At 40.8% G+C, this 72089-nt stretch overlaps 1 protein-coding gene and 1 pseudogene across 3 annotated transcripts in view; one reads left to right on the plus strand and one right to left on the minus strand.

Annotated features, from left to right (window-relative positions):
* Nucleotides 1-16944: 16944 nt before the first annotated feature.
* On the minus strand, nucleotides 16945-30641 carry LOC114897961 (annotated as a pseudogene).
* A 2662-nt stretch (nucleotides 30642-33303) lies between these two features.
* Nucleotides 33304-72089, plus strand: part of JAK1 (Janus kinase 1) — a 139151-nt gene continuing 100365 nt past the window's right edge. The window contains exon 1 of one of the 3 annotated variants that reach the window (XM_029227833.1): nucleotides 33304-33533. The gene's annotated coding sequence lies outside the window, so the exon portion shown is untranslated. Of the gene's footprint in view, nucleotides 33534-34451; nucleotides 34471-56261; nucleotides 56328-72089 lie in introns of those variants that run through there. The other 2 variants (XM_029227834.1, XM_029227836.1) reach the window with 2 other exon arrangements.

Below are 72089 nucleotides of genomic sequence, written 5' to 3' on the forward strand. Positions count from 1 at the left end.
TGGATCATATGGCATCTCCATTTTTAGTTTTTTTGAGGAACCTCCATACTGTTTTCCATAGTGGCTACACTAACTTACATTCCCACCAACAGTGTAGCAGGGTTCCCTTTTCTCCACACCCTCTCCAGCATTTGTTATTTGTAGACTTTTTAATAATGGCCATTCTGACCGGTGTGAGGTGGTACCTCATTGTAGTTTTGATTTTTATGCTACTCTTTTATCACTTAAATGTGTTGCAAATGTTTCTTCTGCCAGTTGATGGTAGGTATTTTATGAAGTCTTTTGATGGATAAGTGTTCTCAATTTTAATACAGTCCAATTTACCAATCTTTTCTCTTATGGTTTATATGTTTTATGTCTTAAGAAAACTTTCCCTACCATAGGGTCATGAATATTTTCTCCTATATATTTTTTTTAATGTTTATAGTTTTGCCTTTCACAGTAGATTTTTAATTCACCTAGAAATTATTATTTTGTATGGTATGAAGTAAGTGTCCAATTTCATTTTTGTAATGAATACCGAAACATTCCAGCACCATTTACTGAAGGGTCTGTCATTTCTCCTTTATTCCGTAGTGCCTCTTTGTCCATATTAATTTAGATCTGGGCTCTCTCTACAAATTCATTGATGTATTCTTCTATCCTTGGACCAACGTCTTACTATCTTAATTATTATGACTTTATAAATTTTAATATCTGGTAGCAAGTCCTCTATCTTATTCTTCTTCATCAAGAGTGTCTTGGCTATTTTTGGCCTTTTGCACTTACATATAAATTTTAGAATCAAGTTGTCAAGTTTCACCGAAAAAGTGTCTATTGGGATTTTGATTGGAATTGCAATTGAATCTATAGATCAATTTGGGAGAATTCACATCCTTAAATGTTAAGTCTTCCAATCCATGAACATAGTATATCTCCATTTACTTACGTTCTCTTTAACAACATTCAATAAAGTTTTATAATTTTCTTGCATATATTTTGTTAGATTTATTCCTGGATTTTTAAAATAAATTTGGATGCTACCACAAATGTCATAGATATTATCTTCTTAATTTTCAGTTATGAGCTGGTATTTAGAAATCGATGGTTTTATAATTGTATTATTTTCTAAGGCTCCTGTAAAAAATTGCCACAAACTTAGTGGCACAAAACAACAGAAGTTTAATATCTTGCATTTCTATAGTTTAGAAGACAGAAACGGGTCTCACTGGGCTAAAATCAAGGTGTTAGAAAGACTGTGTTCATTTCTGGAGGCTCTAGGGGAGAATCTATTCCTTGCCCTTTACAGTTTTTTTTTTTTTTTTTTTTTTTGCTGTGTTGGGTCTTCGTTGCTGCTCACAGGCATTCTCTAGCTGCAGAGAGTGGGGGCTACCCTTGGTTGCGGTGTGCTGGCTTCTTATTGCGGTGGCTTCTCTTGTTGCGGAGCACCAGCTCTAGGCACGTGGGCTTCAGTAGTTGCGGTGCGTGGGCTCAATAGTTGTGGCTTGTGGGCTCTAGAGCGCAGGCTCAGTAGTTGTGGTGCACGGGCCCAGTCACCCTCCGACATGTGGGATCTTCTGGGACCAGGGATCGAACTCGGGTTCCCCAAACAGGCAGGCAGGTTCTTAGCTACTGTGTCACCAGGGAAGTCCCCCTTTCCAGTTTTTAGAGCCGCTTACATGCCTTAGCTTGTGGCCCCCTTTTTGCATCTTCAAAGCCAGCAACAGCAGGTCAAGTTCTTCTTCTTTTTTTTTAATTAATTAATTAACTTATTTATTTTTGTCTGTGTTGGGTCTTCGTTGCTGCGCGAGGGCTTTCTCTAGTTGCGGCGAGCGGGGGCTACTCTTCGTTGCAGTGCATGGGCTTCTCATTGCAGTGGCTTCTCTTATTGCAGAGCATGGGCTCTAGGCATGCGGGCTTCAGTAGTTGTGGCACTCAGGCTCAGTAGTTGTGGCTCATGGTCTCTAGAGTGCAGGCTCAGTAGTTGTGGCGCACGGGCTTAGTTGCTGTGTGGCATGTGGGATCATCCCGCACCAGGGCATGAACCCGTGTTCCTTGCATTGGCAGGCAGATTCCCAACCACTGTGCCACCAGGGAAGTAATGTACTTCTTATAGTACATTACCTTGCCTTTTCTGTTGCCCTCTTTCACTTTTAACTACACTTGTGATTACATTCAAATAATCCAAGATGATCTGCCCATCTCAAATCCCTAAATTAATCATATCTGCAAAGTCACTTTTGCCATGTAAGGCAATATATTCACAAATTTCAGGGATTAATATCTAGACATCTTTGCGGGGGTAGGGGGCATCATTCTGTCTACTATGGTATTATTGATTTTGTATCTTGCAATCTTACTAACATCTCTTATGAATTCTTGTAATTTATCTACAGGTTCTTTTAGATTTTCTACATATACAATCAAATCATTTGCAAATAATGACACTTTTGTCCTTTCCAATTAGTGTGTGTGTGTGTATCTTTTCCCCCTACCTTTAAGGCCAAGGTACAACAAAAAGAATGGCTGGAAAAATTAAAAAACGGCTAGGACCTCCAGTATAACGTTCAATAGGATGGGTTATATCAGGCAATCCTATATGGTTTCTGCTCTCAGATGGCATACGTTCAGCATTTCACCATTATGCATAATATTTGCTGTAGACTTTTTTCTTCTGAAATTGAGATTATCATATGATTTTCTCCTTTAATGTGTCCATATCATTAATTACATTAATGATTTTCTAATGTTCAGTCAACCTCCACTTCTGAGAAAAACCAAACTTAGTCATGCATTTTAGTAGTTATGCTAATGAGGGATATGGGCCTTTTATTTTCCTTTTTTGTATGCATTGTCCTTATTAGGTTATAATACCTAGGTTATAACAGCCTCATAAAATTAGTCACAGAGGGTACCTGCTTTTTCTGTTCTCTCAAATAGTTTGTGTAAGATTAGAACTATTTGTCACTGCAGTGGTTTTAATAAGATTGCTGACATTTTCTAAACCTAAAATGCATTTTATTTATTTATTTTTTTTCGGTACGCGGGCCTCTCACTGTTGTGGCCTCTCCCGTTGCGGAGCACAGGCTCCGGGCGCACAGGCTCAGCGGCCATGGCTCACGGGCCCAGCCACGCCGCGGCATGTGGGATCCTCCCAGACCGGGGCACGAATCCGTGTCCCCTGCATCCGCAGTCAGACTCTCGACCACTGCGCCACCAGGGAAGCCCTAAAATGCATTTTGAAGTTTGTACATTCTTCTGAAGTTCTGTGTCAAGTGCATTATCATCTTATTTAATGCATTTAATTATTCAGTCCAGGGGGATTGGAAGCATTTATCTCTTTTTTTTCTTTTTTCTGATAGGGAAAATGAAGCTAAACAACTTACATATAAATCTAAAGATTATATAGCCACTAAATGGCAGACCAGAACTTTCATCAAGACTTCCTGACTTCATATCCATTGTACAGCACCACATTTTCATTGATATTCTCAAGAAGTACTGATAGTTGGCTGTGGTGGTTTTAAATTCTTTTGAAAAAATTTATGTTGTTTCTCTCTCTTCCTTTTATGTTATTTCTTGCCATCACTTTTTTCCTTTCTTTCTGTTTGCCCCACTATTTATGTTATTTCTAGTATGTTTTGCTCTCAGAGACAAAAATAGATTATTATTTTGTAACAGTAAATATGCTCTGAGTGTCTGAGGGACATTCCTAGAAGTAACCAGCATGAGTTTTGTAACATCCATTTTCCGATGCTAAGAAGCTTTTATCATTTTGTATTACAAAATTTTGTGTTACAAAAATTTCAGGTTACTAGACTGTTAATTATCTTTCTATTTATATTTCCTACACTTCACTACTCAAAGTGTGGTCTGTGAACCAGCAGAATTGGCATCTCCTTGGGGCATATCAGTGGCAAAACAATCTCAGGCCCCATTCCAGAACCAGTGAATCAGAATCTGCATTTTAGCAAGATCCCTGTGTGATTCCTATGAACATTAAAGTTTGAGAAGCATTGGCCTAGATCACCAATTAGATTATAAAAAATCTTTGAGGGCTTCCCTGGTGGCGCAGTGGTTGAGAGTCCGCCTGCCGATGCAGGGGACGCGGGTTCGTGCCCAGGCCCGGGAAGATCCCACATGCCGCGGAGCGGCTAGGCCCGTGAGCCATGGCCGCTGAGCCTGCGCGTCCGGAGCCTGTGCTCCGCAACGGGAGAGGCCACAACAGTGAGAGGCCCGCGTACCGCAAAAAAAAAAAAAAATCTTTGAGAGCTTCTTATACCTTTTCATATCCGCAGTTTTAAGCACCATGCCTTACACATGGTATGAACCACACACTTATGAAATGAAGGCTATGGTGATGATTTTCTAAAACACATGGCAAATCAGAATCCTCAGTTCTGTTTTTGACTGTCAGGAACTCCATATATTGCTTAATTTCAGTAGCCTTCAGTTTCTCATCTGTAAAAAGGTGGAATATAATTGCATTTTCTCTAATGACCCAACCAATTCCAAAATGCTGTACCATAACTGATAAATATCATCTTATAGTTAAACTAATTAATGTTGATAACAATTGAAATTGTTCTGAGATATTTTCTTTGCAAAAAAATTCAACACCAGTTATGTAATGGTATTGAAAGAAATACATAATATATTAAAAACTATCATTTGCATCCAAAGTTGTTATTGGTAAGATCTGACTTGGAAAAGATGTTTTTTTTTTGTTTGATCAGATATCTTCTCTCAAGCAGCAAAGCAGGGCAATAATAGGGGCCAACAATTTGTGTTTCTAGAGTTCAGGTTTGATAGTCTGGTAAAATGGCACATCAGAAATTGCTATATGGGAAAAATATAGGAGATGATTTTTTTTTTAAGGTTCAACATTTTTATTACTGAAGAATAGAATGGCTTATTAGAATGTTAGGAGATAATGCTTTGATTTCATGAACATTGTGTAGGATTATCAAACCAGAATTAATATATTTTACCTAGCAGTCTAGAATTTCACATTTTTCTAGCAATTTGTATTTGTTCCTAACTTCAAGATATCAGATGTAGAGAAGGGTAGATAAAAGAGCAAAGTTACAGAAGAAGTTTACCCCATTTCAGAGTGTATCTGGCTGACCTAAAAAATGAGACATTTCATAGTTTGATCTGCTGTTGTGTCCATCACTGGAAAACCCAGCATTTTCTTGGATAAGAATATGCACTCAAATTGTATTACTATAAGGACATCATAATCATCATTGTGGAAACCATTTTTGACAACCCACAAAAGAATCAAGTTTTACTCATGATTGCCACTTATAGTTTTGATTCCTTTGATCTTCACATCTACTTGTTGGGCAATTCTGGTCCCTAAATTAGACATTTGGTATACTTGGTCAGCCTTGAAACTTCAAAGACAACAAGCTGTCCAGCCATCTGCAGGACTGTCATTGAAGTCCCTTGTGTTCTCACAGATTGCAGCTTGTCTACTTTGAAAGATGAGCAACAAATCTATTCCAAGCCTGAGTAAACCAACTGACCAATCTCAGAGCAACAACGATGGTCACTCATGGGTCTAGCAGTTCCCATTCGAAACACCAAAACACTGTACTTAGAAAAGTAAGGTTAGTGGAAACCTGGTGTCTTCCACACCATCTTGGAGAAGTACTGTTTATTTATTTATCTGGTTGCCCCTGGTCTTAGTTGTGGCTCGCCGGCTCCTTAGGTGTGGCATGTGAACTCTTAGTTGCAGCATGCATGTGGGATCTAGTTCCCTGACCAGGGATGGAACCCAGGGCCCCCTGCATTGGGAGCACAGAGTCTTAACCACTGTGCCACCAGGGAAGTCCCAGAAGCAGTTTTGTTTGTTTGTTTGTATGTTTGTTGGCATATTTTGTGTGATTAAGAAGTGCTCTTAGCTTATGGGAATAAGACAAAAATGCCTCTCACATATGCCTTTGGCATTGTCACATTTAACCTTTTGCATGTATGTATTGAATTTGGAGATTGTTGTTTTGTTTTGTTTTGTTTTAGATGGCTGGAGTAAGAGGGCCTGGAGTAAGACTTCGCAGATATTACGGCAGAAGGCATTTTATTTTCATAAAGAAGGAAAAATACACCCATCTCATAATTACAAGCATTGGAGTTGAAACATTAAGACAGTTTCTTTTCCTGCTTTCCACCACTAATTGGTAGATGACCTTGGGCAAATCACTTAACCTCTAGATTTCCACATCTGCAAAATGAAAGCATTGGTTTACAGACAACCATTTAAATCCCTCCTCCAAATATTCATTCATTCTCTAATTTATTCAGAACCTACGATGCGCCACCGGCACTAATTAACACTGTGATTCTTGGAAAGCTCAAGATTGTCTCCAACTCCTTTAAGCATCACTCCCCGTCCTGCCTTAAAACCAGCTCCTGAATTCTCCCTCAGAGATCGAAACACTTTTCCTTTCTGAAAATATCATGGGGAAGTGTCAATTGCCTTCACCCGGCGTCAACCGAGAGCGCGTGCTCCCGCCGGTTAGTGACTTTTTCTTTCTTTGTAAAGGGCAACCTCTGCATTTTAAACGGCAACCCAGTCACCCGAAAAAATGCAATTGAAAGGGCGCCCGGAGGTCAGCGCGGGACACCTAACCGCTCCTTTTTCGGCCGGGGTAACCTGGGAAACATTTTTTGGGCTCTGTCCGAGTCACGCGGCAATTCCACGGCAGGAATTGTGCAATGCGGCGAGTCGGGCGGCCGTCCGGGGGTGGAAACAAGTGGGGAAGGCTTCCGCAGTGCCAACTCCCGCCCCCACTAGGGAACTGCGAGGCACTACGGCGCGGTCAGGCCAGCTGGGCTCCGGGTGGCCCCCAACCCGGGCCAAGAACGCCTCGCTTCGCCGTAGGGGCCGAGGACTGAGAAGCGCGTGGGCGCCGTCCCTCTCTCGCGCTGGGTCGGCCGCCCCCCGCGTCCCGGGACTCTGTGAGGAGCCGGAGCACGAGGTGGAACGGCGCCCCAAGGCGACGCGGGGGGGATGCGGGGGGGGGGGACGCAGCCAAGCCGCATCGATCGCGGATGGGAACTCCGCGCTCGCGCTTTCGGTAAGAGCACCGGGACTTCCAGCGGCGCCTCGCTCCCGCCCTCGCCGGCCCGGCTGCCCTTTCGGATGGTGACGCAGCCGGCGGGGTACGCAGAAGTCTGCGCGGAAACCTGGAACCTCCCCCGGCCGCGGGCGCCGCCTTCCCGCCCCCGCGCAGCCTTAGCCGCGCCGCGCTCCGCTGAGCCCCGCGCCGGTTGTCCCGCAAGGAGCGAGGACTTGAGCCGCGCTGAAAGGGTTAAACCTCTGAGCGGTCCCTGGGTGCAGGCTCGGTGATGAACGTTTGGTCCTACTCATTACTCACGTCACTATCTTTGTGATGTGCATACTGTTGTTAGCTTCACTTAAAGAGGTGGGGAAACAAGCTCAAAAAAATAAAGTTACTTTCTTGAAGTCGAACAAGGCAGAGCTGCGTCTTGACTCAGATATATCCTACTTCTCTTGGATCAGCCGCTTCAAGGCTTTCATTCCAGTGAGCCGCGAACAGGTAACAGGTGGGACAGGTAAACAGAACTGGAGCTCCTCTTCCTGGGGTGACGGGAACAGTTTGCTTCTGGTTGGTGCTCACACATTAGCCCAACTGTGCTGTAAAAAAAAAAAGAAAACAAAAGTTTTCCGTGTATACCATGAAGTTGAAAAGGTTGGAAAGCATTTCTCAGCCCTTGTGCCTCTATTTTCAAACTGTACACTGGGATCCGGGACACCTATCATGTGGGATTGCTGGAGGATTAAATAAAACGGTATTTTACACGTTAATTCAGCACATGTTAATTTTTCCTTCCTTTTGCAGCGCTCCCGGGGACATCGGGGCACTCACCCTCCTCAACACTGAAGAGAGGACGCAGTCATTCTAGGTCAACCCCTTCCTTTTCTGACAGATGAGAGATTTAATCCACGCAACGGAAGATCACTTAACCCCATCGCCATTTAATTAGTGACAGACACCAAGCTAGGGGGCTCTGTCTCTTGGCCCCTACAAAGGCTCTTTTCATTTCACCCCCCCACCCCCACTTTTCCTCCAAAAGCTTCAGAACAGCTCTGAGGCCAGAACGTGACTTCCTTGGTGACCGATGGCAGTGAAGTGGGCGGGAACCTCCCGGAAGGCTAGAGGAGGAAGTCGAGTGCTGGGGCTCACAGCCTGCCTGACCCCTGGAGAGGGGGACCCCCCACCCCACCTGGGCCTCTTTGCTGGCCGGGGGGCGGGTGGTGGTGCCCCTTTTGGTAACTCGGGGAGTTAGAAGTCCGTGTGTGTGTGTGTGTGTGTGTGTGTGTGTGTGTGTGTATTTCCAGCTGTGGAATGTCCAAGCAAAAGTAGATTAAAGTAAAAAGGAATATGCTAGCTTTAGGATTCTATCCTGGATGGGATAGAGTCCTTCCATGGCAAATCATTTCAATATCAGCACAGAATTTTCAGGGGAGTTTATCTTGAAAAGTGAAACACGCTAATGGAAGTTTTCTAACATCATAAAATCTTGGCAATCGTCAACTCTGTTTGCTTGGGTTTCAAAATCACTACTGACTGGAGCAGCTGTTTTTCCCTTCCAAGGGTCCATTTTCTGAAATGAGGCTAAAATATCTGGACAGCCTTTCCCTTGGGTACCATGGAATGTTGAGAATATGAATGGCCTCTTAGTAGAGTTGGAGCTCCAAAGGGAAGTAGTAGGACCATGAAAGGTCCTTTAAAAACAAAACTCTCCTTTTTAAAAATCATAAAAATAATTAGTACTCATTGTGGAAAAGTTAGATTTTTTTTTTCAGAATCCGAAAGAAGAAAAAGAATTGGAATCCCACGCCCAGAAGACTGTTAACAATTTGATGTATAGCATTATATGTAATCAGACTGAACACACTGCTTTTTTCCTTGAACCACCTCTTTTCCTTGAATAAAATATCATGACATGCCACTAAATATTTTCCATACTTGTTTTAAAATATTTAGTATTCCATTGTACATTCATTTAGCCAAAGCCCAATTGAAGGACTTAAAATTGTGCCCAGGATTTTGCTATTGAAACAGCAATGAAGAATGAGACTTGTAGCTAAATCTTCAAGTCCATTCTCAATTATTTACAGAGGTAAATTTCCTACAAGTGGTATTTCTGAGACCAGGGATAAAGGTTGCCCTACAGTGACCTTTTCAGCTTGACTTTTCCCCCCAGTGTTTTCCTGGACTTTCTATACCATTTGTTCACCAAGAGTTTATTGAGCACCCAGTACATGCCTGGATAAAGAGATGAACCCTCTGAAGCATAAAGTACCATAGATGTTGTCAGAGGAAGCTTTGGGTAGCCAGATGCCCAGTTTGAAGAGGATCATGAAAGACCAGTAGACTTTGTTGAGACCAGCACATTTTAGGTGAGAGGAGGTTAGTGGGGAGCATTGAAAAGGGATGGGAGGCACAATGAGGTCAAGGGGGAATTTCCTGTACAGAAGCATGGTGGCCTAATAGGCTGGTGGTATGTTTTCATATATTCGGGGAAATTGTGAGTTGTCTGGTGTGTGTATATTAAGAGCCGACCTGGGAAGGAGAGCAGGACAGAAGACAAAGAAATAGCCTCTGTGTCATGCTAAAATGTTTGGACCTTATTCTCAAACAGAAAGGGATTTATGGCGCCTCTAAGGTCATGATAAAATTGGATTCCACCACTTAACCCACTGATGGGCACTGTCTTCAGTGGGTCCCCCAAATCATTCCTGGGGAGGGAAAACAAAAGATAGAAAAATTTGCAAAGGAAATCTCCCAAAAGAATGTTAAAAACTGCAGAGAATCAACCAAACTCATTGGTAGTTACTACTGTATCCATCACACTTAAGGGCGGGCTGTAGTTATAATTAGTAAGTTGGATCATGAGAAAATTTCTCTTCTCTACCTTGAAGAGAGTGGCTTTAATACTGGTGCATGCCCAGACATTACTTCAGTTTCCTATCAGAAAAACAAATCCAAGTCTAAAAACATGCTGCATAGATGGTGGTTTAAGAAAAACTTACTTATAGACAAAAACTCAAGTGCCTGCCGTGACCAGGTAGGTAATGACTTTCAACAATTCAGGAAAGTTCTCAGCTATTATTTCTCTGAATATTTCCTTTCCCTCATTTTTGCTATCTCCTTAGGGAATCTGGTTACATGTGTATTAGGCCTTCTTTTATTTGTTTAAGATCCCAGGGATTGAACCGGGGCCCTCGGGCAGTGAAAGCGCAGAGTCGTAACCACTGGACCACCAGGGAATTCCCCTAGACCTTCTAATTCTATTGCCCAAGTCTGGCACTCTCTCTTTCATATTTTGTATCTGCATTTGGATAATTTTTTAGGATCTGATTTCCAGTTTGCTAATTCTTCAGCTTCGTCAAGTCTCCCTTTGAACTTGAGTTTTAAATTTCTGTCATTTTTTCATTCCTAGAAGTTTTATTGGACAATTCTATATAGTTTCTTGCTCATTTCTGTTGGCTTTATTTTCTTGAAACAATGTCAGTCTCTCCCCTGACTTCTATACCTCCATCAGCAGGAAGCAAAAGGGATGCCTGTAGTAACCTGTGCTTCAGATAAGGACATTTCTTCCCTTACCCTCACATAAGCATTGTCAAGAGCAAAGAGAGAGGCCTAGCACTCTATATGCTTTCGTGAAGAGGATTCTCCCTCCACAGCAACCATACTCACAGTGGGGTTCCTTACCACTGCCTGCCCTGAAACCATTATAATCTCATTATACCTCTGTCACCTGTTAATGTCAGTTGCACAAGAAGCCCAGGACTCTCAAGTCATCCCTCACACCCAGAGCGAATCCCCATGTGGCTCTTAAGGACAGTCTCTACTGTAGTACTCCATATCTCTCCTAGTTTTTTTCTTTTTTCACCACTTGCCATACGACATATTTTATTAAGTTATTTGTTTGTCTTCCTCTCCTAAAATGTAATCTTCTTGAGAGCCAGGGTATTTATTTTGTTGGCTGCTTTGTCCTTAGAGCTTAGAACATTACATGGAAAATAGAAGGTATTCAAAAAATTTTTGTTGAGTGAATTAATATTAAGCCTTCTTATTTTATATTCTGTGTCTTGACATTCTATAGCTGAGGATTTTGCAGGTCTGATTTGTGTTATCTGTTGCTGCTGCCTTTTACTCTCTGTGCCTCATTTACTTGTGTGTTTTATGGATTTTGACTCTGAACTCATACTCTTTGAATTTTGTCTGTAGGAATTCTTCAAAATATAGATTGAAGTTACATTCATTCAGAGATCATTTGTGTTTATTCTTATAGTTGCCCGGAGTCATTACTTACCCAGGACCAAATTAGTATCTCTACCTGTTTTTAACTACAAAAGTAGGGTGAACTGGACTACAAAAATATGTGTGGGATTATCAGCTTGTGGATGTAAATTATCAAAAGATACACATGTCAAAATATATGTATGTGTATTTATCTTTTGATAATTTATAACCACATTCTCCTTGGTACTTGGCTGTATATATTTTTCCCACATGCCAAGGTCCAGACAGGCAAGTTTCCTTGTCCCTTTCTGTGCAGCAGGTTTTATTCTGTTTATCCTTATACTGGAAGTGTAGCCCCCTTTGGGTTTTCCAGCTTTATTAGATTTCCCCATCTTGGGTGGACTTTAGCTTGAGCTGATTTCTAAAACTCCAGTCTCCTCAGATCTCTAGATTTCTCAAGAGTAACTTGATTTTTCACACGAAATCAGCAATTTTTAAGTGTTGACAGTCAATTCAAATTTATATTTTTAAGTGCTGGACAAAACAGTTACCATGGGTCATATGTGAGCTTTGGTCTACCAGTTTACAATCTCTGTTCTAAACAGGTTGACCCATGTGTATTGTATATATATGATGCAGGATGCATTTTGTTGGAATACATCTGTTAGATACAATAGCCACAGATTTGGAGAGAAAAGTCCAATTTTAGATTTCTCCTTCTTTTTCTCTATAAATATATTTGCCAGATCATGTGTCTAGATTTTTCTGTTCAGGAAATATGATCATTAAATCTACAATATAAGGAAATATAGGGCATAGTCCCTGCCCTCAAGGTTTTACATTCTATGCAAAGTAGAATGTGCAAGATGGATTGACGTATCGTGAGTTTTAAAGAAGGAAGACCATCTAGGAAGTCACTACCTCAGTCTGGGCCTGCATTAAAAGAGCCAGAGTGAGGGCGTGACGGCACTAGAAGGAAAGGGGCAGATACCAGATATTTAAAGGAAGAAGTGATAGGAGTTGATAACTGAATGAATGTGGGCTAAGAATAGGAGAGGAATTATGTTCGTGCTTATGTGATCAGTAAAATTCTAAAATGTCTTTTGGTTTGCTCATTTCTCATAAACCAGACAATATGAAAGATTTTATAATTTATAAAAGGCTCAACAAATGTAATCAGTTTTTATATAATAAGGAGAAAAGGAAAAATTCAACTATTGGGGGAAATATTTTGGCTGATGTATTTATATATATTATCCCCTTCTAGTACCTTCTCAACATTAAAGGACTGCCTTTCTCCTTTAGTAAACAAAAATAAATGTGCACAGGCACATCAAGATTTCAAAATATCTCTAGGCTTCTCAGGTTGGAAAGCTCCATTGAAATAGACTGTCAGTATTCTCCTAAATCAATGCTGTTAGTTCCACTTATGGCGTTTCACTGGCATCTGATTGTTTGAAGGGGCTATAGGGAAACTGATGATGTTAAGTAAGATGGATTATGGATCACATTCAACTCTCAGTGGGCCTGGCAGGCATAACTCCCATTATTGCTAATGGGAGTTTCGAGTATAAGCTTTTGTGTACCTAAGAGTTTACCATTAAAAATCTGTCCATCTCCTCATCCTTTCAGTAGGTTGCAAATAGCTTTAACTTTAGGTGTAACTGATTAATTGGTTGGGACAATGGCCTGATTGTAAATGATCAATGCCCAGCAGGTTCCCCCAACTTCTGCCCCTTTTTAGTTCCACCCTAGAATAAAGAAAACAATTTAGAAATTACCAAGCACTTTCACGTGCATGGTATCACACTTGAATCTCTGCAATTCTGTACTGAAAGTAGGTTAGTGTCTTAGTTCAGGTGGCTATAACTAAGTACCAAAGACTGAGTGGCTTATAAACAATAGAAATTTATTTCTCACAGTTCTGGAGGTGTCTGAGGTCAAGGTGTCAACATGGTCAGGTTCTGATAAGAACCTTCTTCCTGGTTGCGGACTACCATCTCATTGTCTCCTCCAGTGGTGGAATGAGGACGAGAGAGTTCTTTGGGGTCCCTTTTACAAGGGCACTAAACCCATTCCCAAGGGCTCCACCCTCATGACCTAATTCCCTCCCAAAGGCCCCACCTCCTAATACCATCATATTGAAGGTTAGAATTTCAATGTATGAATTTGGGGGAGACACAAACATTCAGTCCACTGCAGTTGGGCTTAGCTACTATTTCAATTTAGAAATTTGACTATCAGTTTGCCTTGAAGTTTCTTGTTCAACGTCACAAGGCTTGCACACGTGAAAAGAGGATTTGAACCTAAGACTCATGGCAACAAGTCCATTGCTTTTTCCAGGGCTCCAAATTGCTTCTCAGCCATTCAATTTAACAAGTGTTAAATTACATGTGTGGCTTTATCAGGTTCTGAGGGTGGCAAGAGTGCACAGTATTGCCACGGCTCCCCAAGGACTTAGAGTTTATTTGATCAAGATCTGTGTACACATAAAATGGCTACAGCATGAATTGTGTTTTCATGAAGTATTTTAGGAATGTAGTGAAAGGAGAAATCATCATGGCTGTTCACTGGGGAAACTTTCATGGAGGAGGCCTGTGGGTGTTCATAACTGCTTGGTAGCAAATTAGGTACCAAATTAGGTAGCTCATCAAGAGGATGAATACCTACTCTGTGTCGGGCACTGTGCTGGGTGCCTCTCTTACCTTCTCTTATTTAAACCTACTCTCCACTTTACTCTCCACTTTACACTCTACTCTCCCTCAAAATGCAGGCAGACCTATGGGCTAGAACAGAGAGAGGGGGAATCTACTGTGTACATGGTCTCACTTTATAAAAGAAAGTCCTGACCCACAAAAAAATGCTTTGAGATAATTATGAAAAGGCCAAGCCATCAATCAAACATTTTGCCAAGTTTAGGAAAACAAAACAAGAGAGAATATAAGTACAGAGGACATTAAAGGATCAGCATCTTTTTTTGTTTTGTTTTGATTTTGTTTTTATGAGATTATTTTATAAAACTTCCTATGTACAGCACAGTGACTATAGTTAACAATACTGTATTATATATTTGAAAGTTGCTAAGAGAGTAGATCTTAAAAGTTCTCATCACAAGAAAAAAATTGTAACCATGTGTGGTGATGACTAGATGTATTGAGGATCAGCATCTTTTAGACAGACCCAGTCTTTGTGGCCTAATACTTGGGGGACAGTCAGCTTCAGGAGGTCAAGATGCTTTGTTCCCTGAACGATTGAGGAAGGTGATCCCTAAGGAAGCTCATCTCCCTGGACAAGTTTCTAAAGCTATCAAATATGGTTTACATGTGTTTTCTAGAACTTTTATTCAATGTACTTTTTGTACATACATTTTTACAATACATACATACTTTTGTATTCATATTATTTAAAACTTTTTTTCCCTAATGCCCTATGTTCCATGGCAACAGTTTTGTCAACACTGTAATGGTTGGCCAGCATTGGTGCTGGTTGGTACACCCTTCTCCACAGCTGTCGCCAAGTGTACAACTTGTTGCCAAGGTGCCAAGTTTACAACACAGAGGAGAAAGGCTTCAAGCAATTGCAAGAGAAGTGGGCAGCATCAAACATTAGGTCACAGGGCTCAAAGGAGGAGGATAAGAAGATGCTGGAAAATTAGGTGGAGAGTTGACAAACAAGAACAGTTCAATTAGGGTATGTTTTTATTGTGGTGAAATTAACATACATAATATGCTATTTTAACCATTTTAAGTGCACAATTTAGTGGCATGAATTATTTACACTGTTGTGCTACCACTACCACTATCTATTTCTAAAACTTTTCCATTACCCCAAACACAAGCTCTGTACCCATCAAGCAAATAACTTCCCATTACTCCTCCCTCCAGCCCCTGAGAAACACTAATCTACTTTCTGTTTCTATGTATTTCCTACAGTATTTGTCCTTTTGTGTCTGGCTTATTTCAGGGTTCATCCATGTTGTAATATGTATCAGAACTTCATTCCTTTTACTGGCTGGATATTATTCTATTGTACGCATATACCACATTTTGTTCATTCTTCTGTTGATGGACACTTGGATTGTTTCCACCTTATTGGCTATTGTAAATAGTGCTGTAGTGAACATTGGCATACAATACCTCTTTGAGTCCCTCTTTTCAATTCTTTTAAGTGTATACTAGGAGTGGAATTGCTGGTAATTCTGGTTAACTTCTTGAGGAACTGCCAATCTGTTTTCCACAGGGACTGCACCATTTTACATTCCTACCAGCAGTGTATGAGTGTTCCAATTTCTCCACACCCTTGCCAACACTTGTTATTTCTGTTTGTTGTTTGTTTATTTGTTTAATAGTCATCTTCATAGGTATGAAGTAGTTTCTTATTGTGATTCTGTGTTACATTTTCCAATGACGAATGATGTTGAGCATTTTAAAAGTTGGGTTGTTTGTCTTTTATTGAGTTGTAGGAGTTCTTATATATTTTGGATATTAAACCCTTATCAGATGTATGACTCGCAAATATTTTCTCCCATTCTGTGGGTTCTCTTTTCACTTACTTTTTTTTTTTTTGTATTAGCAAAGTTTTACTTCTGGAGGGGATATATGTATACATATAGCTGATTCACTTTGTTTTACGGCAGAAACTAACCCAACATTGTAAAGCAATTATACTTCAATAAAAAAAAAAAAGATTTGCTTAGGTTAAAAAAAAAGTTTTACTTCAATTTTTTTCCTGCTTATAAATAACTTTGAAAAACTTGATATGCATGAGGCTAACATAGCTGTTATTTAAAGGCAATGGAGGGGCCACTGAAAATGTCTCTCTGACAAGAGACATTGTTCAACATCTTCCCCACGCTGCAGGTGAAGGCAGGAGGAGTGGGTAGAGCTCTGCCATCAATCCCCTGCCCCAGTCCCCCTCCCCATGGTGAATCAGACTCTGCTAAGCTGACAGCTTAGAGCTCCTAAGGTTACCTGAATATTTCGGTGTGTTAGGGGAAAATGTCAGGGTTTCAAGATGGCCCATGTGCCAGCCTGATGGGCCCTCAGCCAACACCTTCTTCCCACTCCAGCCACAAGAAGAGCCAAGCTCCTGGCTGGCTGGGGCCTGCTTGGGCCCTTGGGTGGGAGGTAGCCTTTCACCCCCAGCACCCCTCCTCACTCCCCGCCAGGAATTTTTGGTATCCCCTGTCTCACGTGGTATGAGATGCTGCTGAGACCTAGTCGTGGCTCTGAGGCAGACAGTGAGGGGTGGCAGGCAGAGGTCCAAGGACCGTGGCTGGGGGCAGTCCCGGCACCTGCAGCTCTGGGCTGCCCCTACTTTTATGTTTATTTCCAGACTGTGGACCCATGCAGGGAGGGTTGGGTGGGGCATGGTGATGGCAGCCTCATCCCTGTAATAGGAGAAGAGGGCAAGAAGCGAGAGACAAAGAGTCCTGAGGACAGGGACAGGCCTGAGTGAGAACCAGACAGGAACTTGCCCTGAAGTTTGCCAGCTGTGGCCCACCTGAAACAGAGCTCTGCTTCCAAGGGGACCCCTCAGGTCAGCCCAGCTGGGTGACCACCCAGGGCATAGGCAGGCCAGACTGAACCTGGGGCCACAGCATTAAATAACATTGGCAGAGGAGGACTAGTTGAGGACAAGGCATGGTGAGTGTTCAGGGTGTGATGCTGCCAGTGCCCAGCCATCAGAAGGGGAAGCAGCGCTCCTTGAAGTGACCCATGTGGTCCAGGTTGGGCAGGCAGGCATACTGGCTCGGAGCAGGAGTACCAGACGCTCCTCCTCCAGGGCGGAATGTGGTCCTGGATCATCTCCTTGTTCACAAAGCCCAAGCTGTAGTCCCAGGCTTCAGGGGCTTTGTCTACAATGTACCAGAGCTTGAAGCAAGTGGAATGTTTGTTTCTGCAGCTCCGGCTGCAGCAAAATGTCCTTCTTGGTCTGATTGGCAAAGAGCAGTTGGCACATGGTGTCATCCAAGTCCCTCATGATGGCACGGATCACCTGTAGCATCCAAGTGATGCTTGTTCCTCCTGTGATCATGTGTACAGAGTTCACTTCTTAATGGGGTTGGATTTCTTGTCTGGACAGATGGCAAACTTTCCTTGGCCCTGGTAGACTAGCAGCCAGGTTGGGCCCTGGAACTCAATGATGTCTCCAATCTTCTTGTTTTCCAGGTATGGGGACATCTTTACTTCCAGTGGGAAACTTGGGCTGGGTGTCTTTGAAGTAAACCTTGATGACCAGGTCCACTAAAGCCCTTTCATCATGGCTGGAGATGGTGTAGGGCTCAATGGTAAGGTTTTGGTGGATTTGAGCTGAAAAGTAGATGTGATGGCCTATGAGGAGGCCCAAGATGTAATGGGGCTGTAAGTAGAACCACTGGGTGTTATGGCTGATGATCTTCTCATCGATAAGCCACAGTGAGAACTTGATGTCCAGGTTTTCAAAGGTAATGGCTGGGGCCCAGTGCTGGATAGCAGGGCTATAGAGGAACCAAGCTGGGGAGAGCGCCGTGTGGCCCAGTGTGCTCAGCTGGGCCCTGTGGTGGTGGCTGCTGCCCCAGCCAAGAAAGTTGGGCTGCCTCTTTTCACTTTCTTATTAATATCTTTTGATGCACAAAAGTTTTCAATTTTGATGAAACCCAGTTTATATATATATATATTTTGGCTCTTTTGGGTCTTTGTTGCTGTCTCTAGTTGTGGCGAGCGGGGGCCACTCCTCATTGTGGTGCACAGGCTTTTCACTGCAGTGGCTTCTCTTGTTGCAGAGCATGGGCTCTAGGCGCATGGGCTTCGGTAGTTGCTGCATGTGGGCTCAGTAGTTGTGGCTCACGGGCTCTAGAGCTCAGGCTCAGTAGTTGTGGCGCACGGGCTTAGTTGCTCTGTGGCATATGAGATCTTCCTGGACCAGGGCTTGAACCTGTGTCTGCTGCATTGGCAGGCAGACTCCTAAACACCGTGCCACCAGGGAAGTCCTTATCTTTTTTTTTTTGTAATTGTTCATGCTTTGGTGTCATATCTAAGAATCCATTGCTAAACCAAACGTCACCAAGATTTACCCCTATGCTTTCTTTCAAGAGTTTTATGGTTCCATTTTGAGCTAATATTTGTATATGACGTGAGATAAGGCACCAACTTCATTCTTTTGCATGTGGAAATCCAGTTGTTCCAGAACCATTTGTTGAAGAGACTAATATTTCCCCATTGAATGAAAATAGTACTCCTCTGGAAAATCAATTGGCCATAGATGTATGGGTTTAATTTCTGGACTCTCAATTCTGTTTCATTGGTCTATATGTCTATCCTTATGCCAGTGTCACACTGTTTAGATTACTGTAGCTTTGTAGTAAGTTTTGAAATCAGTTGTGAGTCCTCCAACTTTGATCTTCCTTTTTAAGATTATTTTGGCTATTTGGAGCCTCTTGCAATCCCATATGAATTTGAGGATGGGTTTTTTTCATTTCTGAAAAAAAGTTGCTGGAGTATTGATAGAGATTCTGTTGAATCTGTAAATCACTTTGGGTAGTATTACCATCTTAACAATTTGAAGTCTTCTAATCCATTTACATGGATGTTATTCCATTTAGTTAGGTCTTCCTTAATTTCTTTCACAGATGTTTTAGAGTTTTCAGTGTACAATATTTCACCTCCTTGGTTAAATTTATTCTTGGGTATTTTATACATTTTGATGCTATTTGAATACTAGTGGAATTGCTTTCTTTATTTCCTTTTTGAATTGTTCATTGCTGGTGTATTGAAACACAACTGATTTTTGTGTGTTGATTTTGTGACCTGCAACCCTGCTGAATTTTTTTATTAGCTCTAGTAGCTTTCTTGTGGATTCTTTGGAATTGTCTGTATGTAGAATCATGACATCTATGAACAGAGATATTTTACTTCTTTCTCTCCAATTTGTTTCCCATTTATTTATTTTTCTTACCTACTTCCTCTAGCTAGAACTAGTGTTGAATAGCACTATTCAACTAGTGTTAAATAGCAGTGATGCAAGTAGGCATCCTTGTCTTGTTCCTACTCTTAGGGGGAAAGCTTTCAGTCTTTTACTCTTATGACATTAGCTGTGGGTTTTTCATACCTTTATCATGTTGGAGAAGTTCCCTTTTATTCCTAGTTTTCTGAATGTTTGTATTATGAAAGGTTGTTGGATGTTGTCAAATGCGTTTTCTGTGACAACTGAGATGATAATTTTTGTTTACATTTGTTCTATTAATGTGGTTTACTACATTGATTAATTTCCTTATGTTGAACCACTCTTGCATTCCTGAGATAAATCCCACCTGATCATGGTGTATAATCCCTTTAATATGCTGTTGGATTTGGTTTGCTCCTATTTTGTTCAGGATTTTTGCATCTAGAAAGGATATTGACCTGTAATTTTCTTTTCTTGTGATGTCTTTATTGCCTTTGGTATCAGTGTAATGCTAGCCTTACAGAATGAGTTGGTAAGTGTTCCCTCCATCATGGTTAACTGCATCAACTTTGGAGGCAGATGGTGTCAGTTTTAATCCTGCTTTTGCCACCAAAAAGTTTGTAATAAGTTTTTCATTATTTAACCTCTCTAAACTTCAGTTTCCCATCTATAAAATAGATGTGTTGGGAGTATTAATTGGGATCATTCATTGTAAAGCCAGTGGTGTGCTGGTAAAGGTTTAAAAATCAGCTCTTAGGGGACTTCCCTGGCAGTCCACTGGTTATGACTCCACGCTCCCAATGCAGGGGGCACAGGTTCCCACATGTTGTTCCCCTGGTCGGGGAACTAAGATCCCACATGTTGTGCGATGCAGCCAAAAAAAGAGAATCAGCTCTTAGAGAAGGTGGGAGTGGGAAACCCTGATTTGTAGTGTTTGCCTATTTCCATGGTGTAAATACTCCTGGCTGATTTAAAGATACCATTGTGAAGTCATCTAAGGTGTAGATGAGAAGAAATGTACACAGTATGCTCTCATGAGCCAGTGGGAGCTGACTCCAGTACATCATTTTTTAAAAAAAGTATGAAGTACAGAATAAATGATCAATCACGAAATATTATCACTTCAGTTGCCTTTAACAAAAAGCATAAAATAAAATGAAAATAGAATGATTCCTGAAAAGTCAAGATATAAATCTCCCTTTCTATTGCCTTATGTTCTAAAATAATTTATATTCTAGGTACTTTGAAACGTTATCTTCAGATGGTCTGTCCTCTGTGGGAATCACACTGCATACCCCCTTACTATCTCTAGATCTTGTGTATCATTGTTTACAGTGAACATAATCACAGGGCAGTTGGTCTCTGTCCACAAGTCTGTCTGCCCTGCTGGCAATTCACCGCACCTGGAAAAACTTGTTACTCCTAATTGCTTAACCATGTTAACCTTGAAGGCTGCTGGAAAATTTAGAGGCATCATCCTGCCTTGGCTCCCTGGTAGATAAGGTGTTCTGCCTGATACTGGTCTTGACAGCAGTCACCATGCACTCATGCTTCCCCTAGAAGGCATAGATTGCCCAACCACCTCATCAGGCAAACAATTCTGCCAATGTCATGTCCTCTAGACTTCTGCTCAGACCCAGGCTTAGGAACATTTATGAAGCAAAGACTGTCTTGCCCTGTTCCCTGGGTACCTTGTCCCAATTCTTTTACAAAGCCACTGTTGTCCCATGTTCCTTATCCACCCATCTATCCACCCATCGTCCATCCAACCAAGACTTACAGAGTGCCTAATGGCTGCAAATACAAAGATGGTGTATGGTTTCCATTGTCCGTAAACTCACAGACTGGGATGGGGTAGGGTAGAGTGGAGACAGATATGCAAACACATAGAATATATTGTGATAAGGGAAAGTACAAAAGTATATGCAAAGTACTCTGGGAAACTAAAGGAGGAATTCTGCTTGCCTCTGGAAGTTAAGGAGGTTTTCGCAGAGTGTGTACAGGTAACCATAGTGTAAAGCAGAGGCTTGGGGCCAGATATGGTAGACTTTGTGTGCCTGACTGTGCCATTGAACCTGATCCTTCAGCAACAGGGAGCCTTTCTTTTCTTTCCTTTTTTTTTAATTGCCCTGCATCTTAGAACTTCAAGGCTATGTTCCCTGTTAATAATAAAAATATAACTAACTTTTTAAGGGCTTATAATGTGCCAGATATTGTACTAAGTGCTTTAAAATCATTATTTAACTTAATCTTCACAACAGCCTTGGAAAATAGAAATTATTATCATCCCCACTTTACAGATGAGAAAAATGAAATTTAAAACTCTAAGTCACATAACTAGGAATGGGTAGAACTAAAACCTAGCTCTAATTCAGTGCTGAGTCTGTGCTCATAGAAACACAAGCCAGCTGCACTTGGTATAGTTGAGGGCCTGGGAAGAGTGGTCCCATCTCCCCACACCAGCCTCCCAAAACTTCCTCCCATTTTACAGTGCTCATACGTTAAACCCTCTTACCACCTACTTGGGCCGATAGCAATTATCTGAAAGTACCTTGTTTAGGAGGCAGCGGTAGTTAATGTGGAGAAGGACTTCGAAGGATGTTGACAGCAGTGTGAATTTACTTCCAAGAACTGCGGTTGCTGTCGGCTGACGTTGAGTTAGTGATTAACATGCTCTTGTGTGATTCAGCTAATGCCCCTCCCAAATAATGTGTTAACCCAGTGAAAAAAACACATGTCCAACTAAGCTGAATGTCAGACCTCTGTGTCAACTCCCATTTTACATTCTGTGGAAGGAAAAGCAGTCCCACTTAACACTGCTTACCAGGTATTATATATATATATAATTAATTACATTATTAATTATATATAATTAATTATATAGATATAGAATTTAATTTAATGTTGACATCGACATCAACTCCGTGAGATTGTGTGTGTGCAGTTAAGTAACCTGAAGCTCAGAAAGGTGAAACCACCTGTTCAAGCTCATCGAGTCAACTTCTTTCTACTACTCCAGGACCCTAACTGTTGGGGTGGTCATGTTTAGTTTATATCATAGTGAATAACCACTCCTCTTTTTAATACAGAAACGTTATTTATTTTTAGAGATGTCTCTAAAGGAGCATTATTATTTTAGGGATGGGGGTAGTGGAAAGAATGGGCACTTTGAAGCTAGGTATTCCTGGGTTAGAATTCTAATTCCTGCTCTGTAGTGGTGTGACTTTTGGTAAATTCCCTAATCTTACCTCAAAAGATGATTGTGAGAATTGAAGCAGGTGGCTGGTCCCTAGGGGTACTTCAATACACGTTAGTCCTTTTCAGCTGCTGGTTGGTGTAACATGAATGAGCATCTCCAGACAACTCAAGCAAATTGGTTAAATAATCAATATATTCTTAGAGTTTATTTTAATTAAAGAAAAAAAACCTCCTACCAGGTGGCCTTTTGGGGGGAAATTTAGGGACGGTAGTGTCAAACGAGGCAAATCATACAGCTCCCGCAGGTTGAGACTCAACAGACCCACCAGTGAGGTCTATTATACCCATTAGAGTTCTGGGGAGGAACAGGAAAAGCTGCTGTGTTGAAGTTGCAAAAAATCTGGCCCGGGAGACAAAGCACACAGACAGATAGAAAGAAAAATAACCATAGAAGGCAACAGAGGGCAAGAGTCCAAGGAGTGATGCAGGCAATCAATACTGCACGAATTTGGAAGAGAGAGAGAGACCACTTAGAAGGGGCCAAGAAACCTTTCCTGACCTGTCTCCTGCACTCCGTCCTCCTTCTGTCCCTCCATAGTACTTCAGGTTTCTCTTAGAGTCTCCAGTGCACTTAGCTCTTCGTAACAAGGTGGAGAAACTTTCACTGTCTCTTAATAGCTGGTGCCAGAATTCCTCTTGGGGATGGAAGCATCTAGGTTTGGAAAATTCGGTGTAATGGAATAGGCTGGGGAGTGCTGGAGGCACAAAGCTGAGACCCAAGGACCTGGCTGTTGGAGGAGGGGCGACTTACTGTGTTAAGACAGGGAGAATTTGAGATGCGTGGGGACAATCTGGGATGGAGTGAGTGAGGAAAAGAGAGGAGAGAAGGCAGAGGGAAAGGGAAGAGAGCAGCCATCAGCGCAGCAAAGCTGTGATTCCTCCCCACAATTACCTACATCTCCAGCGATTGCTACTAAACCCAGGCAGCTTTGTAGGAGTACCTTTGATGGGAAAACCAGGAAGAGGCCAAGTTTCGTTTCAACACTGCAGAACACATTAGACGTGGGGCGGTGGAAGTTACCCAGCTCTTGAAAGGGCTCTATACTTCTACAGGCCAGGTAAAGGCTGGGGGTTCAAACCTAGTTTACCCAGATCTTTGAGAGGCAGACTTCTGATTTATCTCTCCAATTCCTTTCTCTTTTCTTCTTTGACTTTTCCTCCCCTCCAAACTTACAGTACCTGACACATAGTAGGCACTCCATAAATATCTGTTGTGCTGAATCAAATAAAAATATGATACCTGGTTTCTGCTGTCATGGTACCTAAAATTGAGTGAAGACAACAAAACACATTTCACACATAAAATTAAATCTAATCTTAACAATTCTGAGAAGGCTATAGGTACCCATTAAATAGGCCTAACACTTCTGTTTTTCAGTATCCTTCAAGGTTTTGCTCACATTTCATCTTCCAGGAAGCCTACCAGGATTTTCAGTGATGTGTCCTGTCTCTGAAATCTTATGACATTTCCTACCTGTATCAGCAAATTTGACACTTGATCACTTATTTTTTGACGGATGTCTTTCCTTTTTCACTACATACTACAGTCCCTGAGGGCAGGAAGCATGCCGCCCTTGGACAGAGGCGGCCACGCTCAGTGGCCTGAGCGTGAGTACATATAGTACCTTAATGCACATGGCTGTTCAGTTGATTGTTACTGATCATATGTGTCCTGCATCATATTCTCAGAAACTTGAGAACTTAGTATGTGCTTGGCAAATATTAGTACTGATTAACTATTTGCCGAATTGAGTTGAATTGTTGGGTAGCATAGACCTCTGAGATTATAAGATTCCTAGATATCATTCTCGTACCAAAGAAACGGAAAATTAGAAATTAGGAAGGAATCAAATCTAATTCTTGTTAAGCTGTAATTTATCTTCCTATTGCTTTTGGGCATATAATTCAGGCTTTGCACTTCAAATGCAAATCTGATTTCTTGGCCAGTAAACTTTGTATGGCTGCTGTGAGGTTAAGAAATAAATATGCATAGCATTTTGAGGCTGGTAGGCAGCAGAAGATCATGTGATCTAACCCAGGCGAAATGTGAGTTCAGAGAGGTTAAATAGACTGCCTTATGCTCTGTAGTCTGTTGTAGAGCTTACTTGCTTTCAAGTTTCCTGCTTTCTGTTCCAGTGGTCTTTCCAGGGCACTAAGCTTAGTTGTTAGAATAGCATTTCTTCAAAGTGTATTCATTATTAATGCAGTATACTAAGTCCCTGGGGTAGAATAAGCCTCATTATTATAGCTAGTAAGTCAGTCTAAAGCAATCTGATATTCCTGTAAAACTGAATAAATTTTGTAGTAAAGTATCCTTGGGCTCACTGCCTTCTGAGGTGGCCATCATCTCATTTGTCCTATATTTTAAAAAATCCATAAATGAGCCCTTCTGTGTTAACATTCATTATAGCTTAGCTTTATTGATTCTGTTATAGTGCTGTTAATTACAGGAACCACAGAAACCTTCAATTAGGTTAAAGCCATAATAAATAAGATTAGTAATACTTATTCTGCTCTGTATATTGAGTGTTTTTATGATAAACTGATGTTTATCTTTTCAGACATTACTACATTAACATCTTATAAAATAATTATATGAGATATTTTAATTTTTTAGGCAAAAACATTTGAGTATCTTCTAATAACTAGTGATGTTAACTATCATTATTAATCCTCGTGACAACCCTATGAAGTGGACATTATGGTTATCTTCACTTACAGATGAAGAAGTCAAAGCTTATAGAAATTCAGTGTCTTGCCCAAGATCCCACAAGAGGGGAAGCCAAGATTAAATGAGATGATATATATGTACCTAGCACAATGCTGAGCAGATAGTGTAGTGAATAAATACAAGTGGAAGAGTCAGTGTGAAGTGAAAATAAGTGAAAGCAAAGATGAAGCTGTTGTGAGGATAGTATATGAAGTATGTGTTATAAGTTCCTATATATTATACATATATGACTAATATTTGATACTGAGCTTCCTAACAATCAAAGGGAGAAACATAATCAGTTACATAAGGGATAAGTAACCTTGCTTAAGAGAAGTATATACTCAGCCATAAAAAGGAATGAAATTGTGTCATTTGCAGAGATATGGGTGGACCTAGAGACTGTCATACAGAGTGAAGTAAGTCAGAGAAAAACAAATATAGTATATTAACACACATATATGGAATCTAGAAAAATGGCATAGATGATCTTATTTGCAAAGCAGAAATAGAGACACAGACGTAGAGAACAAACATATGGACACCAAGGGGGGAAAAGGGGATGGGATGAATTGGGAGGTTGGGATTGACATACATACACTACTATGTATAAAACAGATAACTAATGAGAACCTACTGTATAGCACAGGGAACTCTACTCCATGCTCTGTGGTGACCTAAATGGGAAGGAAATCCAAAAAAGAGGGGTTATATGTATACGTATGGCTGATTCACTTTGCTGTACAGCAGAAACTGACACAGCAGCGTAAATCAACTATACTCCAATTTAAAAAAAGAGAGAGAAGATAAATATTTCTGGAGCTCAGACCTAAGGGTCCTTTTTCAAGACAGAGGATTTACTTTAGCAGGGACCTTAGAGGTTGAGACAAAGTCACTATGGGGTGCTGTTAGAAGCCTGGAGAAAGTGATGGCCAAGCCTGAGTGAAGTGGAGAAGCCTGAGTTGCCCTGGCAGGAGGCAGAGGAAGGATTAAGAAGTTGGAGGGGCGTACTAGAAGGGAAATGTTATGGAAGACCCACCAGAGCATTATGTTCCATGGGAGGCCTGAAGGACACAACATTCACCTAAACCATTAAGAATGGCTGAGTAATATTTCATTGTATATGTATACCACATCTTCTTTATCCATTCATCTGCTGATGGACACTGTCGTACTTGTTTCTTGATGGAATTATACTAATACATGCTCCTCAGCTAGTAACTAGCTAATTACGTGCCATCCATGCACTGTAATGTGGTTGGAATAGTGTTTGTATACACCTTCTTACCTAACCTTCATAATCATTTATTGAGGTAAATGGGCTGGGTAATATTATTCCAATTTTACATGTGAGGAAACTGAGGATTATTTTAGGAACTTGCCTGGGGCACACAGCTAGGAAGTGGCAGAGCTGAGGTGAAGTTCAAACTTAGGTTCACATTTACTCCAAAGTCAAATTTACGACTAGGCCATGGGACAGTTGGGCTGAGGGCAGAGTTATCATCTTATGAGAGTCGAAGTATCTGAGGAAGAAGGATCTCATGTCTTACAGGAGTGGGCTGAGACAGTTCAAATCAGATCAAGGTTTATCTCAAGCAATAATTTGAGGGCAGAATCAATACCGTATCAAATGTGTGATGCCTCGAGACATCAAAGTTCTATTCTAGACAGTACCCCCTCAGTAATTTTAGTCTGAAAAGGTTTTAAAGTGTGCATTCAGGGACTTCCCTGGTGGTCCAGTGGTTAAGACTCTGTGCTCCTGATGCAGGAGGCCAGGGTTCGATCCCTGGTCAGGGAACTAGATCCCAATGCCACAACTAAAAAGATCCCACATCCTGCAACTAAGACCCAGGACAGCCAAATAAATAAATAAAGTGCACATTCATAAGCATAAATATGATTCATTTGCTTTCATCTTTTTTCTTTCGTTGAATTATACTTTTAGTAAATATCTATTTATCTTCTACTACATGTCATGCATGGTTCCTTCTAAGTAAAAAATTATATAGTTTCCTTCCTATTACATTTAATCAGACTCTTTTTCTTCCTTTCAGTCTATCCTTATGAGTAAGTATTTTCAGTGGTCTGCTGTATTCATGGTACTAAGCAGTGGAAAAGGATCTCTTAAAGTGTAATCATTTCACCATCATAGATGGAGCCTAACTCAGTGCATCAGAGGTCATATAGAAGATCTGTCCAGTTACCATCTAAGTTTAGTTTCGAGGTAAAAGATTTAACATTTAATTTTACTTTTCCTTTTTTTGGAGGGTGGGATGAGGGAGAGGGATTGTTAAATGAAGGGCATACATTTATTGAATACTATATTTTCAACATAAAAGACAGTCTTGATTGTAAAAAAAATAGTACTTTAGACACTTCAGAGCATCCACTGAAATTTTAGATGGTTTAAATATTGGGTATTTAAAGTATTTAGCTATATAAAACCTAGAGTAATATAGAATGAACACACGCCATTTCCCTTTACTTTCTATCCCTTAAATCTTGTTTTTTTCTCAGCATGTATCACTATTGACATTATTTTAATTATTTATTCATTTACTTGTTTTCAACTATGCTCCCCAACTAGGAACCTCTTCTGTATTATTTCACTGCTGTATTTGCAGGACAGAATAGTGCCTGGTACATAGTGGTACTCACCAAATATTTGTTGTATTCATTTATTTAACCTAAAAAGAGAGGATAATTTCCTAAAGAATCACAGATGATATCACAATGCGAACAGACAGACAACAAACCCAAAACCCACAGCAATTCAACATGCTTGACTACAAGAAAACGGAAAACTTTTACAAGCATAGTTTTTTAAAGAGCAAATAGTATGCTGAAAAAATACATATCAAAAGCATGACAGAAAAACTATTGCTATTTTAATTGAAGACCCTATTATTACAAATTGATAGAAGATACTATAGTGGACAAAGAACAAAAACAGACTGTATTTCCCCTACCCACACCAGCACACACATTGGTAAATTAAAAGAAACACAAAAAACAGAAACTAGTGAGAAAGCATAGGGAAAATTATTAATCTCTTTAACAATCATGGAAATTCAAAATTAAAGCAACAAGGTATATATATATATATTTTTTGCGGTACGCGGGCCTCTCACTGTTGTGGCCTCACCCATTGCGGAGCACAGGCTCCGGACACGCAGGCTCAGTGGCCATGGCTCACGGGCCCAGCCGCTCTGCGGCATGTGGGATCTTCCCGGACCCGGGCACGAACCCGTGTCCCTTGCATCGGCAGGCGGACTCTCAACGACTGCGCCACCAGTGAAGCCCAACAAGGTATATTTTTAAAACATTAAAGTTATAAACCATTTAAAATGTTAAAATGTCCATTGTTACAAAACCTAACATTGTGTACATTTTTTAGGGCAGTGTAAATTCATGGAAATTTCTTGGAAAGTGACTTGCCATTATGAATCTGTGAATCAAGAATCTAAAACTATGCAGTCTATTTGACTCAATAATTACATTTCTGTGAATCCCTCCTAAGGTATTATCTAAATATTATATATTTAATTATTATTTAGGTTATTTGCATGGAGAAAGTCATTAGTTATGAAACTTCTGTAGTAAGCATTTATAAGTAAAATGCTTATAAATTAAAATAAGTTTAAGGAAACATTTACAAAATTACATGTCCACCATGATTATGCTTGTATTAAAAATATCCTTAGTGAAAAAATAACTGCAAGAAAATTTGAGGTGATTTTGCCTCTCTTTTCTAGTTTCCAGAATTTTATGATTTGTACAATGGTATTTTAGTTTAGTTTTGTTCGGTATAACCTTTTTGAAAAAATATTTATTTATTATTTTATTTTGGCTGTGCTGATTCTTAGTTGCGGCATGGGGGCTTCTTAGTTGTGGCATGTGGGATCTAGTTCCCTGACCAGGGATCGAACCTGGGCCCCCTGCATTGGGAGCATGGAGCCTTACCCACTGCACCACCAGGGAAGTCTCCGGTATAACCGTTTTTTTTTATTTTTATTTTATTTTTGGCTGTGTTGGGTCTTCGTTGCTGTGTACAAGCTTTCTTTAGTTGTGGTGAGTGGGGGCTACTCTTCGTTGTGGTGCGCGGGCTTCTTATTGTCGTGGCTTCTCGCTGTGGAGCACGGGCTCTAGGCATGCAGGCTCCGTAGTTGTGGCACGTGGGCTCAGTAGTTGTGGCTTGCGGGCTTTAGAACTCAGGCTCAGTAGTTGTGGCGCACGGGCGTAGTTGCTCCGCGGCACGTGGGATCTTCCCAGGCCAGGGCTCGAGCCCATGTCCCTTGCATTGGCAGGCAGATTCTTAACCACTGCGCCACCAGGGAAGCCCTCTGGTATAACCTTTTAAAGGCAAACCTCAGTGTTTGAATCTAATATATTTTCCCATTGTAATCTAGGAAACAGCTTTTGCAGAGAAAGACTGGTGAGCAGATGTTCTTTTGATGAAAATTTACGTGTGAAACCTATGTATGTATGATTGCTGGCTGGATGATTTTTTTTTTAAGAGAATTTCCTAATAAGAGGCTTCTACTTCATTACATTTAGTTTGGTTCAGTTTGGATGAATATTTGTAGCAGATTGTAGGTTTCTTGCTACACATGACATGTTAGAAGGAGATATGGTTATTCCTCCTTTTACACTGTTCTCTCTCTCTCTCCTGTATATTCCCTATAGAGTAACCTTTTAAAGCTTTTCTATTTTCAGACATAAAATTGAATTCCTCGCCCAATTTAGTTGGTGGCATCCTTGGTCAACTCGTCGACTAATTTAGAGAATTTGGGAATCATGTGAAATTCCTTCCTCTGCCTCAGCACCCAGATCTAAGCAGTCATCACCCACTGTCTATTCCATCTCCTCAGGTTTTTGACAACTTCTCAGTATCCCTCCCTGGTCCACTGCCTTAGATGTTGGTCTCATCACTTGCAGTTTGAAGTTCTACAATGTTATATGATTAATCTCCTTGCCCTCCAATCCATCTTCCACATTATCCCTATAATAGTGGTTCTCAAAGGGGATGATTTTTGTCCCCCAAGGCATATTTGGCAATATCTAAAGACATTTTTGGTTGTCATAAGTGGACCAGGTGGACTGGGGAGTTGAGGGGGAAGAGTGGAGGGTTGCTACTGGCATCTAGTAGTTAGAGGACAGAGATGTTGCTGAACACCCCACAGTGCACAGGACAGCAACCCTACCCACCATGACAAAGAATTTTCTGGCCCCAAATATCAGTAGTGCTGAGGTTGAGAAACCCTGCCCTGGAGTGATTCTTCTCAAATAAAAATCTGCTTACATACCTCAAAAACACACTATTTATTTTGGGCAGAAGTTTTTGCATAAGGCCCATCTTTTCTTATTCCCCAGTCACACAGCGTATACTTATTACTGCCTGAATGTGCCACTTTCTCCTTGGTTCCTGTAACTTACCTGCTACTTGTAGCTTCTTCTTTTATTTTCGGTTTCTTCAGGCTGGGTTTCATGGTTCTTCTCTTGATCACTTTTAGAAGAGCATGAATCATACTGAGTGGTTGCTTATCTATCTCCTCCACTAAACTGTGAGCATCCAGAGGACAAGGAAACCATGCCCCATAGGATTAACAGAAACTGGTAACTAACAGAAATTCTTGAGCTTGTCTTAACAGCTTGCTAAAACCCCCCTCTGCTTGTAGCCTGTCTTCACTGAGCAAGCCTTAATTACTTTGTTGCAAATTGCATACCCTCCAAGATTCCCATAGCCTAAACAGTAAGATGTTTGCCCAAGTTGTTTTCCAGGAACTTGGGGTCAGCTGAGTTTAGTTTGAGCTCCAGCTGGCTAAGGCTGGTTGGGACCACTGACCCTAAAACTGGGTCTGTGCAAGTGTTCCATAAATAACCTTTTGAAGTCAGAGGGCCAACAACCGTACCCTCAGATCATGCCAAGTGCCTCCATTTTTGAACATGCAGGCCATGAAGAAGCATGTAATTCAGATACTCCTGTGCGGGACCTGATTGTCTCACCTTTCCCCATGCCTAAGACCACACTCCTTCTTTATTTCTGAAATATCCCAAGCTCCTCCCCTTTGAGGAGGCAGATTTGAGATTTATTCTCCCATCTTCTTGCTTGGCTGCCTTGTGAATAAACCCTTTCTCTGCTGCACACCTTGGTGCCTCAGCATTTGGCTTGCTGAGCTTCCGACAAACAAACGTGGTTCAGTAACATCAGGAACTGGGTCTTGTTTTTGGAATCTTCAGGACCCAGTGCAATGCCTGGTATAGTGGAATGGATCTGAACTCAACCAAGGACCTCTGCTCATTCCATTTCATGAGCCCTGCAAAGCAACCAGATTTGTTCTCGGGCTTTTCTTTCATTTTTCTGTACCCTTTGCCTTACCTGAAATACTGTTCTTTCATGTTTCAGTCTCCACTCATATCACTCCCACCTGTTCCTTAAGACTCAGCTTGATTAAAAAAAAAAATCACAATAACTTACTAAGTCCACCACTTGTGTCAGGCCCAGCATTACCTTAGTTCACTTTCGGCATAGTCTTTATGAGGAAGGTATTATCCCAACTTAACAGGTGAAGAAAATAATGCAAACAGCCTTGAGTGGCAGGTGAGGCAAGACATTCACTCAAACACCCACAAGGTAGGCAGCTGGACTGACCTTCCCCACTTGATTCTCTTTTCTTCTGTTATCTCTGCTGTTTCCTTCCAGAAGACACCCTAGAGATTGTTTAGTCTGCCCCTCAACTCTTTTTTTTTTTTGCCCCTCAACTCTTATGAGTAAACTGTGAACTGTTTAGGGCAGGGGTCCTCAAACATCCCTCCACACACACACAGCAGGAGGTGAGAGGCGAGTGAGTGAAGCTTCATCTGCGCGGCTCCCCATCGCTCGCATTACCGCCTGAACCATTCCCCCCTCCCCCCGCAAGTGGAAAAATTGTCTTCCACAAAACCGGTCCCTGGTGCCAAAAAGTTTGGGGTCCGCTGGTTTCGGGTAACACAGGTGGTTAATGGTGGGAGCCAGACCTAAACCCCAGAATTCCAGATTCGAATGCGCCTCTCACGCACCACGTACCATACCCAGCACCTGCTCCATATGAAGTAAGCTGCCAGTAACTCTTCAAGTCTCCAGGAATCCTCCAGCAGGGTTGGTGGAGTCAGGGCACATGCGGAAGCCTCAGTGAGCAGTGAACCGAGCTGCAGAAATCTGATCACACATAGCTTAGGCAGATTCTCATCCAAGGATTTCCCGGGAGAAGGCACTTGGAGTATTTTAAGCATGGGGGTGAGTGGAACACATTTGAATTTTTAAAAGCTCACTTTGTAGAATTAATTGGAGACTGGATTGAATACAGAGTGACAACTTAAGAGATGTTTGTGGTCCTTCAGATGAGAGATGGTGGCAGCTAGGATCATGTTGTCGGAACACTTAGAGAAACAAATGGACTGGAGACATACTTAGGAAGTAAAATCACCATGATTTGGTCGTAGACTGCCTATGAGGTATGAATCTGGCTATAGTGTGACCTTAACTAAGATAATTAAGACTTGTTTCCTCAAAGATAAAAGGAAGATAAAACCTACTTTGAGGGGTTATTAGTAAACAGTGAAAATCGCTGGACACACATTAGATATCAACAAATGTTTTTATTACTATTTATAAGTTTTTAAAAAACTTCTAAGACCTTGAAATACAGAATGGGTTGGACGTGAAGTAACCTGTTAACGTTGGAAGGTTAATTTCTTAAGTTCCTATTACTCTCATGCTTCACAAGCTCATCTCTTGCTCGGTGGCAAAAAGGGGCAGAGGCCTGTGAGAAATGCATCGCGGTGCACAAAGATATGGTGAAGGGCACTCCAAATTCGAGACGGGTAAACCTATGGCCAAATCCTGACAATTTCACTTTCTGCGCTCGCAGATCTCTCATTCTTGCATTGCTGTTTCTAGAATACGTGATGAAAAGAAGCGAGTGAGGGCTGGGGGAGTGAGAGAAGCCGCATGGGGGCGGGGCGCGAAGGCTAGAGGCGCTGGGTCCTGCGCGGAGGCGGTGCCGCCGCCTCCGCCTTCACCGCGGTCCCCGCCCCGCTTTCCGGGGGCAGCCGCGCGTGACATCACGGGGAGGCGGGACCGGCCGCAGGGTGGTAGGCGGGGCCAGCCGCGGGGCGAGGCGGGAGGCGGGTAGCGCAGGCCGCGGCGGCCGTGGAGTAGGTAGCAGCCGCAGACTGCCGAGCCGAGCGCCCCAGCCCTGGTAGCCCACCCTGCGCGCCCTCCTCAGCCCCCGGTGCGTGTACGCTGGGGCTCTGGGGGGCTGGCCGCTTAGGGAGCGGGCCGCCCGACCCTGACCCGCGCAGTGACCCGGAGCCCCCCGGCCCAGGCGCACACGGAAGTGGTGAGTGTCACCGACTGGAGGTAGAGAAGCCTGCGGCGCCCGGAGGCTAGGGGCGGGGAGCCCGGCGCTGGCGGGAGACGCGGCCGCCGCTTTGGGGCCTCGCGCGTCGCGCACCCGGGGCCGCTCCTCGAGCGTGGCTCTGGACCTGGGGGCCGGGCCGGGGCAGGGTGGGGGCGAGCGGGGCCGGGCGGGGAAGGCGGGGGATTTCCAGCTGAGCGGAGACTGCCGGTGCCGGGAGGTCGGAGGCCGGGGGCCCCAGGCCCGAAGGGGAAAGGTTAAGGCTCGCTGCCCCCTCCCCCAGAGCGCACACCAAGTTTTCATAAACAAGCCTGGGACGCGCTGACATCCTGTTTATACCACCCTGAGATACAGGCGCGGGCTTGAGGTTGGACGTCCCTCGCTGTTGCACCGAGAACTTGACCGCCAGCTCTCTGACAGAATTGCCGGGGAGCGGAAGGAGGATTTTTCAGGCCTCAGGACGGATGCTGAGCGTCTTAGCCATTTGACTTCTTTGCCATCTCAGCGAGGGAAAGTTTCTGGGATTTGGGGCCCAGTTTGGGGCAGTGGGGCGTCTGGGGACTCAGGAGACGCCCCCTTTCCTTTTAGGTTCTGTTGGGACACTGGCCCCAGGTAGCGGGCGGAAAGTCTGAAAGACGCTCACTGGGCGAGATGGCCAGGGAAGAGGAACAGTGAGAGCAAACCACTCGGGGAATTGCGAGTCCTGCTGTAAAGGGACTAGTAACCGAAACTGGGGCTGGCCTCTGGCTCCATGTGTAACTCCTCAGACCCCATCCGCACGCCGTCGCCAAGCATCAGAGGGAGACGTCGCTTTAGCAGGACTAGTAAACACCCCTCTCAGGTCACTCCCCTAGGTTCCAGGGAAGTGGGCGCCTTGGATGTGTTTACCGAGGACCTTCTCTAGGGGACTAGATAAAGGGTATGATTATTGCCAGGTGTTTGTGCACATTTTTTTGTTTTTTTGATTGTATATTCTTTGCGAATTCTTGTGTGTCCATGGGAAAGAGGATCCCATCGTCCGTGCCACTTCTCTTAATACGTGGCTGTGAGCTGTCTTATGCCCCTGGTTGGATACATGCTGTTGACTTTTTTTTTTTAAGAGTGCAGGGCTTTTTTCTCAGTGGCAAGAGTTTACAGCTGTATAAAATTGTTATTACTTTTTTGGGGGGAGGAAAGCATTAAAAACCTGACATAGTTAAGTGATGAGTATAATGCAGAAACAACTAGATATGATCATGGAGTGTTTGATTGTTGGCTTTTTTTTTTTTTTAGAAAAAAGATTTGAGTTATGGGCATTTTACACAGTGGAAAAAATTTTTAAGATGAACATTGTATATTGATTACATTTTTGTTCCTCGCTTTCCGAAACTCCATTTTGTGTTGTTTCTGCCTTTGCTTTGGGTGACTGATGTTTTTCAAGACCAGGCAGTCGTTTTTATTGAAGGATCAATGTGTTCTTTTGTACTTTGTGGTGAAGGTTAATGGAGGCTACAAGGGTACCAGACACTTTGGGTACAATATGCATTGCAATATGGAGAAAATGTCTCCTATGTATAGATCCAGATCACATTTAAAGATGCAGGTACCTGCGTGATTGTGGACATTATGAGTAGGAATAGTCACAACCTCTTTAACTTTGCATGTCATATCAACTAAGCACTTACACCGTATCTTAGTTTCTCTAAATAGCTACAAAAATGTATTTTTTTAATACTAGGATTGCAGTGTGACACTCCATGTTGAATAAAGCCAGTTTAGTTTCCCTACTCCACAGTATACTAATTGCTTATTGTTATTGGGAAGTGATGATAGAGGGTGAATAAATTATACATACATAGACAAAATAATTCAAACATTTCCCGAAATATAACTACATTTCAATTTGTTGTAATTTAGTCAGTCTTAGTAGCAATTTGGCTAATGTTCTGTATGTACTGGTAATTATCTTTCTGATCAATTGGTATCTACCTTTTACAGATGTAAGTTGTTAAGGGGAATTAGCTTGCAAAATGTTTTCAATTCAAGCTTTTGCTAAAAAGCTGGTAGAAAGTAAGGAATTTTGAGGGCAAAGTTGCTTTTGCAGGAAAAGAGACTCATTAAATGTCATGAAGAAATTTAAGCTGAGTGCTTTTAAGTGGGATAGTGAGGTCTGCCAGTTTAGATTCTGGGTTCACAAACACTAGTGGTTTCAACTGCAGACCACAGATTCTAATAATGTTTTGAAGTTATCACTCAGTTTCTTCTGAGTAGCTGGAAGTAACACATATATTTGGACAGAAACCCAGCTGGAGCAAGTATTGAGAATGTATAGGTTTATACCCATTTTAATAGAGTGGACACTAAGGTACAACTGCATTAATAAGGTTTATTAACAAAGACCAAGGTCTGTTTTCCGACTCCTCTGTTAAGTGTTTCCTCCCCCAACACACATTATTTTATATATCTTTATTATGTATATACTTATGTTCTAATGAGGTCGTATGCTTTTAGAAGATTTATCATCTGAGATGTGAGTATTTGCAAGGAAGTTTTTCTTGTTCATTTCCACATTTAAAAAAATTGTTTTAAGTGGATAGGGAGTTGATTAATTACTGAATCTTGCTGAGCAAGCAGCTTCTGATGGTCTGACTTATGGTGGTCCAGTGTTCTGTGGACCCTTATCGTAGAATAAAGATGCCAGAAAGAACCTCGCAGATTCTTTTAGACCAGTGTTCCTCAGCTGGGTATGATTGTGCACCCAAGGAGATATTTGAGGTTTATGGAGACATTTTTGATTGTTAGAACTGTGGGGGTGGGGTGGGGTTGAGAGGAGGCAGTGTTACTGGCATCCAGTGGGTAGAGGCCAAGGATGCTGCTCAACATCCTACAATGCATGGTGCAGCCGCCTACAGCAGAGAATTATTTGGCTCAAAATATCAATAGTGCTGGTCTTGAGAAATCCTGTTTTGGAATGCCAGGTGGGTAACGAGAAGATCCTGGCTTCTGTCATGGCAAGCTGCTTCACTTCAGGCCCCTATTTTCTTCATCTGTAAAATGAAAATAAAAATATCCATCTTGGCGATCTCACGAAGCTGTTGGGAAAAACTAGGTAAATAATGGATGGAAACTGAAGTGCTATGCAAATTATAACTATAACTATTGTGAAGACTTTTTTTTTTATTGAAGTATAGTTGATCTACAGTGCTGTGCCAATCTCTGCTGTGCAGCAAAGTGACTTAGTGATACACAGAGACATGCTTTTTTACATTCTTTCCCATTATGGTTTATCACAGGATATTGAATATAGTTCCCTGTGCTATACAGTAGGACCTTGTTGTTTATCCATGCTATATATAGTAGTTTACATCTGCTAATTCTAAACTCCCAGTCCTTCCCTCCCCCCTCCCCCTCGGCAACCACAAGTCTGTTGTCTGTAAGACATGATTTTTTTAAAACCAGATGAATTGTTATATATACTGGTCGTTGAGGAGGAAGGGGGTTGAGGCAGTATGTTGAATGCCAAGATTGGATGGTTTGATGTTCCTGAATTCTTTGTTATTCATTTTTTTAGGTAGAGGAATTATTTAATGTAGTTATGTAATTATTAGAACATAAATTTTTTAACTGTTTTTTTTTTTTTTTTTTTTTTTGCGTTACGCGGGCCTCTCACTGTTGTGGCCTCTCGCGTTGCGGAGCACAGGCTCCGGACGCACAGGCTCAGCGGCCACGGCTCACGGGCCCAGCCGCTCCGCGGCATGTGGGATCCTCCCGGACCGGGGCGTCCTCTGCATCGGCAGGCAGACTCTCAACCACTGCGCCACCAGGGAAGCCCAACTGTATTTTTTTAAACATAAAGATTATTTTCTCACTATAATGAGGGAAAACTCATAAAAAAATTAGAACATAGAGGAAAGTAGAAAGTACAGGAGAAGAGTCATCCATGGTCTACTCCCTTTTCCATTTTAGGACAATAACGTTCTTAGCAATTTCTTTTCTGTTAGAGTCATTTATATTGGAAGAAGAGCTAACGATGAAAAAAGCGGCAGTAGTGACCAAGGAAGGTGCTGTTTGTTTCTATGCCCTTCATTTTCTCTTTTCTAATAAATATGATGTACGGGCAGTTACATTATAGGAGACATTAGAGGAATTGGTTCACTATTTTTATACTTTGCGGGCTAACCTCCAAGCCGTGTTCTCGTTTGGCATGTTGTTTCCTCTCTGCTTCTTGCTCTCCCCTGAATTCAGCTAGGTGTGCCACTATTGCTTCCTGTCCCGAAACCCTATGGTAACATGGGGTTTTAAACAGCTGCCATGTTGAAATGACCGGGTTTCTGGGGCAGGAAACTACTTCCTGTGAGTATTCTTTCCTCTGAAGTGCACCAGCTTTTTTGGCAGTTTGAGGCAAGAAGAAAGCACAAAACTTTAAGTTCGTTTCTGTGGTATATTTACTTCTGAGATTTTATGATCTGTGATTCTTAACAGCTGGCAGCGGGCACACATTTTTTTCCTTGGTGCTCTATGAGTAAACTGCCGATCCTGAGGCAAGACCTGCTTTAGAAGCAAAACGAAAATTTCTTTAAGTCTACTCTAGGCAGAAGACAGAGCTGGTCTTTGTTCAGATATTTTTAATCTGTGGTAACTGAATTTACTTACCAGTAATATTCACACAGCATTTTGTTCATCCATTTATCCATTCAGTAAATACTTTTTGAGCTCCTGCTATGAGTCTCAGGGAGTGAATAAACAGAACAAAACAGGCAAAAATCCTGCTTTTATAGAGTTTACAGTTTAGTGGAAGACCCTTGAGCCTGTTGAGAGTTTCTCAGTTGCAGGTTATACACGGCAGCCACTGTGACTAGAGCAGGGTACTGAGAGGCAGCAGAAGGAGGTAGGGCTGGACATTCAGGATGGGGCCAGACTGTGAAGACTGCACAAGTCTGTGTGCAGTGTGAGGTCAGGGACTGTGACCTGTGTTGAACGAATGAACAGGGAAGATGGGAAGCCATTCACAGTTTTTGAGCTCAAGAATAACCTCATTAGAAAATGCAGCAGCTGTGAAGCACTGACAGTTCTATAAAGGGTCAGCTTCATTTGACCATTGTGCAACTCTTCATCCTCCCCATCACAGAAAACATTCCTTACTTATCCACCACTGATCAACTGTTAGAAGACTACTAGGAAATAGAAAATGCTTAGAGCCAAAATAGATGTCATGAAGTCTGTATATGCTTTCCTTATAGTAGAGTAAAACTTATTTTTGGTTTGCTTTTAATTTATAAAGGATTTGTAGACAATCTACCTAACTGGTTTTCAAGTCAATAGGAGATTAAATACAAAAAACACAAGAGATGGGAATTGTTAAGAGGATGAATACAGGAAGGAACATTCTCTGAGGCAGGCAGTGTTAATTTTTATATTGGAAGTGAATGAGGAGAGGTTTATGAAAAGCAGAGCCATAACTCAAAAAGTGGAGCACCTTGGCTGGGGCCATTTAGTGGAGGGGTGAATGCCATCGTAAATACCTTAGCGTATTGAAGGTGTCACTTTCACAGTACAGCACAGTAATTGGTGTTGATAATGACCAGTCCATTAAGAAGAGAAGAGGTCAAGTTGTGGAGCATAATGGAAATGAGGCCATATAGTTCTGGACTTTAGCAGAAAAGGGCAGCCTGAGGGCTTGGGAGGTGTGCAAGTGGTGGGGAGAGGTGGGGGTGGAGTAAGAAGCTGCAGTCAGGATTGCTACAGGACAGGCTTGAAGAAGAGGTTTTCTTCAGCATTAAAACCCAGTGAGGAATCTTTGCTTCACAGAAGGAGCTTTCACTCTTCAGGGTAAGTGATTGGAGAGGTCTGCAAGAGGAGGCTGCCTCTGCAAAACTTAAAAAGGGGAGCTGTGGCTATCTGTGGAGAAGGGGGTAACAGCTGGAACCCACCAGTTGGGGTGGTGCGGGGGACTAAATCAGGTCAACTAAATTACGCCTCTAGATGGTACACAGACTGATTTACTGTAGATTAGTCTTGTTTTTCATAATCTGTGTTTTTGGAAGCTCTGGAGCTGGACCGTTGGTTTGATCCTAGCTGTAAGAACGTGGGCAAGTTATGCCTGTTTCCTTATCCATAAAATGAAGATAAGATAGTACCTACCTCTAAGATTGTTTTGAGGATTGAGTGACTACACCTAAATACACCTAACGATTTTGGAATGGTGCCAGGTACATGTTGTGAGCTAAACATTTGTTAGCACGCGCGCTCTCCTTTTTTTTTTCCTCCTTCTGATTGGTGAGTATGCTTTGTGTTAAAAAACAAAGAGCTCAGATTATATTCAGAATGCCTTAAGATGGTAGGGAAGTGTGACCCACTAAATGCAAAACAAAGAGTAGCTGATACATTCTATATTACAAAGGCTTCAGTTAGAAATGGATAAGTCAAAAACATTTAGGCACCTAAAGAAGGCAGTTTCTCAAATCTAGAAGAGATATAGACCGCACCAAGGTGGTAGATAAGTTCTTTTTAAGAAAAAATGAGAAACAAAGTGTTTTTAATTTTACTTTAAATGCCATCCAAGGTATATAATTTGGTAGGAATGTACTAGACTTCCCGGGAAAGTCAGTACTGTGTTGCTCTCCCTGATTCAGTTTACTTAGCGAGTGGTGAGCTGTTGGCAGAAAGGCACAGGCATACCTGTTTGTAAAATGGTGTCTTTAGAGTTGTGTGGAAATTTAAAATCTTATAAATCAGATAATATGCTATGGAGTTTTGCTGTTTAATGAATTATAAAAGTGTAAGAGAACTCTTAAATATATGTTGTTTCCCCTGAATGCTGTTTTATTAGTTCCTTTTTCCATGTATGTGTTGCATTTTCCTAAAACAAGATTTACCCCAAATATAAAATTGTACAAAAAGTTGGTCCTTCCTCCTAATCATATTTTGAATATATCTGTAGTTCTTTCTTAGTAATGTTTATGTTGCATTTATTCATATTCCCAAGAACAGTAGTTGTCATGTGGTTGGAAAAGAGCTCTTGATGATAGTCTCATCCCATGTGCTTTGATACCAAAGATGTTAGCTGTCTCTTTTCCTTGTCTTTCTATTTGAGAAGGAAAATAACAGTAGAACTCCCTAATTTTTATTGGGTGGGGGGGTGCAGTAGGTAGGGAAGTCCAGCTCATATAGTGAACAGGCTGACCTGTAGGTATTTAAAAGAATAAATTTAGGTCTATTAATTTCAGGTACATTAATTCAGACAAGTTCGAATGTATAAAGTGGGAATAGATAAGAACAATTTGTAATTAATGCAACTCTTGTTTTTAATGGTGTTTTAAAGGGTATTAGAACTGACAGCAGTTCATTCAGTTAAGCACAATTATATCTGCAGGCTTATTTGCACAGTTAATTAAGCTCAACTATAGCAAGGCTGTAAATTATAGCAATTTTTTTCAATTAGTAGAATTTAAAATAATCTTTTATGTTATGGTGAGAGAAAAGACAGAAGAAAAATATCAGGGAGAAAACAATCTACCAAATGTATATTTTCCAAGTGAAAAATCTTGTTATTAAACTAGTTTAATTGATCACACACAGGGAGGCAGACAGATGTGACTCATACAGTAAAGAAGTGCACTGGATGTTTGGATGTTTTGCCAGGTACACCTGCAAACCCATTTTAGGGCTAGTTCACAAAGTACAGACTTAAAAAAAGAAGATGCTTAATGCCTAAATTTAATATTCTGAACGATTTTGTTCCAGTAAAGCCGTCTGTAAAACTTTAGGCAGGTCTGCTAATCACTGTATATCAGTTACCTAATTGGGAAAATCATTTGATGTTTGGTGGTATCTCCAAAACACCCCATCTTTTTACTTGTTTAGAATGACCTTCACTGAGTTGGTCAGAAGTAGGAAGGGGAGGTCAGAGGAAGCCAGACTGGCCTGAACGTAAATTGTAAGCCTACTTGATGTGGATTTGTGAAGTAAGCCACTTGGGATGCACAAACTGGCTGAGATAAAAACGCTCTCAGGTTTTCATGTTCATTCCATTATGTAACAATTATCTGTAGGTTGCATATTATGTGAGAACAAGACGGTCCTGATTTCTGCCCTCAGAAGCTTTCTTGCTACTGGAAGACACAATAACTCAACAATTATTCAACTGTTTGTTTTAATTATTCTGAGTACCTGGAGAGATGTCTTAGTTTGGTATAAAGCAGAGGTGGGGGGCAGTAAGAAGAGGGGGTCTTTGTGACACATTTTTTTTTTTACGTTGGAATCTGAAGGGTGAAGGAGTTAGCCAGGCTAAGAGAGTGAGGAGCCTGTTAGCGCAGGCTCACAGCGTGCGCAAAGGATCTGAGGTGGAACCAACACTGCAACTGGAGCAGAGAGGACCGAGAGGCAGGCTGGTGAGGTCAGACTTGAGTCACTGTATGAAAAACAGAAGGATCCCCCCACCCCCACCACACCGGGAGCACCTCTGTCCACTCTGCTGCCAAATGCCTTGAAAGCCTTACTTCCTCCCACTCACTCATTCTTTAACCCTTTGCAACCTGACTGCCACCTCCACACACTTGAGACTTATTCTTTGAGGTCACCAGTGACTTTATGCTGTCATACTTAGGCCTTTTTTCTGTGCTTGTTATCTAAAGCATTTGATGCTGCTAAACACCCCCTTCCTGAAAGATGTCCCACACCGCACTGCTGTCTGGCTTCTGAGACACAATACTTCTCTCCTTTCTGTCTGTGTCTTTGCTCTCTTCTCTTTGGTGTCTTCTCTTCCTCTCCTCTCTCGCCGCCCCCAATACAGACTTTCCTAAAGGTTCTGAGAAGGGCAGATCTTATTTATTCCTAGAACTGTGCAGATGACCTGCTTTCACCTGTGCTCCAGTTGTCCCTTTTATTCATATTTCTTCTTCTCCACTCCCTACCTCCCCAAATACCAGCTGAGCAGCTTTAGGCACTGGCCAAGGCACTGGGGACACAGTGGGGAACAAGAGGCAGGGCCCTGTTCTTAAGGAGCCAACATTCTAAGATGTTAAACATGGCGATAAATAGGTGCTGTTATGTGCGATAAAGAAAATTAAGTATGGTAATTGGTAGAGAATGCTTAGGTGGGTGGGAGAGGGGCTACCTCTGAGGAAATGACATTTGGGCTCAGACCTGAATGATGGGTGATGAGCAGGAGCCAGCTCATGCCATGACCTGGAGGAAGAGTACCAGGCAGGGAGCAGCAGGTGCCGAGGCCCCACGGTGGGATGATCTTTCCATTTCATCTGGGCTCCCTTACCTGCATGTCTTGTTGACACCTCCCATTTAACTGCTCCAGAATTAATATCATCTCTTTTTCTGACTCAGCCAACCCAGTGGATGATTTCTCTGTTCCTCTTAGTACTACCTCTGTTCACCACCCTCAGAACCAGTGGTCAGAAAACTTATCCTGTAGAGAGGAAGACAGTAAATATTTTCGGCTTTGAGGATCATGCCACTCTGTGACAACTCCACAGTTCTGCCACTGCAGAACTAAAGCAGACATTGACAACGTGTAAACCAACAAGTGTAGCTGTGTTCCAGGAGAACTTTACGTACGGACGTTGACATTCGAGTTTCCACTTGTCACAAAATATTATTTTTTTCCCAACCACTTAAAAATGTAAAAATTTGTATAGCTTCCTGGCTGTACAAAACAGGCAAGAGGTCAGATTTGGCACGTGGGCCCAAGTTTGCTGACCCCTGCCTTAGGTCATCTTGGTTTCTCGCCCTGCTGCGCCCCTCCCGCACCCCCTCCGTCCCTCAGTCCAGCAGTCTGCCAGGCCCTCTCAGTGCTCCCTCCCAGTGTGTGGCTTCTTTGTCTTCTTGCCATTCCCTGCCTCTGACCTAGCTTTTCTTTACCTGGGGGATCACAGTAATCTCCAGCCTAGTCTCCCTGCTTCCAGCCTTTCCCTCCAGTCTGTCCTCCATACAGACATTGGATAATCTTCCTGCAGCTTGACTCAGGTCACAGAATTTCCCTGACCGCAGCCTTTGGAAGCCCCACAGAAAACAGTCCAAATTCCACCTTACTGTAGTATTCCAGGCTCCTTGTCATAAGATTTCAACTTTTCATCTTATTCTCCCATTTCTCTCCTTCTGTGCCAAAGTAGATTGTTCACTATTTTGCATTTGTGCCTCAGACATTCCTCATATTTTTCTGCCTCCTCCTCCTCCACGGACTTTGCCCATGCCTCATGCTCTCTATCTGTCACAATTCTGTAGCTTTCAAGGCCCCTTCAAATGTCCCTGTTCTCTCCGCCCCAACCCCCAACAAGAGGCATGTGTATACTTAGTGCTTCAGTGGTGTGTGATCCTCTTTTCTAGGGCATTGTCTTCTGCCTTGTGCTTCAGTTCCTTTGTAGACTTCCCTCCACTGTGCAGTCCCAAGGTTCTTGAGGACAGGGACTTATTCATTGTAATATCCCCTTTCACAGAAGATACCTGGGTTATTATTGAGTAAATGCTAAATCCTCTGTAGACAATTTGTAGAGGTTCAAAGTGGGAACTTTTTTTTTTTTTTTTTTTTTCCGGTACGCGGGCCTCTCACTGTTGTGGCCTCTCCCGTTGTGGAGCACAGGCTCCGGACACGCAGGCCCAGCAGCCATGGCTCACAGGCCCAGCCACTCCGCGGCATGTGGGATCCTCCTGGACTGGGGCACGAACCCGTGTCCCCTGCATCAGCAGGCGGGCTCTCAACCACTGCGCCACCAGGGAAGCCCCGGGAACATTTTTACTAGAAGGAGTTTGGCCAAATTAAATCCTTGATTCTTGTATAAAGTAGTACAGTTTTGTGAATGATCACCAAGTATTTTGGAAGACTATGGTGATATTCTTCGTCCTGTCAGTGGCTTAAATAAATAAGTTTAGGCAAATTTTTGATGTTCCTCTTCAGGAATTTATATGTTTCTTTTTATAAAAAAGGAAAAGAGAAAGACTGTTGTGTAAATCATAATGTTTCCTTGCCCAAAAACTCGAGGCCAAGTTATTTGCTTATTTTAGGTTGCTATTCATTTTTCTTACAGTGATCTCCCTGCCTCAGTCTCCCACCAGATCACTTTTCACATGTATTAAGTCCTCCTTTTAATGAATCGTTCTGTTTTGTAAGTCTTATATATTTATATGAGTAGCCCCAACTTATATTTTGGTGAGAAATAGAAATTTAAGTAATAAATACTAGGCCCTTGATTTACCCAACCTAAGGTGACACCAAGATGGTAAATATCTTGAAAGGAGCAGGCAAAAAAAGGCTCTGGGGCAATATGGGAATCATGATGTGGGTTTGGTGGAAAATGAGAAAAGCACTTTCTCAGTCTTCTGGTGAACTTGTGCTTGGGGTAGCTTCCAGGTTTGTGGGATGTGTAGCACATCTTGTCCAATGGGAAGGAGAGGGAGCAAGAGGATGAGACTTTCCTCTAATAAGAGTTTGATAGTGTCTGGTCTTACATTTAGGTCTTTAATCCATTTTGAGTTTATTTTTGTGTATGGTGTTAGGGAGTGTTCTAATTTCATACTTTTACATGTACCTGTCCAGTTTTCCCAGTACCACTTATTGAAGAGGCTGTCTTTTCTCTACTGTATATTCTTGCGTCCTTTATCAAAGATAAGGTGACCAGGGCTTCCCTGGTGGCACAGTGGTTGAGAGTCCACCTGCCGATGAAGGGAACACGGGTTTGTGCCCCAGTCTGGGAAGATTCCACATGCCGTGGAGCGGCTGGGCCCGTGAGCCATGGCCGCTGAGCCTGCGCGTCTGGAGCCTGTGCTCCGCAACAGGAGAGGCCACAACAGTGAGAGGCCCTCGTACCGCAAAAAAAAAAAAAAAAAAAAAAAGATAAGGTGACCATATGTGCATGGGTTTCTCTCTGGGCTTTCTATCCTGTTCCATTGATCTATATTTCTGTTTTTGTGCCAGTACCATACTGTGTTGATTACTGTAGCTTTGTAGTATAGTCTGAAGTCAGGGAGCCTGATTCCTCCCGCTCCATTTTTCATTCTCAAGATTGCTTTGGCTATTCGGGGTCATTTGTGTTTCTATACAAATTGTGAAATTTTTTGTTCTAGTTCTGTGAAAAATGCCATTGGTAGTTTGATAGGGATTGTATTGAATCTGTAGATTGCTTTGGGTAGTAGAGTCATTTTCACAATGTTGATTCTTGCCAATCCAAGAACATGGTATATATCTCCATCTATTTGTATCATCTTTAATTTCTTTCATTAGTATCTTATAATTTTCTGCATACAGGTCTTTTGTCTCCTTAGGTAGGTTTATTCCTAGGTATTTTATTCTTTTTGTTGCAATGGTAACAAACTCTTAGAGGAAGACATAGGCAGAACACTCTGTGACATAAATCATAGCAAGATCCTTTTTAACCCACCTCTTAGAGAAATGGAAATAAAAACAAAAATAAACAAATGGGACCTAATGAAACTTCAAAGCTTTTGCACAGCAAAGGAAACCATAAACAAGACCAAAAGACAACCCTCAGAATGGGAGAAAATATTTGCAAATGAAGCAACTGACAAAGGATTAATCTCCAAAAGGTACAAGCAGCTCAATAACAAAAAAACAAACAACCCAATCCAAAAATGGGCAAAAGACCTAAGAGACATTTCTCTAAGGAAGATATACAGATTGCCAACAAACACATGAAATAATGCTCAACATCATTAATCATTAGAGAAATGCAAATCAAAACTACAGTGAGATATCATCTCACACGAGTCAGAATGGCCATCATCAAAAAATCTAGAAACAGTAAATGCTGGAGAGAGTGTGCAGAAAAAGGAACCCTCTTGCACTGTTGGTGGGAATGTGAATTGGTACAGCCACTATGGAGAACAGTATGGAGGTTCCTTAAAAAACTACAAATAGAACTACCATATGACCCAGCAATCCCACTACTGGGCATATACCCTGAGAAAACCATAATTCAAAAAGAGTCGTGTACCAAAATGTTCATTGCAGCTCTATTTACAATAGCCAGGACATGGAAGCAACCTAAGTGTCCATCAAGAGATGAATGGATAAAGAAGATGTTGTACATATATACAATGGAATATTACTCAGCCATCAAATGAAACGAAATTGAGTTATTTGTAGTGAGGTGGATGGACCTAGAGTCTGTCATACAGAGTGAAGTAAGTCAGAAAGAGAAAAATACCATATGCTAACACATATATATGGAATCTAAGAAAAAAAAAAAAAGGTCATGAAGAACCTAGGGGTAAGACGGGAATAAAGACACAGACCTACTAGAGCATGGACTTGAGGAGATGGGGAGGGGGAAGGGTAAGCTGTGACAAAGTGAGAGAGTGGCATGGACATATATACACTACCAAACGTAAAATAGATAGCTAGTGGGAAGTAGCCACATAGCACAGGGAGATCAGCTAGGTGGTTTGTGACCACCTAGAGGGGTGGGATAGGGAGGGTGGGAGGGAGGGAGACAGAAGAGGGAAGAGATATGGGAACATATGTATGTGTATAACTGATTCATTTTGTTATAAAGCAGAAACTAACACACCATTGTAAAGCAATTATACTCCAATAAAGATGTTAAAAATAAAAAAAGATTAGGCAGCTTTTACTACGTCAGCTGTTTACATGCTTTGAATTTGATATTTAATTTAATCTTCTAATAGCCAGAGAGTTGGATCTTAATGGCATCATTTTCCAGATGAGCAAACAAAGCTAATAAATGGCAGAGCTGGAATTCAAATGTGCAGCGCTCTCACTAAAAACAAAACAAAACACAACAAAAAACTTTCTACTCTTCCACTGTCCCCCAGCTTTACTGAGATCTAATTGGAAAACCCTTCAACTCTTAAAAAAGCCTCCTTTCTATTGTCTTGTTAGTTGTCCCACCTCCCTTTTATTTCTGACATTGGCATTTAAATGAGAACCCATGGAATGCGTTCCTATCCTGTTTTCCAACGTAATGCTTCTGAAGTAGTTTTAGGCTTTTGGAGAAGTGTCTCTAGCCACCTATGTTGTATTTGGTATTGTTAGGTGCTAAGTAATAAAGAGGATCTGAAAGGAATTTTTTTTTTTTTTGGCAGGGATGAGGGTGTGGGAGGTGAGATGGGTAATTGGGTTAATTTAGCTGTCCTAAAGATAATTTAGTATTTTCCTGTGAAATATCTTTGACATTTTAAAATCGAACTTGATTTACTGTTATTTTATATTACCTGGTTATTATGTAACATGTCCCACGATTACCTATTTGGATCTGAGTATACTAGATGTGTTATGAAAAGCACTCTGGACTTAGAACCAGGAGGAGCCGGTCTTAGGCTTTCCTCTGACACTAGCTCTGTGGTTTTGGGCTCATAATTGATCCTCAGTTTTTCTTAACTGTAAAGTGGATTTAATAGAACCTATCACCAAGGTGGTTTTGTGAAGGTTAAATGAGGTAGAACACTGCTTCAGACAGTGCCTGAGATTCAGTAGCATTTAATAAATGTTAGTTACCAACCCCCATCCCAAATATTGAACATTGCCAGAAAGTCTGTAAATGTAATGTAACATTTATGTTTATAAGTGGGGACTTTATAGATACATATTATTCAAGTTATGAACTTCTGATGCAGGAAGCCCACTTATGCAAATAGCTGGGTTCCCACTACTACAAAAGCATCAGTATAAGATAGTGGTTTGGACTCCCAAATCTGGAACCAGCATCTGTGGGTCTGAATCCTGCTTTATTTTACAAGCTGAGTTTATTTTACTAGCAAGTTATTCAACCTCAGTTTTCTCAACTGCAAAATGAGGATAATACCACCTACCTTATAGGGTTGTAAGGATTAAATGAGCAAGTGTGTATATTTGTATACCAACATCCTATAAAGGTTTGCCACTGTTATTATTTGTTATCCTCCCATCTTCTCATTGTATAGACAGCCAGTAAGTCATCTGGAAAGTCCCTGAGATTCCATCTCATATCTTCTCTGATCAGGAGAATCCTCCGTACATCATATACCTGTCTTTTCCCTCTGTCTTCAGTCTCTTCCTGGTTACTGCATTTTAGTTCATGCTACCCTTTTCTCATGTGTAATGCACTCTCATCAATCCCCTTCTTTGTACATTTCTTACCTAGACACTTAAAAAAATCTGTTTTATGTGAGACCCCAAACATTTTCTAATAGTGACTGATAATCCCAGCTATGTGTTCAGGATACTTTTTTTTGTGTGTGTGTGTCACGCGGGCCTCTCACTGTTGTGGCCTCTCCCGTTGCGGAGCACAGGCTCCGGATGCACAGGCTTAGCGGCCATGTCTCACGGGCCCAGCCGCTCCGCGGCATGTGGGATATTCCCGGACCGGGGCACGAACCTGTGTCCCCTGCATCGGCAGGCGGACTCTCAACCATTGCGCCACCAGGGAAGCCCCAGGATACTTTTATTCCAAGGAAGATGAAAGTTGTATAATCTCAAGCAAATGAAAAAAATGTATGTAAAGTATTGTTTATGGAATGCTTATTCTGTGCCAGTCATTCAGATTAATAAACTGAGGCTTAGAATGGTTGAATAACATGTTTAAAGGCACCCAGCTTTTATCTGGGGGAACTTGGATTTGAGTTAGGCCAGGTCTACCTGGCCCTTGGTCTCAAAATCCCTGAGCTTAGTTGCCATAAAACTACAGGCACCTCCTCGCCACTCCATTTGTACCCCTTATTAACGTACAGTTGACTTTCCCTCAAACTCCAGCTTTCAGATGACAAGATCACTCATGGTTCTCTTTGGCTGCAGTAATATTCTGCTCATTTGCTAGGGCAGCTGTATAGTGTTTCAGATACTTTGTGTTAAATTGGTCTTTTGTGTGTTGGCTTGGAAACCTAACCACATTTATAGTAGTGTGTATTAGGGGAAAATGTGCTCCAAATTTCAAACAACGAACTGGGAATGAATTTTTAAAAACGCCCAACTGTTTATAAACTCAAGACTACCAGTGTAGTTGTTAGAGTATATTACCTTCGTTGATATACTTTAAAGGCTTATGTGTCATACTTGAACCAGACACAGTCTGGAATGGTATACACATTATTGCACTAATTTGCTTAGTTGTCTGTCCTCATCTGTGGCTGACCTTTGTATCACCAACCACTACCATTGTGTTTGCCACATAGTAGGGATCCAGTGAGGAGACCTATTTAGTCCTCTTTAAAAAATCCATGTTTTTTTTATACTTTTCTGTAGCTAGATATATTTCAGTAAGAAAAAAATCAATGGAACGTCAGGCAACATTGAAAGAGGAACATTGCCATGCAGCTACGAATCAGATGAAAAATACTGCTTATGCTAGGCGGAATTAAGACATTTACAGGTATTTGGGAGCCAGACACTTACGAGAATATTGCTTTGATTATTGGGAAGCAAGGAAAGCAGTCAAACGAGTTCCTTCTTGGCTTCGAGTCTTGTTTACTTTTCTTAGGTTAGAACTGATAACTCTAATGGTTTTAAGAGAACATGGAGACAGGTCTGCTATGAAATGCCAGCATATTTAGTTCTAAGTTTATAGACATTTTCTAGTAAGTGCTGTTTAAGGGTTTGTAGCTACACAATGATCATAACATCTTATAATAATTTTAAGAGTTTGAAGAAAGCAAAGCCTCCCAGGGACACTTCCTTCCCCAATTTTACAACAGAGAAAACTAAGAGTCAGAGCACTTAGTGACTCACCCAAGACCTCTGTGGGCCACCACTTTAGCATCATGCTCAATTTGTGATTGAGTCATAAATGATACAGAAGGTAGTCAGAGGTAGAACTTAGGTAACTAAATATGTACCCATTTGTTCAAATAGTTCTGAGACGTCTAAGATGTATTTGTGGGTAGGAGATTTGGAAATTATCTGAGAGAAATTAGGATTATGTAGGGTCCAGTCATTACCTTGGATATTATGAAGGGCAGTATCTCATGGGAGAAGAGATGGCAAACTGTTGTTTTCGGCCCTTGCCACACTGGAATTTGCAGAGGTTAGGGACCAAGTCCCTCTTATTTATCCTTCTAGTCCTAGTCAGCCTTGTGCCTGCTAGTGAGCAGCTGGTCAGTAGTGGAGTATTATTGATCACATGAATGCCAGGCATAGACACTAACTGTGGGTTTGTCTTGTGGAAGGCCTATTTGATTGTTTGGCTGGCATTTCTTTTTTTGTGTTGTTCCTTTTGTCAAGAGAAAAACCTCTTGACACAGCACCCCTAATCTAATTAGACCTTAATGGAGGTAACAGTTATATTAAGAACAGGAAAAACAAAGTGTTGAGAGGTCATTACAGATAAAAAGGTGCTCTCTTGTATAACTTTCATTTGAGACTTCAGGCAACTGAGATTCAGAGAGGTGAAGTGATTTTGAGTTAGCCCCAAGCCCTGTACTCGCCCACTGTGCCCCGTGGCTGCAGTGCTCTTGACTGGTTTTGGGGAACAGCACAGCCTGTAATGCCTCCCCTCTGACAGTCTGCTCAAGTCCAGCTGCTTACGGGTGCCTCTGCTGCCACCTGGTTTCACAGAGCCTCCTGGAGGCCTGGTCTTCAGACCTGCTGCCTCTGGTCATACTCAAGGCCCTGCCCACATACCACATGCCACCTGTCTTTGTCTTGTTCTTGCAGCGGGGCCTGCTCTCAGCACATTCTCACTGTGGGAATGAAGCCTGGGAAGTAATTCGGTCAAGGTATTTATGACTGAAACAGGGTGCCTCAAAGCAGACAATCTGCTAACCCTGACTTGGGCCTCTGAGGAGAGAAAAGTTTTTATTTCTTCTTTTCCTTTTACCTTTTTCTTTAGTCATTAAAAAGCTTCGGGCTGTGAATTAAAACTAATTGTAACTTTTTAATTTTATACAAGAAAGATACATATTTTATGGGATCTCCATTGATCTGTATTATGTTTCCTTTCTAGAGACATTAGGCCGTTGCATTTTTAGTTGTTTCTCTAAAGAGTTATTTTTTAATTAATTTTAGATAATTTATCCAAGCTATGTTCAAAAAGTAGTTTCATGTAGAATACTGTTAGCCATTCTTGCATTTACTTTTAGAGAAGTCAGGATGTAAGCCTAATATTGGCCCTTATGAGGCAGTCATTAGAAATTTGCTATGGCTACTGGTGAATTCTTTAAAAATTTAATTAACATTTTAAAGAAATAACATATTTGCATTTTATGAAAATCAGAAATAAATAATTCTAAGATGTCACTCAGATAAACATTTTTGTTAATATTTTAGTGTTTCAGACTTTGTTTCATGGATATATGGAACTATTAAGTTAAAAAATTTCCAAGGAGATCATAGAACATAGTGCTGTAATCTGGTTTGTTCACCAAGTGACTTCTCATAATTTTACCCCTATGAGGTAATAACTTTTGGTTAGGGTGATAGCTTTTTATGGTACATGGTGTGGATGAATGAAAGTTTGTTTACCTAACCCTTTAATCTGTTGCATATATATTATTTGTTTTTCCTACTATAAATAATCCTGTTACAGACACCTTTGTGCCTCCTTTTTTTTTTTTTTTTTTTTTTGAATTTTCTGATTATTTCCATTAGGAGACTGTAAATGGTATTGTTGTCTGAAAGTTATTCACATTTTAAGATTTTGGGTATTATTTATGCCATGATTTAAAAAAGCACACACTGTATTTTAACAGAAATATCATAAATCTGCCCAGTTGGTTTTTTCTAAGACAGTAAGTTCTGTAGGTTCCTTGACAAATAAATGGTCCTGGGGACTGCGGGATGCCTGAGCAGTGCTTCTAACTGTTAGATCTTCCCCTGAGCACTGTAAACATTCTGGACTGCCAGATTCTAAGATTTGCTCTGGAGGTGTGAGATAGAAGCCACCTTAAGTAGCTGGAAGATAATCCTGGGGAAGAGACAGGCTTTGTCATTTTTGTGTTTACCAGGTGTGCAGCATTGAACCTTTAAAACTCTTCCAAGTAAAATAGGGTCTTCCCCCCCACCCCCCTTATGATTAAAATGCTGGCTGCTAATCTTTCATGATAAAGAGAGAGCAGTTTCAGAAGATGGATCATTTCTTGATTAGTGGTTGTAAAGATTGCACATGGATGGTATCCCCCAGTGTTGTGAAGTTATTTTATTGGTCAGGTCAGCTTCAGTGAAATCAACATGGCTGGCTTATCTTTGCAAAGACTTGTGACAACAAGTTCATAACTACACTCCCTGGGGAGCGCAGTTTACTTTTAAGATTTTGCTTCAGGCATCTCTCTGCAGCCTTATGCTGTGAGTCTTTAAGATTCCAGATATGAAACTGGTTTGACATTAATTCCTAGCATGACAGCTTTTTAGATCTCCTCTTTGCCTAAGTCAGATGAAGTCTGCAGAGCTAGCAGCATTCCTTCTCCCTTTATTTTCTCCTTTCTCCATGTCTGCTGGTTCACAAAAGAGAGTAATTATACCTAGGCAGTCATAAACATTATTGATTAGATTTGTATTTAATAAAATTAGACCTTGTCAATTATTAGTGAAAACTAAACCAAGGGAACCTATAGTTATGGAGCATTGAGTTGAACAACTTGGAAAGGGCAAAGTTCTTCAAATAAGGCACAGATAAAAGATCTTATCTGTATATTCTTCTGTTCTTTGACTTAAGTATTAGAATGTTCCTCCAAAGCCTCAGTTTTCAGGGTAATGCTTAGGTGTTCTCTTTTATTTTATACTTCAGATAATTTAGAAACACTTGTATTTCTAAATTTATTTCTATTTTATGCATTGTATAGCTCTCCCTCTATATAATCTAGTATAGATTTAGATTGATAATTTTTTTAAATTATTGTTTCTTCAGAAATGTAAAAATATTCTGGCCTAACACGATGATGTATTTACCAACTGGAAAGATTGTGTTAAATTTGGAATTATACTTACTAAATTATGGAACTGTGTACTACTGTTCTAGTATGTGATACTGCAGATAAAATTTCAAAGGAACTATGGAGAGAAAATTCTTGAAAAGGGTCGTATTGCTCAGTGAAATTGCTTTTCTTTTGGATGTCCCTGTTCTCTTTTGGTGTTTGAGGTGTGGGGGGAGGAGGTTTGCACAGGAAAGGTGTTGAGATTTATTGGCCCAGGTAACTGGAGCCTCTAAAGAGCAGGGGAAGAGAATCCGTGAGCTCCAGCGATGTCAAGGCATGATCTCTTTAGGAGTCCTACTTGGTTCTGCTTTTCTTTCATTGGTCTCATTTCTTGCCACAATGAGGTTTTCTCCAAATGGCTCAAAAGAGAACAACTGGCTGACCCAAGGTGGTGTTTTTCTGGCTTCCATTTGTCAAATCTCTCCAAAGGACTTTTGCTTGGGTCATCCTTTGGTCACGTAGGTGGACAGTCATCAGTAGGGGTCAGGGCAGGACACTGTGATCTGTAGTCCTAGCAGGACCACGTGGCATGAGAGGTTTCTACACAGATAGAGACAGCAAATGTCTAACAACATCTTGAATTGGCAGTTAAAATTTTTTTCTAATTGTGGTAAGATACACAACATAAAATTTACCATCTGGACCATTTTTAAGTTACAGTTCAGTAGCGTTAAGTACATTCACATCATTGTGCAACCTATCTCCAGAATGCTTTTCGTCTTCCAAAACTGAAACTCTATACCCATTAAACAACACCCCTCCACCCCATCCTCCCCTCCCTCCAGCCCTTCGCAACCACCATTCTACTTTCTGTCTCTATGAATTTGACTACTCTGTGTAGCTCATTTAAGTGGAATCATACAGTATTTATCTTTTTGTGATTGACTTATTTCACTTGGTGTAATGTTCTCAAGGTTCATCCACATTGTAGTATATGTCAGAATTTCCTTCCTTTTTAAAACTGAATAATATTCTATTCAGTGTATATACCACATTTTGTTTATCCGTTCATCGACAGACACTTGGGTTGCTTCCACCTTTTGGCTATTGTGAATAATGCTGCTATGAACATAGACACACAAATATCTCTTCGAGATGCTGGTTTCAATTGTTTTGTGAACTGGCAGTTTTTTACACAACTCTTAAGTCAAACAGGTGAACTAAGTTCACCTTTTTCCATAAAAAACTGCCCTTTATCTTAACCTCCCTCTCATATCACCTTCACTTGTTACCTAAGCCATATTGTGGGGCTTATTTTGACTCATCTCTCCTGGACTGTTAGTCACCAAGTGTGATAGATTTTTAACTCTTGAATATCCTTTTAGTCCAATAGCTTCCCTGAGTGTGGTTTGTTCTCAAGGTGCTCTGTGAGTAAAGAATTTCATGGTCAGATAAGTTTGGGAATCGCTTGATGTTGCTTAGTTTATCCTTTTCTTGGAAAACTAAAATAAGAAACTATTGAGTATTAGTCAACTGTTTTCCAGATATATGACCATGGAGCTACCTTTTCACTTAACATATATGAAGTTGAGAAAGAAATACTGTTCTCACTGCTCTTTGCCTTTTCACGCCCACTCCTTACTGCCTTTCTGTAGGTTTCATCTCTGGCTTAGATTGTAGCCCAGTCTCTGAAATCAGGGGGTTTAAATCTTTTTTGTCTTATTGATCCATTTGACAGTCAGTTGAAGCCTCCTTTTCTTGTAATAAAACAGCTTAGACAGTGAAATACATAAGATTACAAATCATTCACTGATTTGTTAGAGAAGAGCTGTCCTCTTGTTCATTCTCAGTTGCTGCAGCCTGGAAATATTGTATGGTGGGGAGTAGTATGGGCAGTGGAGTTTGGATAGTCTGTGTGGACAGGTTATTTAACTTTCTGTGTCTTAGTTTACTCATCTGTAAAACGAATATAGTAATAGTACCTACTTCATAGGGTTTTATGAGAATTAGGTGAGTCCTTATATTCAAAGCACTTAGAACAGTGACTGGTATATATAAGTGCCCAATAAATGTTAGTTGCTATTTCTGTCTTCCCTCCCTCCCTCCATGGTAATATCATTTTTTATCATCTTACTGCAAAAGATGATTTACGATTCCTGTGAAGTTCATTATTCAGTGATTTTGCATGCATTTCATAGTTAATCCTCAACGAAGGAAAAAAATGCATCTGATAATGCTCCCAGTAATTAACTTTTTTGGAGCTCATTAATTTGGAAAATATAGATCATCCTTTTATTAGTGTAGAGCAGGGGTCCCCAGTCCCCAGGCCACGGACTGATATTGGTCTGTGGCCTATTAGGAACCGGGCCGCGCAGCAGGAGGTGAGCAGCGAAAAAGCGAAGCTTTATCTGCCGCTTCCCATCGCTCGCATTACTGCCTGAACCACCCCCTCCCCCCCCCAAGTCCGTAGAAAAATTGTCTTCCACAAAACCGGTCCCTGGTGCCAGAAAGGTTGGGGACTGCTGGTGTAGAGTGTTTGCTTTACTTAAACATTTATTCTCAAAACTTAGTAAACAATTTTAGAGGAAACACTGCAGAAGGAAGTGTGGTTATGAGTGAGTGACTGACTTAGAGGATTTTTATTTTTACTGAGACTTAAATATTTTTTCTTTGAGAGTTTGAGCGGGTAAGAGCATGAGTTTCAGTCATAGCCCTGTGACTTTGGACACGTGACCTAATAGCTTGCCATTTACTATGTACCACCATTTACTTATTTGCAGAAATGAGGCTGGTTATACTTAACTAGGGTTAATTTGAATATTAATGTGATAGCATGCAGAAAACTTTCCTGTGGTAGGTGATCTGTAAATAGTTTCACCTCTTCTCTCTCTTTCCAACGGAGGCAGAAGAGAATTCCTGTGTAATCTGTTGCTCAGCTCTGATGCTCCTCACTCTGTGGTGGCAAATTTGCCTCTTGCCAAGGCTTTATTGGTAAGCATTTTAAACTTTTCATTATTGTTGTTATTGTTGTTGTCATTGTTGATATTTTGTTTGACATGGGTACTATATTCACATGCTTCAGAAAGTAAACCAGTATAACTTAGTACAAATTGAAAAGGCTTGCTCCAGTTTTTGTCAGTCAGCTTCCTTCCCTGCCCCCTTAAATAACCTCTTTTATGCATTTCTTGTGTCCAGATACAATTAAACACAAGTATATATTCTTCTCTATACAAAATGTAGCATACTCTATATACTATTCTGCACTTTGCTTTCATTTTACAGTATATCCTCCTCTCTTTCTGTATTAGGACCTGGAATATTTCCTTATTCATGTGTGTGTATGTTACATGTATGTATGTATGTATTTATTAGAGCTCCAGTGTGTTCTGTACCATGGTTTACTTAACCAGTCTCCATATTCATGGATATATTATTTGTTTCCATGCTATTATTACTGCAAACAGTGCTTCTTTGTATAACTCATATGTACAGGGTTGGATAAATTCCCAAGGTTGTTGGGCTAAAAGATAAGTGCATTTATAATTTTTCAAAAATAATTTTTATCAAGATTGTAAATTGCTCTCCACTGGGTTCATACCATTTTGCATACATTGGCATGTATTTTTTTGCACTGCAGACAGCTCTCACCCCACCCTCCATACCATTTTTTGAGCTGCTGTCTTGGCAATGTGGAGGGAGTTGTACAAGTGGAGGAGATCCCATCTCATATTTCCTAAGTTGTAGTGGGCAGTTCAAGTCTAGTGTTTTCCAACCTGAGTAGTAAGACACAGAGTTATACTGTGGTGTGCGACTAGGCATTCTGCCCATCCTGATCTACTCTTCTTCCTGTCTTGGGATATGAGGATGGAATGGCTGGTTGTATTGTGTGCCTGATTTACCAAGTAGGTCTGGGGGACAGTCACTTACTCTGTACATAAAATATTATTGGCTGCCGTCTCCTTTTTTGGAAGTTATTTTTAAGAAGTTATATTCACTGTTTTTTTGCAAAAGTTTTTCTTATTTATTGAAGATTTAGAATCCAGAGAAAAGAATAAAAGCCATGTGGAATCCCATAACCCTAGTCAGTATTTTGATGAATATCCTCTCAATTTTATGTGCACATGCCCAACATAAATTGTGTTTATATACTGCATGATGTTTTATAACCTTTCCTTTGTTTGTTAGTGAATCATGAATATTGTTCCATCTTCCAATAATTATACATATATATACACATGTATATATATACATAATTACATATATATATGTGTATATACATATGTTATTATTTTTTTCAGTGTAGAATTCTGTTAGGTGGCTTCACTGTGATTCTGTGTTCCTGGATGAATATTTAAGATTGTTTTGTTAGTCGTTCTAAATAACTTTGTGATGAAGACCCTTGTAGCTAAATCTTGTATATCATCGTTATTTGCTTAGAAGTAGAAAGAACTTCTGGGTCAAAGGACATTTACAGATTGCTCTGCAGAACTCACGTGATGTTTATATTTCTAAATGAGAGTACTCGCTTTGTCACGTTTAATCAATTTGTGGATATTATAATTTAAAAAAATTTGCCAGTCTATTTGTAAAAAAATGGTAAATCTCTATTTTACTTCATAGATATTTGGTTATTAGTATATTTAAACTTTGTTTTTCATGTTGAGAATTCATGTTTTCTTTGTGGATTGCCTTGTCAGGCCCTTTGTCCATTTTATTATTGGTGTGTTTGTGTTTTTCTTTTTTCTTTTTTTAAAGCTATATGTTAAGAATATTAACTTTTTGTGATACATGGTACAAATATTTTTCTTCAGGTTTGCTTATATATTTAGGGTCTTTTGATACAGAAGTTTTATATTTTCATGTACTCATACCTATCAAACATTTCTTTTTCTTTTTTAAAATTTATTTACTTTAGGCTGCATTGCTTCTTCGCTGCTGCACGTGGGCTTTCTCCAACTATGGCGAGTGGGGGCTACTCTTTGTTGTGGTGTGCGGGCCTCGCATTGAGGTGGCCTCTCCTGTTGTGGAGCACGGGCTGTAGACACATGGGCTTCAGTAGTTGTGGCTCGTGGGCTCAGTAGTTGTGGCTTATGGGCTCCAGAGCGCAGGCTCAGTAGTTGTGGCACACGGGCTCAGTTGCTCCATGGCATGTGGGATCCTCCCAGACCAGGGCTCGAACCTGTGTCCCCTGCATTGGCAGGCAGATTCTTAACCACTGTGCCACCAGGGAAACCCCAAGGTTTCTACTTTTGATGTCATGTTGGAGAGACCTTTTGACTTCCCTAATTATATAAACATTTATCTCTATTTAGACTTAGTATTAGGTATATTTGATATTTTTAAATGACAGAACACATTTTAGTATGTGGTGTCAGATGAATGCTAGCTTTCTTAATATTTTTTCTAACTGGCTATCCAGTTGTCTCACCACAAAAAAAAATTATCATTCTTCCCACCGACTTGAAATCCATGTCTTTAAAAATTGTTCTGTTTTCTTAAACATACTTGAAAATTTATACTAAAACTCTATTAAAAGGACATTAGAGCTCTGGACTGTTTTCAGGCCGTTGGTGCCAGGGTGATATTAAGCAGGTAGCTTAACCCTCTCTTTGACTCGATTTCTTCTGTGAAGTCAGGACTGACCTTCAACCAGAGTTGTTAATGAGGACCTGATGAGATAATGGATATAAATCATGAAGTTCTGTATAGAGAATAAGTGTTTATAATACTACTAATTAGGATGGGGCCAGGTATTCCTGAAGCTCTAGAGCCACAGTTAAACTAGTAACACAGCATAATAAAAGGTTACATTTTGTGTTTGGGACGTATTAGAAAAACCAACAAAAGAGCTTCTCTGGCATTTGAGTGAATTCCCTAATGGGAACAAATAGAACCCTATCACTGAAATAAAAAAAAAAATTTTTTTTATCTTGGTAGGGATTAAATACAGTAGTTAATTTCCTTAATGATTAAACATAGAAAGCAAATGTAATGTTACACTTTCACATTATGGTATTCTTCATTTGGTCTTTTTCTTTCTTTTTAAAAAAATTAAGACAGTTACTTTACTTTGAACACGAAAGTGGTATAAGCAACTGTATAGGCTCCATGATACGTTCTTCTCCCATTTGCTCCAACCCCAAGATAAAATTTTGGGAGAGGGCCTTCCCTGGTGGCACAGTGGTTGAGAGTCCGCCTGCCGATGCAAGGGACACGGGTTCGTGCGCTGGTCTGGGAAGATCCCACATGCCGCAGAGCCTGCAGGTCCGGAGCCTGTGCTCCGCAACGGGAGAGGCCACAACAGTGAGAGGCCCGCGTACCGCAAAAAAAAAAAAAAATTTTGGGAGAAAAAATGTATTATATTTGGTTAATTATGTTATCTACTATTACTTGTTCTAAGGCAGGCATGGCATTGACTGATATCTGGCTTAAGGTCTAAGAATCATATTCACATAGAGCATGCTAAGTGGTTGCATTTTGGGAAATGAAACTTTCATTTGGGTTACAGTTGAATGTGTGTGCAAATGAAGAGTTACTGAACCACTATTCTTGATTAATTAAAGAAGATGAATGTGATTTGTCTACATTGTCACAGTTCCTTCCATGTAAACATCAGTTTTGTTTGTTCCTTTTACTGAAAAACATTCTGATGAAATAATCTTGCAAAGGAAAGATAATCTAGCTTTGAGTCTACAATAAAAATGCAAAAAGTAAACAATAGTCAATACTTAATTTTCTGCTGAGCTATGTTTAGGACCTTTACAAGTAGTGTATTAGTCTCTAGAGAGCACCACGGTGCTGCCTGTGCCAAAAATTTCATGTACTCTCCTTGAGCATCAAGATGGTCCACCCTGGTTCTCCAGCAGACACAGTGTGAAGCGGTGATAAGTTCCTGCAGGAAGTGTTAGCATGTCTTCTTTCCCCATGAAAGTCTGGATCCACTGTCCTCTTTATCTCTTATACCCAAATATCTGCTTCCCTCTAAGATATATCAGATTTTATTATTCAGATGTTCTTCATAAAACATCTTAATCTTTTCTTCTAGTTTGGTAGTTTATTTGCATATAGTTATTCTGTTCATCCAGGAGTAATTTCTCTCTTTTTGGATTTTGTCTAATTCTGGATCATTCTCATATTTGTCAGCAACCTGTTTCCAGTAAAAGACACCAAGCTGATATAGTGGCTCTAGGCTGACGGGACTTCAGTTGATTGAGTTTCCACTGATCCATATACCATATGTTCTCCATCTTCCCTGCCTCACCTGGAGAATTGCCTGCAAATTGTGAGGGATGGGGGTGTGTGTGGAGGGGGGCACTGATGAGACACAGCTCTTCATTTGGTCTTTAGATTCAGACATTGCCAATAAACTTACAGAGTCAGGTACATGGATTCATATTGGGGATTTGATAGTCACTGACTTTGAGACCATAGGTAAGTCATTTCATGCCTCTGAGCTTTGGTTTCTTCATCTGTAAAATGAAGTGCCTTTGTAGGAGTTTGAATGTAATATCACAGCGCTGAGGCCTCTTTCCAGCACCAATTTCTTGGAAAGGAGGCCAGTTTTTTTACATTCCAACCAAGGGAAATTTGAAATAACTGTTAATTTACTTTACTTAATTTTTTTTGTCTCTAAAATACAAGCCAAATGATCTTAATTTTTACCTTTCATGTCTGATTTTTTTTTCTTTTTCTTTGGTGGTATGCGAGCCTCTCACTGTTGTGGCCTCTCCCGTTGTGGAGCACAGGCTCTGGATGCACAGGCTCAGCGGCCATGGCTCACGGGCCTAGCCGCTCCACGGCATGTGGGATCTTCCCAGACCGGGACACGAACCCGTGTCCCCTGCATCGGCAGGCGGACTCTCAACCACTGCGCCACCAGTGAAGCCCTCATGTCTGATTATTAAGAGAGTAATAAGAATATAAGCCTCAGTGAAGCAGATAAACCTCAGATAAGTCAAATGAAAGAATTTCCAGTAATGTCATTGTGTTCTGTATTTAAAAGTGTTTCAAAGATCAGATCAGAAATAAATGAAAAAGTAATGAAGGAAACAGTAGCAAAGATCAATAAAACTAAAAGCTTGTTCTTTGAGAAGATAAACAAAGTTGATAAACCATTAGCCACATTAATCAAGAAAAAAGGGAGAAGACTCAAATCAATAGAATTAGAAATGAAAAAGGAGAAGTAACAGCTGACACTGCAGATATACAAAGGATCATGAGAGATTACTACAGGCAACTATATGCCAATAAAATGGACAACCTGGAAGAAATGGACAAATTCTTAGAAAAGCACAACCTTCCGAGACTGAACCAGGAAGAAATGGAAAACATAAACAGACCAATCACAAGCACTGAAATTGAGACAGTGATTAAAAATCTTCCAACAAACAAAAGCCCAGGACCTGATGGCTTCACAGGTGAATTCTATCAAACATTTAGAGAAGAGCTAACACCTATCCTTCTCAAACTCTTCCAAAGTATAGCAGAGGGAGGAACACTCCCAAACTCATTCTACGAGACCACCATCACCCTGATACCAAAACCAGACAATGATGCCACAAAGAAAGGAGACTACAAGCCAATATCACTGATGAACATAGATGCAAAAAGCCTCGACAAAATACTAGCGAATCCAACGGCACATTAAAAGGATCATACACCATGGTCAAGTGGGGTTTACCCCAGGAATGCAAGGATTCTTCAATATACATAAATCAATGTGATACACCATATTAACAAACCTGAAGAATAAAAACAATATGATCACCTCAGTAGATGCAGAAAAAAACTTTCGACAAAGTTCAACACCCATTTATGATTTAAAAAGAACCCTTCAGAAAGTAGGCATAGAGGGAGTTTACCTCAACATAATAAAGGCCATATGTGACAGACCCACAGCCAACGTCATTCTCAATGGTGAAAAACTGAAACCATTTCCACTAAGATCAGGAACAAGACAAGGTTGCCCACTCTCACCACTGTTATTCAACATAGTTTTGGAAGTTTTAGCCACAGCAATCAGAGGAGAAAAAGAAATAAAAGGAATCCAAATCAGAAAGGAAGAAGTAAAGCTGTCACTGTTTGCAGATGACATACTATACATAGAGAATCCTAAAGATGCTACCAGAAAACTACTAGAGCTAATCAATGAATTTGGTAAAGTAGCAGGATATAAAATCAATGCACAGAAATCTCTTGCATTCCTATACACTAATGATGAAAAATCTGGAAGTGAAATTAAGGAAACACTCCCATTTACCACTGCAACAAAAAGAATAAAATACCTAGGAATAAACCTACCTAAGGAGACAAAAGACCTGTATGCAGAAAACTGTAAGACACTGATGAAAGAAATTAGAGATGATACAAACAGAGAGATATACCACGTTCTTGGATTGGAAGAATCAACATTGCGAAAATGACTATAATACCCAGAGCAATCTACAGATTCAGTGCAGTCCCTATCAAACTACCAATGGCAGTTTTCACAGAACTAGAGCAAAAAATTTCACCATTTGTGTGGAAACACAAAAGACCCCGAATAGCCAAAGCAATCTTGAGAAAGAAGAACTGAGCTGGAGGAATCAGGCTCCCTGTAGTATAGTCTGACTTCAGACTATACTACAAAGCTACAGTAATCAAGACAGTATGGTACTGGCACAGAAACAGAAATATAGATCAGTGGAACAGGATAGAAGGCCCAGAGATAAACCCACACACATATGGTCACCTTCACCTTGTTTTTGATAAAGGAGGCAAGAATATACAGTGGAGAAAAGACAGCCTCTTCAATAAGTGTTGCTGGGAAAACTACAGCTACATGTAAAAGAATGAAATTAAAACACTCCCTAACACCATACACAAAAATAAACTCAAAATGGATTAAAGACCTAAATGTAAGGCCAGACACTATAAAACTCTTAGAGGAAAACATAGGCAGAACACTCTGTGACATAAATCATAGCAAGATCCTTTTTGACCCACCTCCTAGAGAAATAAAGCCAAAAATAAATGAGACCTAATGAAACTTAAAAGCTTTTACACAGCAAAGGAAACCATAAACAAGACGAAAAGACAACCCTTGGAATGGGAGAAAATATTTGCAAATGGAGCAGCTGACAAAGGATTAATCTCCAAAATTTACAAGCAGCTCATGCAGCTCAATATCAAAAAAACAAACAACCCAATCTAAAAATGGGCAGAAGACCTAAATAGACATTTCTCCAAAGAAGATATACAGATTGCCAAGCAACACATGAAAAGATGCTCAATGTCACTAATCATTAGAGAAATGCAGCTCAAAACTATGATGAGGTATTACCTCACACCAGAGTGGCCGTCATCAAAATATCTCCAAAAAATAAATGCTGGAGAGGGTGTGGAGAAAAGGGAACCCTCTTGCACTGTTGGTGGGAATGTGAATTGGTACAGCCACTATGGAGAACAGTATGGAGGTTCCTTAAAAAACTACAAATAGAGCTGTCATATGACCCAGCAATCCCACTACTGGGCATATACCCTGAGAAAACCATAATTCAAAAGAGCCATGTACCACAATGTTCACTGCAGTTCTATTTACAATAGCCAGGACATGGAAGCAACCTAAGTGTCCATTGACAGATGACTGGATAAAGAAGATGTGGCACATATGTACAATGGAATATTACTCAGCCATAAAAAGAAACGAAATTGAGTTATTTGTAGTGAGGTGGATGGACCTGTCATATGAGTCTGTCATACAGAGTGAAGTAAGTCATAAGTCAGAAAGGGAAAAACAAATACCGTATGCTAACACATATATATGGAATCTAAAAAAAAAAAAAAGTGGTTCTGAAGAACCTAGGGGCAGGACGGGGATAAAGATGCAGACCTACTAGAGAATGGACTTGAGGACACGGGGAGGGGGAAGGGTAAGCTGGGACAAAGTGAAAGAGTGACGTGGACATGTATACACTACCAAATGCAAAATTGATAGCTAGTGGGAAGCAGCCACATAGCACAGGGAGATCAGCTTGGTGCTTTGTGACCACCTGGGGGGGTGGGAGGGAGGGAGACACAAGAGGGAGGAGATATGGGCATATATATATATATATGTATAGCTGATTTACTTTGTTATAAAGCAGAAACTAACACACCATTGTAAAGCAATTATACTCCAATAAAGATGTTAAAAAATGTTTCCATAGAGTTAAGGAATGATTTTTTTTTTTCAAATATGGATACAAGTTACAGTAAATCCTTGACTCTTTTGAACTCTTAGGGATGAATCATTTTGGGATAACCAGATTTTCCAGATGAGTGAGAACTTATTGTTATAATCACCATATTTTAAAAATTTTAACTACTTTCATGAGAAAGTTTGAAAATGTATTTGCTGTATTCCTTTGCACTGAGTTAACTGAATACAATTTATTTTTCTTTATTAATCAGGTTCAGTTGTGAACATAACTTATGCTAAGTACTGTGCTCGTAGCATGTTTTCAAGTATAAAGCCCTGGGTTTAAATTTAATTTTTTATCAATTATTGACTTCGTTGCCTTGTAACAGTAAATTCCTCTTAACCTCACTTTCCTAATTTTTTAAGAAATTGAGATTGAAAAACTTGATATAAGATAGATCTTCTCTAAAGTATTATTGTGATAGGGATGTCTTCCAGGGTCTATTGAGTTGTGTATACATAAAACACACACAGTGTATTTGTTTCATACTAACTAGCTTTGGACTAGAATTCTTGCTGTGTTTTCTATAGTTTTTCTGTCACTTTCCCTGTTTTCACTTCTTGAAGCCATCAGGGTGCCTCTAGGGCCTCTTCTCATAGGATTTACAGACTTCTTGGCATCTAGTCATTCCTATTTTATACACAACTCTAAGTGAAAAGGCCTGGCAATATGTAATGTTCATGAATATTTGTGTGAAATTTCTGCAGCATTTCTTTTTGTTGAACTCATATTTTATGTGTGTTCCAAAGCAATGGAGCTTAGCACCATTAAAGCATAAAGAGTATATTGCATGCTGGTCTTTATTTAGAAAAGAATAGTATGGAGCCACCCAGTAGTGAGACACATAGTCAAAGGAATAGTATGGAGCACCCAGTAGTGAGACACATAGTCTAAGTTGTTTTTCTTTTATTTCCTGACCCCCTTTTATTGACTTGTGTGGCATGCATACACTAGTGGTATAATACATCCGAGTTTCACAGTACAGATTGAAACCATGTGATTTTCTGTGAGGTGTTTTTGTTTTGTTATGGGTTTTTTTTGAATTTTATTTATTTTTTTATACAGCAGGTTCTTGTTAGTTATCCATTTTATACATATTAGTGTATATAAGTCAATCCCAATCTCCCAATTCATCACACCACTGCCTTGTTTTAAGCCTTGTTTGGGGATTATATCCTTGACCTTGACCTTATAGATTACACATCTACTATGTGCCCAACCATGTGAGTTGGATGGAATTATTCCCAGTTAAAGATGAGGAAACCAAGATTTGGAGAATTTAAGTAACTTTTTTATTTTAAATATGAGTAACTCTTGTCTGACTGCAAAGCTCATGCTTTTACCCGTAAACCATGCTGTATGTTAGCTCTGAACTAGTGACTCCAAACTTCTGCAAACTGTGACGCTCTTGTGAACTTGGGGTGAAATTGGGGTGGGGTAGATGTTTGTACTTATTCCCTTTTCCTGTGTAATGAGCAGTAAGCTACCATTTTCTGTGCCCACCTGCATGGTCACTCTTAGAGGTGTGTGTGGTGCTCATATATGTGTACATTCATGCAGAGAGCTATTGCTCACAGGATCATCTGGCATCCTCCTGCCTCTAGAAAAGAGGACCCATGGCAGCCAGATCAGTGAGCCATGGAACAAGGATATCTTTAGGGCAAAATATGTTATCCCCTTTCAGATAGTGATCTAAACACATGTGAGCCAACAGAGTCCCTATGAAAAGAATCCTGACTGGATCTTCAGCTTAGTTCAATTAATTTAATTATTAAATAAATATTCAGTTCATTATAACATTACATAAGAATGCCAGGGGAGGGCAAGTGCCCATGATTCTGTTCTGGAGTGCTAAGAAGGATGTCCTGAGATAGTATAGTCCTGCCATCTACTTCTGCCCCATCACATCCTTATGTAGACATAAAATATTATGAAGAGAGACTCCGTAAGGAAGTGTTAGTTTTTCAGTTTCTCTTGCAATGAACTCTTAATTTTAGCTGAGAAACATGCAAGTATATGGTCTGGGTTGAGAAAGAGTTTACTTAATAGTTTCATTTAGAGCTAATACTGTTTTGGGCTTTATAAATGGTTCTGGTGTTGAGAGAAGTAGAAAAGATAAATAGTTCTGGTGTTGAGGGAAGTAGAGCAATAAAATCAGGCTGGAACATGGCCATTAAGCCCAAACTAATCAGAAAATCTGTGTGCCTTCATATAAGGCTGATTGATAATCTTGGTCCAAGCCTTCACTTAGTTCATGTAATAACGTGGAATCAAGGGTTCAAATATGTACAAGTGCTTCTGGATAATATTTTATAACTAGGCTTAGTGTATAGGCCAGAGAAAGATTGTGCTCCTATCCCATTATTAGTGACTGGGCCAATAGTTGAAAAGAGCCTTTCTGTTATTAATGGAAAAACAGGCATAAAATCACACAGTGCATCTAAAAATTTTGATTAAAGTTGTTCTTTACTAAAGGGCCATTTCTATGTCTTTGTATAATTGAACTTAATTTTTTAAAAACTTTGAAATAGTTATAGATTGGCAGGAAGTTGCAAATTTCGTACAGAGAGAGCCTGTGTTGTTTAGTTGAACTTTAACATAAGTGATGTGCTTTTCTCTTTAATTTTTAAAGGTTTTAGACTTAGGGAGAAACTTTCTAAGATGAAAGACACTCAGTGTTGGGTCTCTGAAACTTGTGAACTAGTTTTCTGAATAACTTCAGACACAATGAGAATAATGGCTGAAATCCAGATGGCTGTGGTCACAGCTGTGTCTGTGTCAGATACATGAAGTGGTTCCCTGGAAGCCAGAAGCACCTTTAGCAGGAGAAAAATGCTGTGGAGTTCTCTGGTCACTCCAACTTGAGCCTCTTGAGCCTTTAAGCTTCCTGTAAGTGCTTGGGATTTTGCAAATAGTACTAGTAGTTCTGGAGTTACAGTTGTCAAAGTAACAGGTGATGGCTGGAAGCCAGCTTGGCACCCAGTCAGCTCCCCAAATAGCCGAGGTTGCTCAACCTTCACAAGGTCCTGCAGACCAAACTGGGTGCTGCAGACCAAACCCTTCCCCCAACATTTTTTAAAAACAGTCATTTGAAGGATTTTCTATAAAAGGCCTGAGCTGCTTCAGGCACTCAGGATGAGTTAAAAATGCACGGCTTTATGTTCTTATTCATACCTATTTGATTTAGCCGTATGAAATTGCCATTCTTGTAGGTTTAAAAAAAAAAGTCCAATGTTGGAGGTTTTATACAGGTAAACCTAATGTTTTGTGCTGTCACACTGAAAATTCTTATGGTTGTGGAATAACATATGTCCAGGGAACACATTGTCTCAACCTCCTTATTTATAAAGGAAATACAGCATTTACTGTTTGTAAGATTAACTAAATCCTCTTAACAATCATGAGGTAGGTCCTAGTATTTTCCCTGCTTTTAAGATCACCGCTAGTGAGTAGTGGAGCTGGGTTCATACCCAGGCAGTCTAGTCATGAAGCTGTACTGCTTCTCAGCACTTCTATGTGGCTCCATCTCCCCAGACATACTTGTGAAAGTCCTGGGTGTCTGGGCAGCTGATGGGCAAGTACATAGGTGTCTCTTTTTGACTTTATGGGAAAAAAGAACTTAATTTTCCCCTAAAAATGAATTAAGTCTTCTACAGTACAAGAGTTTTTGAGACTTAACAAGGATACTTTTGCAGTCTTTAGGCCTCTGGAGTTGAGGGTAAGGGTAGAGACTTGTTGGCCCTAATAATGAAAGTATAGATGATTATTGTCTTGGGAGAGGAGGGCTAATGTTTGTTTGGTAGAATCCATCCCAGGCTTGAAATCCTGTAGTTCTCTAATAAACCCCTGCCTCTCCTCTGTGTTGCTTAATGTCTTTGATCTTAGACATGGAAGGAAAAGAAGTGACTCAGCTGCGAGGGAGTTTAATTTAGGAATTGCTCATTGGCCTCTTGCTTGCCTTGTCCCGTATTGATATTGGTGGAGCAAGGCTTGGGGCTAGGAGATTAGGCCCCATGGGAGCTGTGTGAAGTGGGGAGGGGAGGGGTGTGTCCTTGGACCATCTTCTTCTGGGGTGGCTGTCCCAGGTGTTGAGACACACACCTATTCTATTAGATCTGTTCTGGGATGGTCCTACTGGATCCTATCTGGTCACACTCAAGCCTTTCCTGATTTATTTGTATACCAGTTATGGTTCTGACGTCTATTGAATAAAATTGTAAAGGCTCATACAGTGGTTTTCCAGGGACTTTCCCTTTTTTTCTCCCTTAGCATTAGAGATGAGCCATTGTGGTTGTAGGCTGTTCTGTCATCAACGTCTCAGGTATTCTGTCAGAGCGGGAAAGGCTGGACAAGCAGCAAGTGACTGCCAGGGACCCAGATGACTTCCCATTCAGACTGAGTAGGAGGGAGACACCTGTTGTTGGAGATGTGGTTTAAAATGGACTATGATCAGTCTTCCTTGTTTCATCCTCTGATGAACAGAGGAAGGAAAAGCTTAGAAATATATTTTGTAAGTATTTTTAAGGTATTTTTCAGCACCTTCCAAGTTTGGTGTTTTAGTTTGGTCACAGTGGTTATGAGATTGAAAACTAGTTTAATTTGTTTGGTGGTGTCCTCCCCCAAGATGTCAGCTGCGTGTGTATTCTCATTCCCATTTCTAGAGGGCAATCAAGGGAGAAGAAGCTCCCTCAATCCTGTTTTGGAATAAGGGAGAGGTGTATATCCCCATGGCTAGGATCTGATTGGTCTTCAAGTTGGTTTTCATAAGTTGATTATCACTCTTCCTGAGAACTGCTATGGCCCTGGGGTCTCTGGATGGTCCTGCATGTGTCATTCATTGGTCTACTGAGTGCCTACTATGTTCTAAGCACTGACTGTGAGAAATAAGAATGAATAAACACAGCCTCAGCCCCTAGTTATAGTGTGGTGGGTGATATTTACACACAAAAAAGCAAGCTAAGATTGTAATTAACATGTTTAACGGAATACTATGGGAGCACAGAGAAGAGAGCGACTCTGGAGGACTTCACAGGAAGAGGAGGCATTTGAACTGGACTTTTAGAGAATGAACCAGAATTCTTCAGTTCTGATGGGAACTGCTCTCAGAAAAATCTCAGGAGGACAGAGCGTTAGGAACAGTCAGGGTTGAGGGGGCACTTTGGGGATCCATGATCCAAGGTCCGTACCCCTCTTGTTTTGTAACTGGAATGCCAAGCTATCCCTTTACTGTTTTTTTCTTTATTGTTCTATGAATCATCTTCATCAATCACTGCAACTTCTATTTGCAATGACTCCAGGTACCGCCAATGAGAAAACCTAGTCTTTATTGCCTGGTTCCCCTGCTTGTGGCTGCCCCCACCCTTTGCTCTCTCCTTCTCAAAACAGCATCATATGTTGTGCCTTTGTGCCATTTATTGAGCAAGGACCAGACTGCAGGGCATTTGAGTGATGCCTCTTCAGATCCCACTGAAACCCTTCCTCACTGATCTCAGTTGGTGACCAGGAACAGAGGCTGCTTTTGGTCCTTTCCCATTTCTCCATAGGTTTTCTGGCTTCCTAAGGTACTCTGTCCTTCCTGGGTTTTGGTCAGTGTTTTTCTTTCCTCTTGTTTAGGATTCCTGATAGTGTCTGGGTCACTTTCTTCCAGTTCCCAAGTTTCAAAGGTGGACCTGAGTTAGGCCCTTCGCTTTGTCTTGTTAGTGTGTTTGTATTACTGGAGAGTATCCATATTTATATAGTAATTGTACAGTCTGTATTGCCCCAAAATCCTAAAGAACAGATTTGAATGATTCAAAGTTAGTCACTTCAGTATGAAACAATGAGTCTAAAGGCAAACCAAGGATTCTTTGAAAGCAAAAACTTTAACTTGGAGCAGCATGTTTGGTGAAGCAAATAGTTTGGTTTTGTGGTACCAGAAATAACACTGTTCTCTTTTTATACTCTCCATCCTACTGGGTTGTCAGAGACATGAGGATACTTTGAAGTGAATTCTGGCACCATAATTTTGTGAAGAGTCGCTGTGATAGAGCAGCACGAGAAGGAAGGGTGTCTGTCCAGTGTGTCCTTTGAATTTTTATTGAACAGTGAGCATCAATCAGCATGTTGCCTTAGTGGATCATGAGGGGAGGGTGCAGGTGGGAGGTGGGTGATGACCCGGGTCATCGTGAAAGCACATGTGAAAGGCCTTCTGGAATCCCGCTTTTAGGAGGTGTTGTGCAAGTCCCTCAGAAGTTTCTTTACTTCCCCTGGAAACGTGCAAGATAGGGATACATCGCTCTTTTAGAAGGATTACTCGGGGGCTGACAAATGTTGTACTTGCCAGTAGTTTTGCTGAGCTGGAGATTGGCCAGATTTGATGTCTGGATGGTGGCCACTGTTATTTAAAACAGCTTCTTGAGACCAAGAATCTAGGAATTTAGACGTTCAAAGCACAGGGTGGGAGCCCTGTGTTCTCTCTCTTCCCAGACAAGGGAAGTGTTTTTACTGGCTGCGGAACTCTCAGTAAAATTGAACTTCTTTGCACCTGGGTTTACTCATCTGTAAAATGGGGATAATAATGTTATCCACCTTACAGGTAAAAGGCTTGGCATGGTTCCTGTATATATAGCTAACACTGATGTAGTGTTTGCTTATATTTATTTATTTTCCTCATTAATATTCTTTCTTATCTGAGATTTCTCTGAGGTTCTGTACTCATTTAGAAAACAACTCTTTCTATGGCTTTAGGCTCCATTGGCAGTGGCTTAAGAATTCTTACTGGGAGGAAGAAACTTTTGTTAGCGTAGTTTTTTTTTTCTTAATTTCCTTCCCTTGTCCTTGGAGAGTGGTGCAGGGGAGAGGGCAGTGCAGAGTCAGAAATCAGTGGGGAACAGAGATGTGTAGGCAGAGGCACCAGCCAGAGCTGCTTACTGCCTGGCACATTGTTGGGCGCTTGGGATTATTTGATGACACAATCAATGATTATTCCATTTTGCCAGTTTAAAAAATGCCATAGTGTTAGTATTAGGAGAAGTTGAACAAAGGCACGTGAGAACTCTTTGTACTGTCCTTGCAGGTCTTCTGTAAATCTAAAATTATTTCAGAATAAGTTTTTAGAAATCAGGGGAAACAATTGTTCAATGGTTATAGAATTTCATTCTTGCAAGATGAAAACAGTAATGTACACTTAGTTAACAGAACTGTAATGTACACTTAGTAATTGTTAAGAGGGTAAATTTATGTGCTTTTATTACAATAAAAAGAAAAAAAAAGGCAAAAAAAAAGTTAAGAAAAGCACCAGCAACAAAACTGGCACGTAGCACCATGCCTGGCACACAATAGATACTTACTACATGCTTGTTGGAGACAAGAGTGATAGCATTGATAGTCTCTTGTTTGGATGTCCCTGTTTTTTTAACCATCCATTATCCTTTTTTTTTTTGGTACATTAAGGTTGCTTTCAATTTTTTATTTTTATAAACAACATCTTGATTTAGCCTTATAGCTAAATTTCTGTGTGCATACAGTATGTTTTCTTATGATATATTTCTGGGAG

Source organism: Monodon monoceros, unplaced genomic scaffold (genome assembly GCF_005190385.1).
Source record: "Monodon monoceros isolate NGI ecotype Baffin Bay Population unplaced genomic scaffold, NGI_Narwhal_1 Super_Scaffold_18, whole genome shotgun sequence".
NCBI lineage: Eukaryota > Metazoa > Chordata > Mammalia > Artiodactyla > Monodontidae > Monodon > Monodon monoceros.